At 46.5% G+C, this 72,089-nt stretch overlaps 1 protein-coding gene and 1 pseudogene across 1 annotated transcript; one reads left to right on the top strand and one right to left on the bottom strand.

The window, feature by feature from the left end:
• The first annotated feature begins 15,999 nt into the window (after positions 1–15,999).
• LOC145337790 (putative G-protein coupled receptor 139) lies at positions 16,000–21,047 on the top strand. The gene is made up of 2 exons (XM_080182633.1): positions 16,000–16,096; positions 20,152–21,047. The coding sequence occupies exons 1-2, from the start codon at positions 16,000–16,002 to the stop codon at positions 21,045–21,047; spliced, it is 993 nt and encodes a 330-aa protein (XP_080038759.1).
• Positions 21,048–35,223: 14,176 nt separating this feature from the next.
• LOC145337791 (ferritin heavy chain A-like) lies at positions 35,224–37,461 on the bottom strand (annotated as a pseudogene).
• Between the last annotated feature and the right edge of the window lie 34,628 nt (positions 37,462–72,089).

The following is a 72,089-nucleotide window of genomic DNA, read 5'->3' on the forward strand; positions in this document are numbered from 1 at the left end:
CAAACAACAGTGGCCCCAAAACAGATCCCTGAGGCACACCACTCGTAACCGAACTCCATGATGAATATTTACCATCAACCACCACCCTCTGTCTCCTATCTGATAGCCAATTCCTGATCCAACTTCCTAGATTACCCACAATCCCATACATCTGCATTTTCTGCAGAAGCCTACCATGGTGAACCTTATCGAACGCCTTACTAAAATCCATATATACCACGTCGACTGCCTTACCCCCATCCACCTCTTTGGTCACCTTCTCAAAAGACTCAATAAGGTTAGTAAGGCACGACCTACCCGCTACAAAACCATGCTGACTATTTCTAATCAATTCATTACACTCCAAATAACTATAAATCCTATCCCTAATAATTTTTTCTAAAACCTTGCCCACAACAGAAGTAAGACTCACCGGTCTATAATTCCCGGCAAAGTCTCTGTTCCCCTTCTTAAACAATGGGACAACATTCGCTATCCTCCAATCCTCCGGGACTACACCAGAGACCAACGAGGACCTGAAGATCAGAGCCAGAGGCTCTGCAATCACCTCTCTAGCCTCCCAGAGAATCCTAGGGTAGATCCCATCCGGACCAGGGGACTTATCTATTTTCAGCCCCTCAAGAATATCCAGCACATCCCCCTGATCAACCGTAATACTGTCAATTTTACACCCCTGCAACCCAGTGTCCTCCTCAGCTATATTCATGTCCCCCTGCTGAACACCGAAGAGAAATATTGGTTCAATGCTTCTCCAATCTCTTCCGGTTCCACACACAACTTCCCTCTGCTGTCTGTAACTGGCCCTAATCTTGCCCTGACCAACCTTCTGTTCCTGACATACCTATAGAACGCCTTAGGATTCTCCTTAATCCTATCAGCCAAAGTCTTCTCATGTCCTCTTTTAGCCCTTCTTAACTCACTCTTCAACTCCCTCCTAGCCAATCTAAAGCTTTCTAGTGCACTACCTGAGCCCTCAAATCTCATCCGAACATAAGCCTCCTTTTTCTTTTTAACCATCGACTCAACTCTTTTAGTGCACCACGCTTCCCTAGATCTACCAATTCCTCCATGCCTGACAGGGACATACCTATCAAGGACTCGCAGTAGTTGCTCCTTGAAAAAACTCCACATTTCGGACGTTCCCAGTCCCTGTAACCTCCTAGTCCAATCTATGCTTCCTAATTCACTCCTAATAGCCTCATAATTACACCTTACCCACCATGGTCAGGTGTGAGTATAGATGGTCAGGGGTGAATATAGATGGTCAGGTGTGAGTGTAGATGGTCAGGTGTGAGTGTAGATGGCCAGTTGAGAGTATAGATGGTCAGGGGTGAATATGGATGATCAGGGGTGAATATTGATAGTCAGGTGTGAATATAGATGGTCAGGAGTGAGTATAGATGGTCCGGTGTGAGTATAGATGCTCAGGTGTAAATACAGATGGTCAGATGTGAATATAGATAGACAGGTGTGAATATAGATGGTCAGGTGTGAGTATAGATGGTCAGGCATGATGATACCTGGTCAGGTGTGATTACAGATGGTCAGTTGTGAATACAGATGGTCAGGTGTGAGTATAGATGGTCAGGCATGATGATACCTGGTCAGGTGTGATTACAGATGGTCAGTTGTGAATACAGATGGTCAGGTGTGAGTATAGATGGTCCGGTGTGAATACAGATGTTCAGGTGTGATTATAGATGGTCAGGTGTGAGCGTAGATGGTCAGGTGTGAGTATAGATGGTCAGGTGTGAGTTGTGATGGCCAGGTGTGAGTACAGATGGTCCGGTGTGAGTATAGATGTTCTGGAGTGAGTATAGATGGTCAGCTGTGAATATAGACGGTCAGATGTGAATATTGATGGCCGGATGAGAATATAGAAGGTCTGGTGTGAGTATAGATGGTCAGCTGTGAGTTTTGATGGACAGGTGTGAATATAGATGGTCAGGTGTGAATATAGATGATCAGGTGTAAATATAGATGTTCAGGTGTGAACATAGATCATCAGGGGTGAATATGGCTGGTCAAGGGTGAGGATAGGTGGTCAGGTGTGTATATAGATGGAGGGGTTTGAGTATAAATGGTCAGGTGTGAGTATAGATGGTCAGTGCTGAATATAGATGGTCAGGTGTGAATATAGATGGTCAGGGGTGAGTATAGATGGTCAGGTGTGAATATAGATGGTCTGGTGCGAGTATAGATGGCCAGGTGTGAATATAGATTGTCAGAAGTGAGTATAGATGGTCAGGTGTGAGTATAGATGGTCAGGTGCGAATATAGATGGTCAGGTGTGAGTATAGATGGACAGGTGTGAATAGAGATGGTCAGGTGTGAATATAGATGGTCAGGGGTGTGTTTCGATGGTCCGGTGTGAATATAGATGGTCAGGTGTGAGTATAGATGGTCAGGTGTGAATAGAGATGGTCACCTGAGAAGAAAGATGGTCGCATGTGAATACAGATGGTCAGATGTGAATATAGATGGTCAGGTGTGAATATAGATGGTCAGATGTGAATATAGATGGTCAGGTGTGAATATAGATGGTCAGATGTGAATATAGATGGTCAGATGTGAATTTAGATGGTCAAGTGTGAGTGTAGATGATCAGGTGTGAATATAGATGGTCCGGTGTGAATATAGATGGTCAGATGTGAATATAGATGGACAGGTGTGAATATAGATGGTCAGATGTGAATATAGATGGTCAGATGTGAATTTAGATGGTCAGGTGTGAGTGTAGATGATCAGGTGTGAGTATAGATGGTCAGGTGTGAGTATAGATGGACAGATGTGAATATAGATGGTCAGGTGTGATTATAGATGGTCAGGTGTGAATATAGATGGTCCGGTGTGAATATAGATGGTCAGGGGTGTGTTACGATGGTCCAGTGTGAATATAGATGGTCAAGTGTGAGTATAGATGGTCAGGTGTGAATATAGATGGTCATCTGAGAAGAAAGATGGTCACGTGTGAATACAGATGGTCAGATGTGAATATAGATGGTCAAGTGTGAGTATAGATTGTCAGGTGTGAGTATAGATGGTCAGGTGTGAATATAGATGGTCAGGTGAGACTATAGATGGTCAGGTGTGAGTATAGATTGTCAGGTGTGAGTATAGATGGTCAGGTGTGAATATAGATGGTCAGGTGTGAGTGTAGGTGGTCAGTTGTGGGTTTTGATGGTCAGGTGTGATTATGGGTGGTCAGGTGTGAATATAGATGGTCAGGTGTGAATATAGATGGTCAGGTGTGAATAGTGATCGTCAGGTGTGAATAGAGATGGTCAGGTGTGAATATAGATGGACAGGTGTGAATATAGATGGTCAGGTGTGAGTATAGATGGTCAGGTGTGAATATAGATGGTCAGGTGTGAGTATAGATGGTCAGGTGTGAGTATAGATGGTCAGGTGTGAATATAGATGGTCAGGTGTGAATATAGATGGTCAGGTGTGAACATAGATGGTCAGGGGTGAATATAGATGGTCAGGTGTGTATATTGATGGTAAGGTGTGAGGTTAGATTGTCAGTTGTGTGTATAGATGGTCAGGGGTGAATATAGATGGTCAGGCTTGAGTATAGATGGTCAGTTGAAATTGTAGATGGTCACGGCTGAATATAGATGGTCAGGGGTGAATATAGATAGTCAGGTGTGAGTGTAGATGGTCAGGTGTGAGTATAGACGGTCATAAGAACATAAGAACATAAGAAATAGGAGCAGGAGTAGGCCATCTAGCCCTTCGAGCCTGCCCCGCCATTCAATAAGATCATGGCTGATTTGTCGTGGCTCAGTTCCACATTCCCGCCCTCTCCCCATAACCCTTAATCCCCTCTCTTATCAAAAACCCATCAACCCGCGTCTTAAAAATATTTAGCGAGGCAGCCTCCACCACTTCAACGGGCAGAGAATTCCAGAGATTCACCACCCTTTGAGTGAAGAAGTTCCTCCTCAACTCTGTTCTAAACCACCCCCCCCTTTATCTTGAGGCTGTGCCCCCTAGTCCTATTATCCTTTCTGAGCGGGAAGAGCCTCTCCACCTCTATCCTATCCATCCCATTCATCATCTTATACGTCTCAATGAGATCTCCCCTCATTCTTCTAAACTCTAACGAGTACAAGCCTAGTTTATTCAGCCTCTCCTCATAGCTCAACCCCCTCAACTCCGGTATCAGCCTAGTAAACCTCCTCTGCACTCCCTCCAAGGTTAAAATATCCTTGCGTAAGTACGGCGCCCAAAACTGCACACAGTACTCCAGCTGCGGCCTCACCAATGCCCTATACAGCTGCAGCAAGACCTCCCTACTTTTATATTCAATCCCCCTCGCTATGAAGGCCAGCATCCCATTCGCCTTCCTGACCACCTGCTGCACCTGCAGGCTGGGTTTTTGCGACTCATGCACAAGGACCCCGAGGTCCCTCTGCACCGTCGCCTGCTGCAGCTCTTCGCCACGTATGTAATAATCCTTCCTACCATTATTCCTACCAAAGTGGACCACCTCACACTTGCCAACATTAAATTCCATTTGCCATTTCCTGGCCCATTCGCCCAGCCTATCTAGATCCTTCTGCAGACTCTCCACACCCTCTGCACAATTTGCCATTCCAACAATCTTGGTGTCATCAGCAAATTTCGACACCCTACACTCGGTTCCCTCCTCCAGATCATCTATATAAATGGTAAATAGCTGAGGCCCCAGCACTGACTCCTGGGGCACTCCACTAGTCACCATCCGCCAATCCGAATAGCACCCATTGACCCCCACTCTCTGCCTCCTATTTGACAGCCAATCCTCTATCCACGCTAACACCCTACCCCCAACTCCATGTCCCCTGACCTTCTGCAATAACCTCTTGTGAGGTACCTTGTCAAACGCCTCCTGAAAATCAAGAAAGACCACATCCAGCTGCTCTCCTCTATCCACCGCCCTAGACACATCCTCATAGAACTCCCGTAAATTTGTCAGACACGACTTCCCTTTCACGAAACCGTGCTGCGTCTGCTCTATCAAGCAATTCCCTTCAAGATGCCTTGCTATTTCCTCCTTGATGACGGACAGGTGTGAATATAGATTCTCCGGTGTGAATACAGATGGTCAGGTGTGAATATAGATGGTCAGGTGTGAATATAGATGGTCAGGTGTGAACAAAGATGGTCAGGTGTGGGTACAGATGGTCAGGTGTGAGTATAGATTGTCAGGTGTGAATATAGATGGTCAGGTGTGAACAAAGATGGTCAGGTGTGGGTACAGATGGTCAGGTGTGAGTATAGATTGTCAGGTGTGAATATAGATGGTCAGGTCTTTGTATAGATGGTCAGGTGCGAATATAGACAGTCAGATGTGAATATAGATGGTCAGGTGTGATTATACATGGTCAGGTGTGATTATAGATGGTCAGGTGTGATTATAGATGGTCAGGTGTGAGTATAGATGGTCAGGTGTGAATATAGATGGTCAGGGGTCAGTGTAGATGGTCAGGTGTGAACATAGATGGTCAGGTGTGAATATATATGGTCAGATGTAAATTTCGATGGTCAGGTGTGAATCTGAATGGCCAGGTGTGAATGTAGACCGTCGGGTGTGAAGAAAGATCGTCAGGTGTGAGTATAGATGGTCAGGTGTGACTATTGATGGACTGGAGTGAGTACAGATGGTCACGTGTGTATAGATGGTCACGTGTGTATAGATGGTCAGGTGTGAGTATAGATGGTCCCCTGTGAATCTAGATGGTCAGGCGTGAATATAGATGGTCAGGGGTGAATACTGATGGTCAGGTGTGAGTATAGACTGTTAAGTGTGGAGAAAGATGGCCTGATGTGAATATAGGTGGTCAGGGGTGAATATAGATGGTCAGGGGTGGATATCGATGGTCAGGGGTGAGGATAGATGGTCTGGTGTGAATATAGACGGTCAGGTGTGAGTATAGATGGTCAGGGGTGAATATCGATGGTGAGGGGTGAGTATAGACGGTCAGGTGTGAAGAAAGATGGCCTGATGTGAGTATAGATGGTGAGGTGTGAATATAGATGGTCAGGTGTGAGTATAGATGGTCAGGAGTGAATATAGATGATCAGTTGTTAATATAGGTGGTCAGGTGTGAATATAGATGGTCAGGTGTGAGTATAGATTGTCAGGTGTGAATATGGATGGTCAGGTGTGAGTATAGATGGTCAGGTGTGAGTATAGATGGTCAGGTGTGAGTATAGATGGTCAGGTGTGAATATGGATGGTCAGGTGTGAGTATAGATGGTCAGGTGTGAGTATAGATGGTCAGGTGTGAGTATAGATGGTCAGGTGTGAGTATAGATGCTCGGGTGTGAGTATAGATTGTCTGGTGTGAGTATAGATGGTCAGGTGTGAGTATAGATGGTCAGGTGTGAGTATAGGTGACCGGAATTGCGAGTTTCTGTCCTGTTTGTAACTCAAACTCACGATGCATAAATACTGGCTTCTATTTGTGTTCCAGGAGCAATCTGGCAGTCCTTGTTTGAATCCCGTTTCTCCCACATGTCTGTAATAAAACCCAGAGCTTTGAAATAAAAACCCACTGTATTTTGACTCACGAACAGTCTCAGAGGTAAATTGTATCAATATCCTCAGTTACTCACGTTGCTTATCTATAAATTCTCTCCGACTGTCATTTTATTGAACCTGATATCTATTTACAAATGGGAATGATCCCACATTGTTAGTGATGTCGCTGTCAGTCTCTTACTGGGGAATCTCACCCATACCAGGCTGTTGGTTTGGATAAAGTTTTAGCCCAGCCCGTCTCTCTATCGCAGGGCAGGCTCCTCATCAACTGAGGACTGTGTCTGTCTGGTGGTTAATACAGCAAAAGGTCCTTTTCCCACCTGACACAGAATCGTTCCTTATTAGTTTCACCGTAGCCCAGTCTCCTGGTGTCGGCAGTTTGGGAGGATTCCCTTTCTGCCAAGCTTATCCCATCACTGTTGATGTTCTTTGGGAGAATGTTCACTCAGTCCCTCAAACTCTGCCTCTCTGTCTCCCACTCACTCCCCTCCTCCCGTTTGCCCGACCACTCACTCGTTGGAAAGGTGTTAACCCCATATTCCCCTGGAAAGAGTGGCTCTCTGTTGTCCTGCAGGAAAAAACTGGACCCGATCGCTTCCTCCATCCATCACGGTGTTGGCTCAGCTGTTCTTCCGTTCATCCGTTCCCCCAATCCTGAACTCTGTGGGTGGTGAAATCTCTGTCGGATCCCTAAAGACTTTCCTCAAACTCTCCCCCCTGTGCAGCCAGTTCTGAGTCTAACTGAAGAGGGATTCCCCGCCTCGATATTATCTCAAATGCCAATATCGAACATACTAAATTGCCCCTTAGTGTCCCAAGACGTGTCTGAGAGTTTGATAGGCCTTTCTTATTGCCCCTTAGTGTCACAAAATGTGTACAAGATTTTAAACAGTACTGCTTAATACTTGGTCGGCGCAACATCGTGGGCCGAAGGGCCTGTTCTGCGCTGTAATGTTCTATGTTCTATGTTCTATGCTGTAAGTTACTACTTAAAATCTCCTTTTACTGAAGGGCAAAGCTTAAAATCTCCGTTTAGTGTAGGGCACTGTTTAAAATCTCTGTTTAGTGTCGGGCACTGTTTAAATCTCTGTTTAGTGTAGGGTACTGTTTAAAATCTCTGTTTAGTGTAGGGTACTGTTTAAAATCTCTGTTTAGTGTAGGGCACTGTTTAAAATCTCTGTTTAGTGTAGGGTACTGTTTAAAATCTCTGTTTAGTGTAGGGTACTGTTTAAAATCTCTGTTTAGTGTAGGGCACTGTTTAAAATCTCCGTTTAGTGTAGGGCACTGTTTAAAATCTCTGTTTAGTGAGGGTACTGTTTAAATCCTCTGTTTAGTGTTGGGCACTGTTTAAAATCTCCGTGTAGTGTAGGGTACTGTTTAAAATCTGCGTTTTGTGTAGATCACTGTTATAAATCCTCGTTTAGTGTAGGACACTGTTTAAAATCTTTGTTTAGTGTCGGGTACTGTTTAAAATCTCTGTTTAGTGTAGTGCACTGTTTAAAATCCCCGTTTAGTTGTAGGACACTGTTTAAAATCCCTGTTTAGTGTAGGGCACTGTTTAAAATCTCTGTTTAGCGTAGGGCACTGTTTAAAATCTTTGTTTAGTGTTGGGCACTGTTTAAAATCTCTGTTTAGTGTAGTGCACTGTTTAAAATCTCTGTTTAGTGTAGTGCACTGTTTAAAATCTCTGTTTAGTGTTGGGCACTGTTTAAAATCTCTGTTTAGTGTAGGGCACTGTTTAAAATCTCTGTTTCGTGTAGTGCACTGTTTAAAATCCCCGTTTAGTGTAGGGTACTGTTTAAAATCTCTGTTTAGTGTAGGGCACTGTTTAAAATCTCTGTTTAGTGTAGGGCACTGTTTAAAATCTCTGTTTAGTGAAGGGTACTGTTTAAAATCTCTGTTTAGTGTCGGGTACTGTTTAAAATCTCCGTTTAGTGGAGGGCACTGTTTAAAATCTTTGTTTCGTGTAGGGTCCTGTTTAAAATCTCTGTTTAGTGTAGTGCACTATTTAAAATCCCCGTTTAGTGTAGGACACTGTTTAAAATCTTTGTTTCGTGTAGGGTCCTGTTTAAAATCTCTGTTTAGTGTAGGGCACTGTTTAAAATCTCCGTTTAGTGTAGGGTACTGTTTAAAATCTCTGTTTAGTGTAGTGCACTGTTTAAAATCTCTGTTTAGTGTAGGGTACTGTTTAAAATCCCCGTTTAGTGTCGGACACTGTTTAAAATCTTTGTTTCGTGTAGGGCACCGTTTAAAATCTCAGAGACCCAGGGACACCGAGAATTCGAGACTCAGAGACAGAGAGACAGAGAGACTCTGACACTCTGAGACCAAGAGACACAGAGGTACTGAGACTCTGAGACTCTGAGACTTCTGAGACCCAGAGTCACGGAGACCCAGAGACCCAGAGAGTCTGAGACCCAGAGACTCTCAGACTCTCAGACTCTGAGACCCAGAGACACAGAGACACTGAGACTCTGAGACCCACAGACCCAGAGACTCTGAGACTCAGAGACTCTGAGACCCTGAGAATCTGAGAATCGGAGACACGGAGACCCAGAGACTCTGAGAACCAGAGATCCCGAGACCCCGAGGCTCTGACACTCTGAGACACAGAGTCACTGAGACTCTGAGGCCCAGAGACCCCGAGACACAGACACTCTGACACTCTGAGACACAGAGACTCAGAGACCCTGAGACTCTGAGACTAATAGGCCCAGAGACTCTGAGACCCTCAGACTTTGAGACCCAGAGACCCTGAGGCTCTGAGACCCAGAGACCCAGAGGCTCTGAGACTCTCAGACTCTGAGACCCAGAGAGCCAGAGACACTGAGACTCTGAGACACTGATTCTCTGAGACCCAGAGAGCCAGAGACACTGAGACTCCGAGACCCAGAGACTCTGAGACCCTGAGACTCTGAGACTCTGAGACCCATAGACCCAGAGAATCTGAGACTGTCAGACTCTGAGACCCTGAGACCCAGAGACCTATAGACACAGAGACACAGAGACTCTGACACACAGAGACTCTGAGACACAGAGACAAGAGAACCAGAGATACAGGGACTCTGCGACCCAGAGACCCAGAGAGTCTGAGACGCTGAGACTCTGAGACCCAGAGACCCAGTGACTCTGAGTCTCTGAAACCCAGAGACTCTGAGACCCAGAGACCCTGAGACTCTGAGACCCATAGACCCAGAGACTCTGAGACTCTCAGACTCTGAGACCCTGAGACTCTGTCACCCATAGATCCAGAGACTCTGAGACTCTCAGACTCTGAGATCCTGAGACCCAGAGACACAGAGACTCTGAAACACAGAGACTCTGAGACACAGAGACAAGAGACCTAGAGATACAGGGACTCTGAAACTCTGAGACCCAGAGACACAGAGACACAGAGACTCTAAGATTCTGAGATACAGAGACACGGAGACCCTGAGAACCAGAGACCCAGAGTCCCAGAGACACAGAGAATCTGACACTCTGAGACTCTGAGACGCAGAGACAGAGAGACCCAGAGAATCTGAGACTCTGAGACTCTGAGACGCAGAGACAGAGAGACCCAGAGAATCTGAGACTCTGAAACTCTGAGACACAGAGACCCTGAGATTCAGAGACCCTGGACACTGAGACTCTGAGACACAGAGACCCAGAAACCCAGAAACCCAGAGATTCTGAGACTCTGAGACCCAGAGACACAGAGACTCTGAGATTCTGAGACACAGAGACTCTGAGAACCATAGACCCAGAGTCCCAGTGACCCAGAGACACAGAGGCACAGAGACCCAGAGACACAGAGAATCTGACAGTCTGAGACTCAGTGACCCAGAGACCCAGAGATACAGAGACTCTGAGATTCTGAGACACAGAGACACAGAGACTCTGAGATTCTGAGACACAGAGACACAGAGACTCTGAGACCCAGAGACAGATAGACCCAGAGACACGGAGGGGGGCGAAGCTGAAGAGCAGACCCATTAGGGTGGCATTCTCTGGGCTACTGCCTAGTAACAGCAGGGGTAGGAATAATGAGGTCATGCAGCTGAATGCGTGGCTGAGAGATTGGTGCAAGGTAGAGGGCTTTACATTTGTCGATCACTGGGAACTATTTGTGAGAGAAAAGCACCTGTACAGGAAACATTTGAATGGGAGGGGGACAAATATCTTAGCTGGGAGGTTAGCTGGAGTGTTTCAGCAGGGTTTAAACTAATGGGGGGGTGGATGAGACTGATAGCTCATTAAGAACTGCGAACGGGAGCGAGTTGGGTGACAGGGTAGGTTTGGGTGAAAGGAAAATTATCCGGGAGAAGGAGGATCCGAGTGGGCCTGGAGGGTTGGATTGTATCTGTTTTAATGTGAAGAGTGTAACGGGTAAAACGGATGAGCTTAGGGCCTTGATGTTTGTGAGGAAGTTAGATGTGGTGGCAGTAACGGAGATGTGTTTAAAGGAAGGGCAGGACTGGCAGCTGAATGTTCCTGGGTATAAGTGTTTTAGGTGTGACAGAGGAGGGTTGAAGAGAGGTGGAGGGGTGGCGCTGTTAGTAAAGGAGCACATCACAGCAGTGCAGAGGGAGGACGATATGGAGGAGTTAGGGATTGAGTCACTGTGGGTGGAGTTGAGGAATAGGAAGGGAACAATTACAATGCTGGGGTGTACTATAGGCCACCCAACAGCCCGAGGTCAGTGGAGGAAGGCATTTGTAAAGACATTTTAGATAGGTGCAGAAAGAATAGGGTGGTTGTAGTGGGTGACTTTAATCTTCCTGGAGTGGATTGGAAGGTGCCTAGATCTGGGGGTTCGGATAGGGAGGAATTTGTAGAATGTGTAATGGAAGGGTCCTTGGAGCAGTACGTAACTAGCCCGACTAGGGAGGGGGCTATACTGGATTTAGTGTTGGGTAATGAGCCAGGGCAGGTGGTTGAGGTTGCAGTAGGCGAACATGTGGCTAACAGTGACCACAAGTCCGTCTACTTTAGGATAAAAATGGAAAGGGATGAGTGCCGTCCGAAGGGGAGGATGCTGAACTGGGGGAAGGCGAGCTATAGCCGGATTAGGAGGGAGCTGAAGGACACTGATTGGGAGGGGTTGTTAGCTGGCAAGTCCACGGTTGGTAAGTGGGAGGCTTTCAAGGGCAAACTGATAATGTTGCAGGAAAGGTATGCCAGTTAAGAGGAAGGATGGCAAAGGCAGGATTAGAGAGCCGTGGATCACAGGGGATATTGAGGACTTGGTCAGGAAGAAGAGAGAGGCATATGTTAGGTCAAAACAACTGGGAACAGAGAGAGCACTGCAGGGATATAGAGAGAGCAGGAGGGAGCTCAAAAGGGGAGTTAGAAGGGCAAAAAGGGGGCATGAAATGGCTTTGGTGGATAGGATTAAGGAAAATCAAAGGCATTTTACTCTTATATTAGGAACAAGAGGGTGGTTAGAGGGAAAATTGGTCCTCTGAGGGACAAAGGAGGGAAACTATGTATCGAGTCTGAGGGAATGGGGGAGTTCCTGAATGAATACTTTACGTCGGTATTCACGAAGGAGAGGGGCTTGATGTCTTGTACATCAAGGGTGAGGGGGGGGTGGGGGGCGAGGTATAATTTGGATGTTAGAGGGAGGGTTTTTCACACAGAGGGTCGGGGGGGGCCTGGAATGCACTGCCAAGTAGGGTGGTGGAGGCAGGCATGCTGGAGTTGTTTAAGGCTTAGTTAGACAGGCACGTGAGCGGACTAGAGATGGAGGGATTCAGGAGACTGATCTAAATAAAGATCAAGAGCCTTGGCACGTCCCTGGGAATCAACTGATTCCTATGGACCTTCCAACATATTTCATGGCTCACTTGTCTTACTTCTGAGCTTTTGGGGATTCCGTCAATGTCTGTCTAAGTTGTGCATGTTTATTGATGTCTTTTCTTTTAATTCACAGGTGATTCAGTCCGCCTTGTTGTCCAACGCAGTGGGTCGTGCGAGGGCTGCTCTTGGATGTTGCTTCGAGAGTTGCCGAGTGCTTCGCGTCGTTAGTGTACGCTCAAACTGGACCATCTGACGGGCAAGACGACAGCTCAGTGACTATCGCTGATTGCTGAGCAGATACATGGATTTGGGCCGGTGTCTGTGGGAGTTTGCACATTCTCCCCGTGATTGCGTGGGTTTCCTCCGGGTGCTCCGGTTTCCTCCCACACCCCAAAGATGTGCTGTTAGGCTGATTGGAGGTAATAAATTGTCCCTAAATTAATCTTCCCCCAGTCTTCCCCAAGCATCGTAGACAAAGGTCATGGGTAGAGGAGGGCACTCATAATAGAACATAGAACATTACAGCGCAGAACAGGCCCTTCGGCCCACGATGTTGCGCCGACCAGTTAAAAAACAATGACCCACTAACCTAAACCAAACCCTTTTCGTCCATAAACCTATCCACGGATCTCTTAAATGCCCCCAAACTAGGTGCATTTACAACTGCAGCAGGCAGGGCATTCCAATCCCTCACCACCCTCTGGGTAAAGAACCTACCCCTGACATCCGTCCTATAACTACCCCCCCTTAATTTAAAGCCATGCCCCCTCGTGCTAGCTTTCTCCATCCGAGGAAAAAGGCTATCACTATCCACCCTATCTAAACCTCTAATCATCTTATATGTTTCAATAAGATCCCCTCTTAGCCGCTTTCTTTCTAGCGAAAACAACCCCAAATCCCTCAGTCTCTCCTCATAGGACCTCCCCTCCATACCAGGCAACATCCTGGTAAACCTCCTCTGCACCCTCTCCAAAGCCTCCACATCCTTCCTGTAATGTGGGGACCAGAACTGCACACAGTACTCCAAGTGCGGCCGCACCAGAGTTGTGTACAGTTGCAACATAACGCTGCGACTCCTAAATTCAATCCCCCTACCAATAAACGCCAAGACACCGTATGCCTTCTTAACAACCTTATCTACTTGATTCCCAACTTTCAGAGATCTATGTACACATACACCTAGATCCCTCTGTTCATTCACACTATGTTAAAATGGCAGCGCGGGCTCGTTGGGCCGAAGGGCCTGTTTCCCGGGCTGTGTTGTTCTTTGTTCTTTAACCTGTCCTGCACCCCCCCCCTCCCCATTCCCCTGCCGACACTATAGTTAAGAAAGCCCACCAGTGCCTCCACTTTCTCCGAAGGCGAAGGAAATCTGGCATGTCCGCCAAGACTCTCACTAACTTTTACAGATGTACCATAAAAAATATTTGTTCCTTTTGTAACACAGCTTGGTATGGGCTCCTGCTCTGCCCAAGATCGCAAGAAACTACAAAAGGTTGTGAATGTATCCCAATCAATCACGCAAACCAGCCTCCTATCCATTGACGCCATCTACACTTCCCGCTGCCTTGGAAAAGTAGCCGGCATAATCAAGAATTCCACGCAACCCAGACATACTCTCTTCCACCTTTTCCCACTGGGATACAAAGTCTGAGGCCATGTACCAACCAACTCTCCTTGCTGCCATCACAATTTGAATCCACCTACCTCGCACTAAGTTGATCTTTCTTGACACATGAGCTATGACTGTAACAATACATTATACAATCTCTCCTTTCCTGCTCTATGAACAGTATACTTTGTCTGTAAAGTGCGTAAGAACAAAATATTTTTCACTGTATCCCAATACATGTGACAATAATGAATCAAATCAAATCCATCTGTCTTATGTCCTCTATGAACAGTATGATTTGCATACAGTACAAGAACCAATATTTTTCACTGTATCCTCATGTATGTGACAATAATAAATCAAATTAAATCAGTTGTGTAGGCTGTTGGTGAGACTACACCTGGAGTATTATGTCCGGCCTCAGTCTCCTTATTTGAGGAAGGATGTGGTAGCCTTGGAGACAGTTCGGAGGAGGTTCACCAGATTGATTCCGGGGATGAAAGTGCTGACGTATGAGGAGAGATGAAACAGTTTGGGCTTGTAATCGCCGGAGTTTATGATGAGAGGGGATCTGGTCGATATAGGTCAAGTACTGAAAGGGACTGAGAAAGTAAATGTCGACAGTGTTGTGTTATGGAACAATCTCCAACAAGGGGTCACAGGTGTAGGTTGAGGGACGGTAGATTTAAAACTGAGATGAGGAGGAAACACTTCTCGCAGAGGGTGGTGAATTTATGGAACTCACTGCCCCGTAGCATGGTGGGTCTGAATCATTCAATGGTTTCAAGAATGAGAGAGATAGATCTATGATATAAAAATGGGTTAAAATGGGGTATGGGGAAACAGGTGGGGAGACGAGGGAGAGATCAGCTATGATCTGATTGAGGAGAGGTCGGATAAACCTTGGTTTGTTCTCACCAGAGTGATGGAGGTTTGGGGTGACCTGATAGAGGTCAGTCTGATTTGCATACGAGGTTATAAGTGGCATGGGCAGAGTGGAATGTCAGGTTATCTTCTCTTTAATCCAGAAGTCCTGTGTTCGGGGAGGGAGGCTTAATGTGAGTAGGGAAAAGTTTGGAGGAGATGTGCAAGGCAAGTTTTACTTTTACACAGAGGGTGGTGGATGTCTGGAAGGTGCTGTCTGGGGAGGTGGTGGGATCAGGTACGGTGGCAGCAGTTAAGGGTAACTAAACAAATACATGAATAGGATGGGAAATACAGACTCTGTAAGTGCGTATAGTTTTAGTTCAGTTAGGGCATCATGATTGGCACAGTTTGGAGGGCCGAAGGGCCTGGTCCTGTGTTGGACTGTTCTTTGTTTTTTGCTTTTGAATGGCGGAGCAGATTGAAGGACTGAATTTGCACACTTGCTAATTTTGAAGTTCTGATTAATAGTAGCCCGTGAGGTCATAGGACATAGGAACAGGATTGGGCCACTCGACCATCGAGTCTCCTCTGCCATTCAATCATGGCTGATAATAGAGTGAAATAGATTTGATAGAGATGTTTAAAGTCATGTCATGTTTAGGCTGTGCGATGATCACCGTGCTATTGAAATTGAGCTCTGAAGAAACCAGACTTGAAATGTTGTGTCTATTCTCTCTACACAGGTGTTGTCAGACCTGCTGAGATTTTCCAGCATTTTTCTGTTTTTGTTTCAGATTCTGGCACTGCAGTGTTTTGTGTTTATATACACATACATATAGATATGTATATATTATATATATATAATAACAATTTGTAGCCAAGCAAACTTCACCTTTTACTGTTTATTTGACACAGTCGAGCAACTAAATGTCTCCTGATTTTGGAGAAGGCAGCTTTGGGAAATCCTTCTCATTCCGGTGGACTTGGTCTCCACACGTTCTCTGCTTTGGGAATTCAATTGTTCTTCGAGTGAAAGTTGTTTTCTTCACGTGTTTGTTCATCGACTGTAAGGAATGGCAGTCAGCAAGGGACAAGGTAGAGAGAAGCTGAGCTTGTCCTATAAGTAAGAGGCATTGTTCATTGTGTTATTCAGAGACGTGCTGTCAGAGTCAATAGCCACTCGTTGATTCTCATCCAAGAGGAAATAATGGGCCTTGGATTCCTGGTCAAACTCCAGATCCTACGGGCACTTCAAGATTCACAGAAGATTTATTACCCTGTGCTGGCTGCAGTCGGAGTTCCCGGTAAGTCATTGGTTGTTGCTAACGTTTTGATATGTAATTGCATTAATTGGTTTCAACTCAATCATCCATTCCTTTTCCATTCAAATAGGGCCATTCTTGCAATCTATATTAACTCCTTCAAACTATAGCATTAAACAATTAGCCAGAGTGTCAGATGAGAAAATGTTTTCTTCCCAACTTAATAGTAGATTTTGTACAGTTAATCGTAGAGGCAACATGGTGCCACATTGCTTAGCACTGCTACCTCACAGCCCCTGGGACCTGAGTTTGATGCCCGGCTTGGGTGACTATCTGTGTGGAGTTTGGACATTCTCCCCGTGTCTGCATGGGTTTCCTTTCGGTGCTCTGGTTTTCACCCACGTCCCAAAGATGTGTGGTTTAGGTGGATTGGCCATTCTAAATTGCCCCTTTATGTCCAAAGACATGCAGGATAGGTGAATTGGCTACGCCAAATTGTCCCTTAGTGTCGGGGGACTATCTCGGGTAAATACATGGGGTTACAGGGTAGGGCCTGGGCGAGATTGTCGTCATTGCAGACTCGATGGGCCGAATGGATTCTTTCTGCCATATTGGATTCTATAAAACAATATACCCTTACAACAACCCAAACAAACTTATGAGAACAGCGATGAAGTGTACTGTATGTAATATATCTACTCTCATTTTGAATAGCACGGTGGCACAATAGTTAGCACTGCTGTCCCACAATGCCAGGGCTCCCGGGTTCGATTCCCAGCTTGGGTGATTGCCTGAGTGAGTTTGTATGTTTTCCTTGTGTCTGCGTGGGTTTCCTTCGGGTGCTCTGGCTTTCTCCCACAGTGCGAAAGATGTGCTGGACAGGTGGATTGGCCGTGCTAAATTCTCCCTCAGGCTCCGGAGTGTGGTGACTAGGGTATTTTCACAGTAACTTCATTGCAGTGTGAATGTAAGCCTACTTGTGACACTAATACATAAACATAAGCTTAAAACTGAAAGGAATGTGTAGGAATGCTTCCTAACATCTCTCCTGGAAGATCTGGTCCAATTACTTTGACTATTGTACTCGAACCTCCAACCAATGGAAATAGTTGATCTTTGTCTGTCCGATCTTTTCCTATTAGTATCTTGAAGACTTCTATCAGATCACTCCTTGACTTTCTAAATCTTAGAGAAAAACAGGTCTAATTTGTATATTTTCTACTCATAACAACTGCTGAAGTCTTATCAGTTCTGTAAACCCCGGCTGTACTTCCCCCAAGGCCATTCTCCCCTTCTGAAACCGTGGCGGGATTCAGAATCTACTGATGACCATGAAACCATTGTCGATTGTCAGAAAAAAAACATCAGGCTCCTTTGAAGAAGGCAATCTGTTGTCCTTACCCCGGTCTGGCCTACACGTAACTCCAGAGCCACAGCAATGTGGTGAACTCTCAGCTGCCCCCCACAGCCACCTGGGGATGGGCAATAAATGCTGGCCCAGTCAGTCTGCCCATGATCCACAAACTGAGTAAAAACTAATCATTATGTGAAGACTCTCCAAACCTTTCACATTTTTGTTTCTAAGCTCTGGTGCTCTGAATTGGACACTCTAAAACCTGCTACATTAGTTGACTGGTAAAATATCAATAATGATTCACCGAACAGTGCCAGAGTGTGGCGCCTAGGGGATGTTCACAGTAACTTCATTGCAGTGTTAAAGTAAGTGGACTTGTGAAAGTAATAAATAAAATTAAAGAAATTCAGTGCAGTTGAATGTTTTATGTGCTGTCTAATGTTTAAGTTTATTTCTGAGTGCCACAAGAAGCCTGACAGTATCGCTGCAGTGAAGTTACTGTGACAATCCCCTAGTCGCCACACTCGGGTACCTGTTCGGATAACTGAGGGAGCATTTAGCATGGCCAATGCTCCTAATCAGCACATCTTTCAGTCTATGGGGGGAAACCCTCACAGATCTGGGGAGAACACGCAGACGCCACACAGACAGTAACCCAAACCAGGAATCGGACTGGGATCCCTGACACAGAGAGGCAGCAGTGCGAACCACTTTGCCACCATGCCATACAGGCTTCTCTGAATGTCCTAACCGTGTTAGGGGCTGGGGGTTTCAAATAAAGAAAGGAAAAGTATGTTTGCACGTGTGGATTGAAACTAAAACACAGCAGGTTTATTGAGATAGATTATTTTTGCATGGCACAGAATACAAAACTGAGACTAAGTACGTACTCATTAATTACCCGAGTGGCATCATCATCAATGCATGCGACCTGCTCTTAAAGCAGTCATGCAATGGGACATTGATTTCGCTGGCTGGCCAGCATTTATTGCCCATCTCCAGTTGCCCTTGGGAAGGTGATGGTGAGCTGTCTTCTTGAATCTCTGCAGTCCACGTGCTGTTAAGGGGGGACTTCCAGGATTTTGACCAAATGACTGTGAAGGAACAGCCAATATATTTCCAAGTCAGGTCGGAGGGGAACTTGCAGGTGGTGGTGTTTCCTTGTTATCTGCTGCTCTTGTCCTCCTGGATGGAAATGGCTGTGGGTTTGGAAGGTGCTGTCTGAGCATGTTTGGTGAATTGTGGCAGTGAATCTTAGATGGTTATATACTGCAGCTACTGTGCCTCGGTGGTGGAGGGAGAGATTTCCTTATGGATGGGGTTTCGATTAAGTGGGGCTGCTTTATCCTGGATGGTGTTTAACTTCTTAAGTGTTGTTGGAGGCGCACTCATCCAGGCAAGCAGGGAGTATTCCATCACACTCCTGACTTGTACCTTGTGAACAAGCTTTGGGAAGAATCAGGAGGTGAGTTACTCGCCGCAGTATTCCTAACCTCTGAACTGCTCCTGTAGTCACATTGTTTAGTTTGTGAGTCCACTTGAGTTTCTGATCAATGGTGAACCCAAAGATGTTGACAGTGGGGGATTCAATGATTGTCATTCAACAACGTTGAATGTCAAATTATAATATACCTTTTATCAATACTTAAAAAAAGCTGAGAAACTCTTTTTTTTCACCATTTTGATAACCTTCTCCCCTTTTTACCTCTCACCTCTTTGCCTTTGTGTTCCATTTAAAATTGCACCAATAGATTCTTCCCCTTTCTTTCTCATTTTTACTATCAAAAATGTAGTAATTTCTTCTTCACAAATTCCCCTGCTAAACCATACCAGTTTCACGTCTTTCCCATCCACCTTCCTTCCAATGTCCACTCACAAGGAAATCATTGTCTTCTCTTCACTGCACTTCGATTTTTTCTGACAGCTGCAAATTTCGAATTGTGTACCCCCAAAATCCTACTCACTCATATTTATAAAAGGAACAGTCATCCTGAGACTAACACCCAGAAATACCTCATTGTAATCATTGCACTGAAGCTTTGGAGAGAACATGTTCACCAGGATGTTACCAGGTCTCGAGGGTTTTGGCTATGAGGAGACGTTGAATAGATGAGGATTGTTTTCACTGGAAAGACAGAGACTGAGGGAGAATGTGCTGGCCTTGGAAAGGGACCAGAGGACGTTGCCAAGAATGATCCCTGGAATAAAGCGCTTGCCATATGAGGAATGATTGAGGACTCTGGGTACTTGTTGGAATTTAGAAAGATGAGGTGGGGGTGGAGTCTTATTGAAACTTACAGGATAGTGCGAGGCCTGAGTAACGTGGATGTGGAGAGGATGTTTCCACTAGTAGGAAAAACGAGAACCAGAGGGCGTAATGTCAGGCGAATGGGACAATTCTTTCAAACAAAGATGAGGAGGAATTTCTTCAGCCAAAGAGTGGTTAATATGTGGAACGCTTTTCTGTAGAAGGCTGTGGAGGCCAGGACATTGAGTGTTTTTAAGGCAGAGATGGATAGGTTCTTGATTAATACGGGGATCAGTGGTTATCGGGAAAAGGAAAGAGAATGGGGATGAATAGTGGGATAGACTCGAGGGGCTGAGTGGCATAATTCTGCTCCTATGCCTTATGGCCTTCTGGTCTTCACATTAATATACAGGGTTTTAAAAACTACTCCGCAGTGCTAACACATTCAATATTTCTATTCCAGCACATCTGTTGAATAATTATTTCCTTTTGCAGTTAACCTGGTGACGATTGTGATCCTTTCTCGGGGAAAGTGTGGCCTATCCAAATGTGTCACTCACTACTTGGTGGCCATGGCAGCGACGGATCTACTGGTCATCATCTTCGATCTGATATTGAGGCAAATACCTATCGTCTATCGTGAACAATTTAGGTTTCTGCGCATGGTCCCCTTATGTAACATCCACGCTGTCCTGCTTTATGCTGCCACAGACTGTTCTGTCTGGTTCACCGTCACTTTCACATTTGATCGATTTATAGCCATTTGTTCTACAAAGCTAAGATCTAAATACTGCACAGATAAAACGGCCCTCATTGTCCTAGGAACAGTGACTGCGGTGAGCTGTTTGAAGAATATTTCCTGGTATTTTCTGTACACAAGTCGATATTGGCTTTCTAACAGTCCATGGTTTTGCCTGGTGTTGATTGGAGTTGGCCGCTCGCTGCTCTGGGCAATCTTTGAGTTTCTGCATTATATTTTAACACCATTTCTTCCATTTCTTTTGATTCTACTGTTCAATGCATTGACAGTCAGGAGCATTTTAGTGGCCAGCAGGGCCCGCAGGAGACTCCAGCGTCACAGCAATGGAGAGAGTCCAGCTGACCCGGAGATGGCAAACAGAAGGAAATCCATGATCTTACTTTTTGTTATATCGGGTAATTTCATGGTTTTGTGGGTAGTGTTCATGATATGTTCTATATTGAAACGATTGGATTATTTGGGTTTCCCAGTTTCTCTGCCTAACTTTGTGCCTGAGATAGGCTTCATGCTCCAGCTCCTGAGCTGCTGCACTAACACTTTTATCTATTCAGTCACTCAGAGGAAATTCAGAGAAGAGTTGAAGAATGGTGTGACATATCCAATTGCAAAGATGATTCTGTTAATTCGATGAGATGAGCTCAGGCGTTCTAACTTTAAACTGCATGTCGATTCCTGACACGATTTACAAAGTACAAAGAAAATTACAGCACAGGATCAGGCCCTTCAGACCTCCAAGCCTGCACCGCCAGACAGAACTAAAACCCCTACCATTCCAGGGACCAAATCCCTCTATTCCCATCCTATTCATGTATTTGTCAAAACGCCGCTTAAATATGGAGACCCAACATAGACAGTGACCCAAGCTGGGAATGGAAACCATCCCTTGCACTGTGAGACAGCAATGCTAACCACTGTGCCACCATGTCACCCATGATATTATGATCATGATACAATACACCTTTAATGATCCCTTAGGGGTGTAACAGTGCCCGGTGCTTAGCACTACTGTCTCACGATGCCAGGGACCCAGGTTCAATTTCAGCCTTGGGTGACTGTTTGTGTGGAGTCTGCACGTCCTCCCTGCGTCTGTGTGGGTTTCCACCAGGTGTTCCAATTTCCTCCCACAGTCAAAGATTTGCAGGTCAGGTGGATTGGCCACGCCTCTTAAAAGTCACTATCACATCTGCTTCCATTATCACTGTGGCAATGAGTTCCAGGCATCCACCACCCTCTGAGTAGCCTCATACATCTCCTTTAAACCTTGCCCCTCGCACTTTAAACTTATAGCCCCCTCCCCCTTACTAATTGACTCTTCCAAACAGGGAAAAGCTCTACAAAAGGTAAATGTGGGCACTCAGAGAGGATAAGTGGCCAGTATAGAATCCCTACACTACAAAGGAGGCCATTTGGCCCATCAAATCTATACCTACCACAATCCCATCCAAGTTCTATTCCTGCAACCCTCATTTACCCTCACATTAGGGTCAATTTAGCCTTTCCAATTCACCTAACCTGCATGTCTTTCAGACTGTAGGAGAGAAACTGAACAACTGCAGAAAACCCATGTGGGAGAAATGACTAACTACACAGCTAACAGTCACTCAGGCCTGGAATCGAACCCGGGTCACTGGCAGTGTGAGGCAGCAGTGCTAACCATTGTGCCACCGTGCCGTCCTTACATTTCACACCATCGAAAGTATCTATGAAAACCGACACAATAAAATTGGGTAGTCAAAGCAAGGCTGTGTAGAATTACCTTCTTGGAGTAGACGTTCTGGCTGAATTGTGAACTTTACTTATTTGCAGAGTAGAAGGTGAAACTGTCAGACATGGAATGGAGGGGGTGCTACAGCAATGCTACTTAGGATAAGAATAGATATTTACTGGCTTTCCAAATCTTCTCGTGCATTTTAGGCTATAGACTAAAGTTTTAGAACATCTGCTACAAACCATCTTCAGATGTGCAGACAAAGTGCCAGAGTATTGGACAGGCTCGCAGGCTGAAGTACAATAAAAAATGCATCTGACAATGACAGTTTATGATGTAGAGATGTCGGCGTTGGACTGGAGTGGGCAGAACAAGAAGTCTGAAAGCACCAGAGGAAAATCTGACAGGTTTATTTAGTAGCACGAGCTTTCGGAGCACTCACCTGATGAAGGGGCAGCATTCAGAAAGCTCGTGCTACCAAATAAACCTGTCATATTTTAACCTGGTGTTGTGAGACTTCTTACTGTAACTACAGCTCAAGCAGTCTAACTTCACAGTCGCAACACTGCCTGTAAGCAACAGTCCATTCAGATATCCAGGAAATAAAATTAAATTGCAATTGCTAAAGTGTGGGCTGATTCAAAGAATGTTACCTTGGGTTTGCTAAAGGAAACACACATTTCTCCAACTTTTTTTTTCCCCAACCAAAATACGGCATAAGATTAATGCTTATTTATTAGTGTCACACGTAAGGCTTATATTAACATTGCAATGAAGGTACTGCAAAATTCTCCTCGATGTCACACTCTGGCACCTATGCAGGTACACTGAGGGGGAATTTAGCACGGATAATCAACCCTAACCAGCACATCTTTGGACACCAATGGGCAATTTAGCATGGCCAATCCATCTAAAGTAAACATCTTTGGATTCTGAGGGACAATTTAGCATGGACAAACCATTGTGAAAACCCCCTCAACTCCACACTCCGGTGCCTGCTCAGGTACACTGAGGGTGAATTTAGCATTACTAAAGCACCTATCTGGCACGTCTTTTGGACTGTGGGAGGAACCCAGAGCACCCAGAGGAAACCCAAGCTGACACTGGGGAGGATGTGATGACTCCTCACAGGCAGTGACCCAAGCTGGGAATCGAACACGGGTCCCCTGGTGCTACGAGACTCATTGATAACTATGGTGCCATTGTGCTGCCCATGATATTATGATTACAATATAATATGTCTTTAATGTCCCAATAAAGCACAATGGTACTGCAGCTGTTATCACTTCTGCCTTTCAGCACCAGGGATCTGGGTTTGATTCCCGCCTCGGGTCACCGAATGTGCAAAGTCTGCACATTCCCCCCATATCTGCATGGGTTCCTTTGGGTGTACTGGTTTCCTCCCAAGCATGCGCGGTTTAGGTTGATTGGCCGTGCTAATTTGACCACAGAGTCAGGCGGATTAGCAGGAAGAATAAGTGGTGGAATTGTGGTTGGTGCAGGCTCAATAGGCCGAATGGCCTCCTTGTACACTATAGGGATTCTCTGATTCTATAATTCAATTCTAGTGAAAAAAGCACACACAGGATTTAAAACATACATGGAATTTGACTGAATCTATATTGGTCTGACTATCAGAGAGGGTGCAAGCTCAATGGCTCACTGTGTGAGTCACTCGGAGCAGTCAGCCGGTAAGATGGAGTGAGATTTTCACCACTCACAAACTCACCCTGTTTTGCCGGCAAGATTGGCTTCTTTCCCAAAAATAGCCTGAAGTAGATTGAAATATTAATGACACGTTTTACATGTCGTTAGCGAGTCCCAGGTGACATGGTCCAGTATGGGAAGTAGGTACAGCAGGTTTGTACTGTCGCCTCACAGCGCCAGGGACCTGAGTTCGATTCCTGGCTTGGGTCACTGTCTGTGCGGAGTCTGCACATTCTCCTCGTGTCTGTGTGGGATTCCTCTGTGTGCTCCAGTTTCCTTCCACAGTCCAAAACACGTGTTACTTCAGATGCATTGGACGTGCTAAATTCTCCCTCAGTGTTACCTGAAAAGTTGCCTGAGTGTGGAGGATTTTCACAGTAACTTCATTGCAGTGTTAATGTAAGGCCACTGTGGCACTACTAATTAAACTTGCCTTGTCACTGGTCTGGAGACCAGATCATTGAAATCCCTGAGTGTCTGGTGGACAGAACCCAGGCATTCACATGGGGCAGTGTCAATGTGTGACCCTGTCACGGCCCCCCAGGCCCAATGGCATTGCCCACTGAGCACTCTGCACTGCCCACGAGGCATCCTGTCACTGCCCACCAGGCACACTGACACTGCACTACAACTATAGCTCTTTCAGGGGCAGTGCCAAGGGGATGCCAGGTGGGGCTAGGGTCTGAGTGGGTGGGTGAAGCTAAGCCAGAGGGTGGCAAAGGGGGATCTCTGAATAAGGGGGGAGGGAGCACTGCAAGGAAGGAGTGTGCTCAGAATATTGGGAATGCAAGGGTGGGTGGCAGAGTGACACAATGGTTAGTATTGCAGCCTTACAGTGTCAGGGACCCAGATTCGATTCACAGTTTCAGTCACTCTCTGTGCGGAGTTTGCATGTTCTCCCCATGTCTGTGTGGGTTTCCTGAGGGTGTTCTAGCTTCCTCACAAAGTCCAAAGGTGTGTGTGTTAGGTGGATTGGACACGCTAAATTGCCCCTTGCTGTCAGGGGGATTAGTTAGAGTAAACACACAGTGTTACGGGGATAGGACCTGGGTGGATTGTTGTTGGAATGGCCTCCTACAGCACTGTAGGATTTCATGATTCTGCTCGAAGGGGGAGCTCTGCAGATTGGAAGTAGGTTTGCATGGCGTGGTGGGAGCTGTGAATGGGGGAGGCATGTGGGGAACTCCTCAGGGGAATAGCACTGTGGGGGGAGGTATTGGCCGGGGGTATAGAATGGGGGCTGATTGTTGGAGGGTAGTTCTCCAGGGAGGTGTTGGGGCGAGGTGAGGGTGGTCTGCGGATGGGGGTGTGGTGATCAGTAGACAGGGAAGATCGATGATTGAGGGATGCATACAGGGTGGGCTCCAGAGTGAATATTGTCAGGGACACATCCCAGGGCTCCCAGGGCTCCCAATGCCCCAGTGGCAGTGACCAAGTTGCAAAGCAGTGGGGGTTTCTCATATTATTGCAGGTGGGGGGATGGGGGGGGTCGATGCTTGTGCGGCGGGAGTGGGGGGGTGTGGGGGGAGGTTTATGGGTGGTGACAGGAGGTCTCCCAGTTCATTGGGAGTCCTGGGCACCTGCGTTAAGCAGTCTGCAACCGGTTTCATCTGTGAGCTTAGACTCCAACCACACACCCCCCCCCCCCGCCTCCCCACGCCCCCCCAACCCCCCCCCCATCCATCCCTTTACTGGCGAGAATCAGACTTCTGAGCAATATAGTAACTGAGTGCCATAAAATTACATTTTCACATCCACATGTTTTTTCGCTCATTCTGCGCTGAAAGGTTGTTTTTCATAAGATTGCACCCAAAGTCTCTTCTAAGGACACGAGATTGTTGTTGTAATTGGACAGGGTGCTGGTGAGACCCATCTGGAATATTGTGTCCAGTTCTGGTCTCCTTATTTGAGGAAGAAAGTGATGGCAGTGGGAACAGTTCAGAAGGTTCACCAGATTGATTCCAGGAATGAAAGGGTTCATTTGATTTGATTTGATTCGATCTGATTTACGTTTGTCACATGTATTAGTATACAGCGTGGTTGAAGGATTGGTGTAGGGCAGAGGGTTTTAGATTCGTAGACCGCTGGGAAGTCTTTATGAAAGAGGGGCAAATATACAAGAAGGATGGGGTATAGTTAACTGGGAAGGGTGTGCATATCTTAGCTGGAAGGTTGGCTGGAGTGTTTCGGCAGGGTTTAAACTAATATGGAGGGGGGGTGGGGAGGTGGACGGAACTGGGATTGGGGATAGGGTAAGCCCGGAGGGTAGGAAGAAGGATCGGATTGTTTCTGAGGGTCTTCGGTGCATGTGTTTCAATGCTAGGAGTGTGACTGGCAAAACAGATGAACTGAAGGCATTAATGTTCGAAAGGAAGTTGGAAGTGGTGGCGGTGACAGAGACTTGGTTAAAGGAAGGGCAGGACTGGCAGTTGAATGTTCCTGGGTATAAGTGCTTCAGGCGTGATAGGGGTGGGTCGCTGAGAGGTGGGGGAGTGGCGTTGTTAGTTAAGGATTGCATCATAGCAGTGCAGAGGGAGGGAGGTATAGAGGATATAGGAATCGAGTCGCTTTGGGTGGAATTGAGGAATAGGAAGGGATCTCCCTTGGGTGTGTACTACAGACCGCCCAACAGCCCGAGGGCTGTGGAAGAAGGGATAAGCAGGGACATTCTAGATAAGTGCAGGAAGAATAGGGTGGTGGTAGTGGGAGATTTTAATCTCCCCGGGGTAGATTGGAAGGTGCCGAGATCAGAGGGTGCTGACGGGGAGGAAATTGTACAGTGTGTAATGGAAGGATCCCTGGAGCAGTATGTGGATAGCCCGACCAGAGAGGGGGCTGTACTGGACTTGGTTCTGGGGAATGAGCCTGGGCAGGTGGTTGACGTCGAAGTAGGAGAGCATTTGGCTAACAGTGACCACAACTCTGTCTGGTTTAAGATATTAATGGATAAAGATGAAGCCTGTCCTAAGGGGAGGGTGTTAAACTGGGGGAGGGCTAGATACAACCAGATTAGGCAGGATCTTAAAGATACGGACTGGGGTAAGCTGTTTGATGGCAGGTCGACGCTGGGTATGTGGGAGTCTCTCAAGGGAAAACTAAAATCTTTGCAGGAAAGACATGTGCCGGTCAAGAGGAAGGATGGGAAGGGTAGGATCAGAGAGCCGTGGGTAACTAGGGATATTGAGGACCTGGTCAGGAGGAAGAGGGAGGCGTACATTAGATCTAGGCATTTGAGGACAGAGATAGCGTTAGAAGAATACAGAGAATGTAGGAGAGAACTTAAAAGGGGCATCAGAAAGGCAAAAAGGGGCCACGAAATGGCTTTGGCGGGTAGGATTAAGGAAAATCCTAAGGCATTTTACTCCTATGTTAGAAACAAAAGGATGGTTAGAGGGAAGATTGGTCCTCTCAGGGACAGAGGAGGGGAACTATGCTTGGAGCCTGGGGGAATGGGGGAGATCCTGAATGAATACTTTGCGTCGGTATTCACGCAGGAGAGGGGCCTGATGTCTGGTGCTGTGCTTGAGGAGTTTGAGGATCCGTTGAGGGAAATAGTCATCACGAGGGAAGAGGTGTTGGGACTTTTAGACAGTATAAAGACGGATAAATCTCCGGGGCCTGATGGCATCTATCCCAGGCTGCTAAGGGAGGTGAGGGATGAAATTGCTGGGCCTCTGACGCAAATCTTTGTCTCTTCTTTGGACACAGGTGAGGTCCCAGAGGATTGGCGCATTGCAAATGTAGTACCGTTGTTTAAAAAGGGTCAGAGGGATAACCCAGGGAATTATAGGCCGGTGAGCTTGACTTCAGTTATAGGCAAGCTAATGGAGAGGATCCTCAAGGATAGGATGTATGAACATCTGGAGCGCTGCAATCTGATCAGGGATACGCAGCATGGCTTCGTTACAGGGAGGTCGTGCCTTACGAATCTAGTGGAATTTTTTGAAGAGGTGACAAAAATGGTTGACGAAGGACAAGCCGTTGATGTCGTCTATATGGATTTCAGTAAGGCGTTTGACAAGGTCCCTCATGGTAGGCTGATAGAAAAGGTGAAGGCTCATGGGATACAAGGCCAGGTATGTAGATGGGTGGAGAACTGGCTTGGGAGGAGGAGACAGAGAGTAGTAGTGGAAGGCTCCTTTTCCAATTGGAGGCCTGTCACCAGTGGTGTGCCGCAGGGCTCGGTACTAGGACCTCTTCTATTTGTGGTATATATTAATGACTTGGAAGAGGGGGTAGGTGGTGTGATCAGCAAATTTGCTGATGACACTAAGATGGTTGGATTGGCGGGTACTGAGGAGCAGTGCCTGGCAATGCAACAGGACATAGACAGGCTGGTAGATTGGGCAGATAGATGGCAAATGGAATTTAATCCGGAGAAATGTGAGGTGATGCACTTTGGCCGGAATAATGTGGAGGGGAGTTATACGATAAAAGGTAGAACTATCCGGAGTATAGATACGCAGAGAGACCTGGGGGTGCAAGTGCACAAGTCCCTGAAGGTGTCGGTGCAGGTGCAGAATGTGATGAGGAAAGCGTATGGTATGTTAGCCTTCATAGGAAGGGGTATAGAATATAAGAGTAGGAGTCTGATGTTGCAGTTGTATAGAACTTTGGTTAGGCCTCACTTGGAGTACTGCGTCCAGTTCTGGTCACTGTACTACCGGAAGGATGTAGAGATCCTGGAGAGAGTGCAGAGGAGATTTACCAGGATGCTGCCTGGTATGGAAGGGCTGTCTTACGAGGAAAGATTGAATGAACTTGGGCTGTTTTCCCTTGAGAGACGTCGGCTGAGGGGGGATCTAATAGAGGTTTATAAGATTATGAAGGGGATAGATAGAGTAAATGGTGGTAAGCTTTTTCCGCTATTAAAAATGGATAGAACGAGGGGTCACGGGCTTAGGGTGAGGGGGGGCTAGGTATAAGACAAGTATTAGAGGGCAGTTTTTCACGCAAAGGGTAGTGGGGGTGTGGAATGCACTGCCGAGTAAGGTGGTGGAAGCAGGCACGCTAGGGTTGTTTAAGAGTCACTTAGACAGCCACATGAGCGGTCTACATATAGGGGGATATAGCAGGCCTTACTAAACATTGTAGGCTTGGGATTAAGTTTTTGCCTCAGGGATGTTACAGTCTTGGCCTGTTTAATAATGAATTTTTTGTCTCCACAGGCATTTAAGTCCAGCAAGGGGCATGCATGCAGCAGGTTGTAGTGGGCTGCTCTTGGACGTTGCTTCGGGAGTTGCCTATTGCTTCATGTCGTTAGTGTGCTTAAACTGGACCATCTTGAGGGCAACATGACAGCTCAGAGACTATCTCTGTTGCTGTGCGGACACATGGATTTGGGCCTGTGTCTGTGGGAGTTTGCGCGTTCTCCCCATGGTTGCGTGGGTTTCCTCCGGGTACTCCGGTTTCCTCCCACATCCCAAAGATGTGCTTTTAGGCTGATTGATTGGGTAACAAATTGTCCCTATATTGGACCTCCCTGATCCTCGCACATTAGGCGTAGACTAAAATCATGAATAGGTCACTGAGACAGTGGGACAGCGGCGCGGGCTCGTTGGGCCAAAGGGCCTGTTTCCCGTGCTGTGTTGTTCTTTGTTCTTTGTTCTTTGTGTCCAAAGATGTGTAGGTTAGGGGGGATTGGCCATGGTAAATTGCCCATTAGTGTCCAAAGATGTGCAGGTTAGGTGGATTGACCATGGTAAATTGCCCATTAGTGTCCAAAGATGTGCAGGTTAGGTGGATTGACCATACTAAATTGCCCCTTAGTGTCCAAAGGTGTGCAGGTTAGGGTGGATTGGCCGTGCTAAATTGTCCCTTAGTGTCCAAAGATGTCTAGGTTAGGTTGGATTGGCCATGCTAAATTGTCCCTTAGTCTCCAAAGATGTATAGGTTAGGGTGGATTGGTCATGCTAAATTGTCCCTTAGTCTCCAAAGATGTGTAGGTTAGGGGGGATTGGTCATGCTAAATTGCCCCTTAGTGTCCAAAGATGTGCAGGTTAGGGTGGATTGGCCATGGTAAATTGTCCCTTAGTGTCCAAAGATGTGTAGGTTAGGGTGGATTGGCCGTGCTAAATTGTCCCTTAGTGTCCAAAGATGTCTAGGTTAGGTTGGATTGGCCATGCTAAATTGTCCCTTAGTCTCCAAAGATGTGTAGGTTAGGGTGGATTGGTCATGCTAAATTGTCCCTTAGTCTCCAAAGATGTGTAGGTTAGGGGGGATTGGTCATGCTAAATTGCCCCTTAGTGTCCAAAGATGTGCAGGTTAGGGTGGATTGGCCATGGTAAATTGTCCATTAGTGTCCAAAGATGTGTAGGTTAGGGGGGATTGGCCATGCTAAATTGTCCCTTAGTGTCCAAAGATGTGTAGGTTAGGGTGGATTGGCCATGCTAAATTGTCCCTTAGTGTCCAAAGATGTGCAGGTTAGGGTGGATTGGCCATGCTAAATTGTCCCTTAGTGTCCAAAGATGTGCAGGTTAGGGTGGATTGGCCATGCTAAATTGTCCCTTAGTGTCCAAAGATGTGTAGGTTAGGGGGATTGGCCGTGCTAAATTGTCCCTTCATGCCTAAAAATGTGCGAATTCCATGGATTGGCCATGGTAAATGGATGATTGGATGGGCGTAGGGAGGAGGGGAGTGCATGGGTGGGATGATCCTTCAGAGTGATGTGCAGACTCAATGGGCTGAATGGCCTCTTTCTGTCCTGCAGGGATTCTGGGTTTATACGGTCTTGACACGTCATTCTGCCTGGAACTTCAATGTGTGACCAGATTTTGTCTCCAGATCTCAGAGGTAACCTTACCTTTCACTAATATAACCATATGTTGTCTGTTAATAGAACAAAGAGCAGGAACATGCCCTTCGGCCCTCCAAGGCTATACAGGCCATGCTGTCCGACTGAACAAAAATCCCCCACCTTTCCGGGGACATATCCCTCTACTCCATCCTATTCATAGAACCATAGAAAATTCCAGCTCAGAAACAGTCCATTTAGAACATAGAACATAGAACATTACAGCGCGGAACAGGCCCTTCGGCCCACAATGTTGCGCCGACCAGTCTTTTTTTTAAAAAAAACATTGACCCACTAATCTAAACCAATCCCTTTTCGTCCATAAACCTATCCACCAATCTCTTAAACGCCCCCAAACTAGGCGCATTTACAACTGCAGCAGGCAGGGCATTCCAGTCCCTCACCACCCTCTGGGTAAAGAACCTGCCCCTGACATCCGTCCTATAACTACCCCCCCTTAATTTAAAGCCATGCCCCCTCGTGCTAGATTTCTCCATCTGAGGAAACAGGCTATCACCATCCACCCTATCTAAACCTCTAATCATCTTATATGTTTCTATAAGATCCCCTCTTAGCCGCCTTCTTTCCAGTGAAAACAACCCCAAATCCCTCAGTCTCTCCTCATAGGACCTCCCCTGCATACCAGGCAACATCCTGGTAAACCTCCTCTGCACCCTCTCCAAAGCCTCCACATCCTTCCTGTAATGTGGGGACCAGAACTGCACACAGTACTCCAAGTGCGGCCGCATCAGAGTTGTGTACAGTTGCAACATGACGCTGCGACTCCTAAATTCAATCCCCCTACCAATAAATGCCAAGACACCGTACGCCTTCTTAACAACCTTATCTACTTGATTCCCAACTTTCAGGGATCTATGTACACATACACCTAGATCCCTCTGCTCCTCCACTCTATTCAAAGTCCTCCCGTTAGCCCTATACTCAACACATCTGTTATTCCTACCGAAATGGATTACCTCACACTTCTCTGCATTAAACTCCATCCGCCACCTCGCGGCCCAGCTCTGCAACCTGTCCAAGTCACCCTGCAAACTTCGACACCCTTCCTCACAATCTACCACACCTCCGAATTTGGTGTCATCAGCAAACTTACTAATCCACCCAACTATACCCTCATCCAGATCATTAATAAAGATTACAAACAGCAGTGGCCCCAAAACAGACCCCTGAGGCACACCACTCGTAACCGAACTCCATGATGAATAATTACCATCAACCACCACCCTCTGTCTCCTATCTGCTAACCAATTCCTGATCCAAGTACCTAAATTACCACCAATCCCATACATCTGCATTTTCTGCAGAAGCATACCATGGTGAACCTTATCAAACGCCTTACTAAAATCCATATATACCACATCTACTGCCTTACCCCTATCCAACTCTTTGGTCACCTTCTCAAAGAACTCAATAAGGTTAGTAAGGCACGACCTTCCCGCTACAAAACCATGCTGACTATCTCTAATCAATTCATTACTCTCCAAATAACTATAAATCCTATCCCTAATAATTCTTTCTAAAACCTTGCCCACTACAGAAGTAAGACTCACTGGTCTGTAATTCCCAGGGAAGTCTCTGCTCCCCTTCTTAAACAATGGGACAACATTCGCTGTTCTCCAATCTTCCGGTACTATACCAGAGACCAACGACGACCTGAAGATCAGAGCCAGTGGCTCTGCAATCACCTCTCTTGCCTCCCATAGAATCCTAGGGTAAATCCCGTCCGGACCAGGGGACTTATCTATTTTCAACCCATCTAGAATATCCAACACATCCTCTGTATCAACTGCAATACATTCTATTTTACACCCCTTCACCCCAGTGACCTCCTCAGCTACATTCATATCGTCCTGCGTGAACACCGAAGAGAAATAATGGTTCAATGCCTCTCCAATCTCTTCCGGTTCCACACACAACTTCCCCCTACTGTCTGTAACTGGCCCTAATCTTGCCCTAACCAACCTTCTGTTCTTGACATACCTATAGAACGCCTTAGGATTCTCCTTAATCCTATCAGCCAAAGTCATCTCATGCCCTCTTCTAGCCCTTCTTAACTCCCTCTTCAACTCCCTCCTAGCCAATCTAAAGCTTTCTACTGCACTACCCGAGCCCTCAAGCCTCATCCGAACATAAGCCTCCTTCTTCTTCCTAACCAACAAATCAACTTTTTTTGTGCACCACGGTTCCCTAGCCCTACCAATTCCTCCTTGCCTGACAGGGACATACCTATCACAGACCCGCAGTAGCTGCTCCTTGAAAAATTTGGCCCTTCTTGTCTGTGCTGAATCATTTTACTGCCTAGTCCCACTGACCTGCACCTGGACCATATCCCCCCACACCCTCTCATCCATGAACCCGTCCAAGTTTTTCTTAAATGTTAAAAGTGACCCTGCATTTACCACTTTATCCAGCAGCTCATTCCACACTCCCACCACTCTCTGTGTGAAGAAGCCCCTCCTAATATTCCCTTTAAACTTTTCCCCCTTTCACCCCTAACCCATGCCCTCTGGTTTTTTTCTCCTCTAGCCTCAGTGGAAAAAGCCTGCTTGCATTCACTCTATCTATACCCATCAAAATCTTATACACCTCTATCAAATCTCCCCTCATTCTTCTACGTTCCAGGGAATAAAGTCCTAACCTATTCAACCTCTCTCTGTTACTCAGCTTCTCAAGTCCCGGCAACATCCTTGTGAACCTTCTCTGCACTTTTCAACCTTATTTACATCCTTCCTGTAACTAGGTGACCAAAACTGTACACAATACTCTAAATTCAGCCTCATCAATGCCTTATATAACCTCATCATAACACTCCAACTTTTATACTCGATACTCCGATTTATAAAGGCCAATGTACCAAAAGCACTCTTTACGACCCTATCCACCTGTGACGTCACTTTTAGGGAATTCTGTATCTGTATTCCCAGATCCCTCTGTTCAACTGCACTCTTCAGAATCCTACCATTTGCCCTGTATGTTCTACTTTGGTTTGTCCTTCCAAAGTGCAATACCTCACACTTGTCTGTGTTAAATTCCATTTGCCATTTTTCTAGTTGGTCCAAATCCCTCTGCAAGCTTTGAAAACCTTCCTCACTGTCCACTACACCTCCAATCTTTGTGTCATCAGCAAATTTGCTGATCCAATTTACCACATTATCATCCAGATCATTGATATAGATGACAAACAACAATGGACCCAACACCGATCCCTGCGGCACTCCACTAGTCACAGGCCTCCACTCAGAGAAGCAATCCTCCACAACCACTCTCTGGCTTCTTCCATTGAGCCGATGTCTAATCCAATTTACTACCTCCCCATCTATACCTAGTGACTGAACCTTCCTAATTAACCTTCTATGAGGGACCTTGTTAAAGGCCTTGCTGAAATCCAGGTAGACAACATCCACCACCTTCCCTGGTAACCTCCTCAAAAAACTCTAGTAGATTGGTCAAACAGCTCTCTCTTCCTCTTAATCAATGTTACAATCTCCCTTGAGAACCAAGGTTCCTTATTCCTATTTACTTTGCCTTTAATCCTGACAGGAACATACAAACTCTGCACTCTCACAATTCCTCCTTTGAAGGCCTCCCACTTTCCATCTTTACCAGAGAACAGCCTGTGCCAATCCACACTTCCCAGAACCCTTCTCACTTCATCAAATTTGGCCTTTTTCCCAGTTCAGAACTTCAGCCCCAGGACCAGATCTATCCTTATCCATGATCACTGGATCCAAAGTGTTCCCTCACACTCACATCCATCACCTGCCCTAACTCATTTCCCAATAGGAGATCCAGTATCACACCCTCTCTGGTTGGTACCTCTATGTACTGATTAGAAAATTCTCCTGAACACATTTAACAAACTCTACCCCGTCTAAACCTTTAACAGTATGTGATTCCCAATCTATACGTGGAAAATTAAAATCCCCTATCACAACTAAGTTGTATCTGCAAAAGAGAAATTTTGAGAGTGCAGAGTTTGTATGTTCCTGTCAGGATTAAAGATAAAGTAAATAAGGAACCTTATCTCAAGGGAGATTGTAACACTGATTAAGAGGAAGAGAGAGTTGTAGGAAAATCATGTTATCTTGTTGAATGGCAGAGCAGACTTGATGGGCCAAATACAACAGCATGGTATTTCACCCACAGCTGAGGGGAACCACATTGTATTAGAAATGTTCACTTTCAGAAATCCCCCCCATGTTTCTGGATCAGGATTTAAAGAAAGCAAGGGGGAGCGGTTCAGAACGGAGTTGAGGAGGAACTTCTTCACTCAAAGGGTGGTGAATCTCTGGAATTCTCTGCCCGTTGAAGTGGTGGAGGCTGCCTCGCTAAATATTTTTAAGAAGCGGGTTGATGGGTTCTTGATAAGAGAGGGGATTAAGGGTTATGGGGAGAGGGCGGGAAAGTGGAACTGAGCCACGACAGATCAGCCACGACAGATCAGCCATGATCTTATTGAATGGCGGGGCAGGCTCGAAGGGCCAGATGGCCTACTCCTGCTCCTATTTCTTATGTTCTTATGTTCTTAAATGTTGCAAAATAATGAAACCAGCTACAGAATTACACAGACAAGAGGTTTTATTTCCATTCGAATCCCAGGCAGTTGAGGGTGAGCCTATCAAACAGGTACTCTCCCATACCATTCTCAGGGGCTCCCAGTCTTTTCAGGTTGGTGATGTGATCTCCAAGCTTCTTGATCATCTTCACTTGTTCATCCAAGTACTGATTCTCCAGGAACTCACAGCTGGAAACAGGAAAGACAGCAGAGAAATGAGTGATGTTATTGGCAATGATCTTTCCTGGATGAGAATCTTTGGCACTGGGGAGGGTGATAGTTCTGTATCTGGGTGAAAAGGGGCCAATTCTGCCTCAATGCCCAGAGACCAAATCAATTCCATTAAACTGGGAGTGAACGAGTGCCTCAGGAACAGAGAGCTCTCAATGTCCTGGGAACAGTTGAGTAATCCAGATCTGCAGTGTTTTTATTTACAGCAGAAGCCATCTACACTCTGCATGTGAGAAACCCCCAAGGTGAAGGACAGATCCCACTATCAACATCCAACTTACATGAGGGTCAGTGTTCCCAGAGGAGAGTTTGTGCAGATCCAGCAGACTCTGGTTCACATTCTGCTCCATCTGCAGAGCTCTCTGCATTGCCTCCAGACCATTGCCCCACCTCATCCTGCTCTGCCTTCTGGAAGGGGACAAAATAGATCTCATTAGTGTCATGGGATGTTACCTTGACAACCATTACATCAGTTGATCAACTGAAGGAGAGAAGAATCAAAGCCCATTCTCCAATTTAATTGATAGAAAACACTCTCTGCAGCATTTAAGCTCAGTTTAGAGCCCAGAAACCACAGCCTCCACATTTACTGATACTTTAGCCACTTTCTCAGGGTGATCTGAAGGTCAGAGCCACAGCAACTCATCATCATGCACCTATTCCCAGGTCAACACAAGGCAGTTTTAATCACAGCAGACAGTAGGAACCCAGGAACGCTCTGGGAAAATAAACCAAACAATGAGAAAAGTAAGATGGTGTGAAGGTGACAGGCTCCAACCTTGACATCCTCCAGGATGACTCTGCCCCCACGTTTATTCTGGAATTCCATGTTTCTCAGCATGTTCCTGTTCCTCACATGAGTGCTCCTTGAAGAACTCAGCAAAGTGACTCAGGGCAACATCATCCCGGTCAAAGTAACAGGACTGTGGGTAAAGAGTCAGAGATTATCCAGGGGCCACTTGGAAATCAGAACAATCACTCACCACAAACCATTTCCCTACTCAGAACAATCACAAGGTCTAGGAGCAGAATTAGGCCATTTGGCCAATTGAATGTTGGGAGCTCAATCACAACTGATCATTTCTCAAACCCATTCTCCCACCTTTTCCTCCCGAACCAAGAACCCGTGTCTTAAATACATCCAAATGACCTGCCCTCCACAGCCTGCTGGAGCAGTGAATGCCACATTCAGCATCTTTTAGATGATGAAATTCCTCCTCATCTCAATTCTAAAAGGTTGTCCTTTTGGATCCTAGTCTCTTGAACTAACAGAAACATCTTTCTCCAATCTTCACTCTGTCCAGGCCTCTTGGTGTTCTGCAAGTTTCAATCAGCAAGGAGCTGAAGTTTAGCTCCATTCAGCCCACGGTTAATGCGAGTGGGACATTCTCCTCCTCCCCCCTCCAGAGATTTAAAAAACAATGCTTAAAGTGAATATTTCACAATTCAGTTTAATTTAATGCATCATTGAAGTAATTTAGTCTTGGGGGAAGTTCAGGACAGCAGGGTTTACCCATTTAGAATATTACAGGGAGAAGAAACACAAGTTATCAATTCAGTACCAAGTGGTGACCCAATCACATTTCATTGCTTCCATCCACATATCCCATCAATCCTTTATTCCCCAATAAGGATGAATCCTCCAAGGGGATTGGAGGCCCAGTCCACTCTGCACATTAACTCTAATGTCACAAAGCCAATCTTCTGTTGGAAGCTTCATGGAGCCTGTTTCAGATGGAAACTCTTCAGAATCAGGTCAAGTTATTCCAGACAGGGAGCAGTCTGCTAACAAGATCCTGTCCCTCAGTAACATTTATCAACAACAACTATCATTTAAAGCCAAATTCACTGGTAAAGATATTGCACCTGCTCAGAGCACAACCAGACCATTATTTTAAATTTAAACCCCAATCATCACAAAGTCTCACCATGGAGAGGTAAACACAGGAGGAATAGAGCTCCAGGTTGATCTGCTTATTCACAGCATCCTCACAGTCCCTGTGGGAGTTCTCACACACTTGGGAAGCCATTATCACCTATTAGACTCTGAGATGAATACAAGTGGGACCAACTCACCTTAAATCCCCAGACTCACATCCCAACTGATCCCGCACCATTCCCAGTAACCAATCAGAACGACAAGCTCCTTAGAGGGAACCAATCAGGAATGGGATGATCATTTGGACCAGGGAACATTCTGATTGGATCAGACAAGTGCAAAACTGCAGCTCATGGGAAGTAAAACTGACCAATCATGTTCTTGGGTCGAAGTGGAAGGAACTTCCTGCGGAGCTGCCGGTCCTGATGGAATCAGTAATTTCTCATTCCAGGACAGCTGAGGTTGATGGGGTTGGGGTGAGACCTGGGGGAGTGGACTCACTCTGACTGCCTACTTCCCTTTCACAATCTTGTGGATCCCTGGGTCACCTCTACAGAGGGCGTGTATGGCAGGCATCCACCAATATACCTGGTGCGCATCTGTGGGCAGTCAGCACCGAGGGTATAGACTGCCTTCCAGGTTCATTAACAAGGTCCTGCTTTAGTCGGGAAAGGACCTTTTTGATCTACTTTACCCTCACGTTGGCGCCATCGTTTTTTGATTGATTGATGGAAGGTGGGTGTGATTGGCTGGGCCGGCATTCATTGCCCTTCCCCAGTTGCCCTTGCACTCATTGACTCAGCCATTTCACAGGGCACCTGAGAGCCAACCACATTGCTGTGATTCTGAGTCACATGGAGGCCAGACCGGGTAAGGGAGGCAGATTTCCTTCCCTAAAGGACATTCCTGAACCAGATGGGTTTTTCCCACAATGCTCTCAAGGTCATCAGTTTGAATATTCTTTATTGAATTCATATTCCGTCATCTGCCGTGGTGGGATTCCAATCCGGGTCCTGCACAGACTCCGGAAGCACAGAGATAGTAATGGGCTGGAACTTTTATTGCCCATGCTGGTTTGACCTGACAAGGGTATTATTAAACTAGAAAGAGTGCAGAAAAGATTTACTAGGATGCTACCGGGACTTGATGGATTGAGTTATAAGGAGAGGCTGGATAGACTAAAATAGTCACTCCTAGTAATCAGTCTTGGGTCAATGTCAAGAGGAGGGGAAAGAAGCATGTGGGAGGAGAATCCCCTGGGGCTGTTCCCCTCCAAAATAGATTTTCGGTCCTGGAGGCTACAGTTGAGGAAGCATCAACTGGGGATAGCCAAAGGGAGCAGGTCTCTGGGGGTGAGCCTATTGTAAAAGCTCAGGTGTCTAGGGGATGCAAGAGATTGGGCCTCGTGATTGGGGACTCTACAGTTAAGGGGACGGATAGGAGAGTTGGTAGTAAGGGTAGGGACTCAGGGCTGGTGTGTTGCCTACCAGGGGCTGGGGTCCGGGATGTGTCAGAGAGGATATTCAAGACTCTTAGGGGAGAGGGTGATCAACCCCAAGTTATAATTCATGTGGGGACACATGACATAGGGAGGCTAAGGGAAGGGGATATTAGGCAGAGTTTCATGGAGTTGGGATGGAAACTAAAGGCCAAGTCAAACAGAGTGGTTATCTCTGGACTCTTGCCTGTGCCACGGGATAGTTTAGAGAGGAATAGGGAGAGGGAAAGTTTGAACTTGTGGCTGAGGGGATGGTGCAGGAGGGAGGGGTTTAATTACTTGAGCAATTGGGGCTCATTCTGGGGAAGGTGGGATCTCTATAAGAGTGATGGTATACATCTGAACCAGAGGGGAACAAATATCCTGGGGGGTAAATTTGTGAAGGCTATGCGGAGTGGTTTAAACTGATTCAGAGGGGGGGTGGGATCCTGGGTAGAGGGGGTGAAAGTGAGGTGGGCATAGAAGGGGACGGCATTGCACGGCATTGTGGGGGTGGGGCGGAGCGAGGTTTGAAATGTATATACTTTAACGCGAGGAGTATTCGCAATAAAGTGGATGAACTTGCAGCGTGGACCAGTACCTGGGACTTTGATGTTGTGGCCATTTCAGAGACGTGGATAGAGCAGGGTCAGGAATGGATGTTGCAGGTGCCGGGGTACAAGTGTTTTAGTCGGAGTAGAGAAGGAGGTAGAAGGGGGGGTGGAGTAGCATTATTGGTCAAGGACTGTATCACAGTGTCAGAGAGGAAGTTTAATGAGGACTTGTCTGTTGAGGTAGTTTGGGCAGAAATTAGAAATAGGAGAGGAGAGGTCACCCTGTTGGGAGTCTTTTATAGACCTCCAAAAAGTTCTAGAGAGGTTGAGGAAAGGATTGCAGAGACGATCCTGGTTAGGAGTGAAAGTAATAGGGTAATTGTTATGGGGGACTTTAACTTTACTAACATTGATTGGAATTGCTATAGCTCTAGCTCGTTAGAGGGGTCAGTTTTTGTTCAAAGTGTGCAGGAAGGTTTTTTGACTCAATATGTAGATAGGCCAACTAGAGGTGAGGCTATATTGGACTTGGTGCTGGGAAATGAGCCAGACCAGGTGCTAGACTTGGAAGTTGGTGTGCATTTTGGTGATAGTGACCACAATTCGGTTACGTTCACCTTAGTGATGGAAAGGGATAAGCATGAACCTCGGGTCAGTAGTTTTAGCTGGGGGAAGGGTAATTATGAGGCCATTAGGAGAGAATTAGGAAGCATTGGTTGGACTAGGAGATTACAGGGACTAGGAATGTCTGAAATGTGGAGTTTTTTCAAGGAGCAGCTACTGCGGGTCTGTGATAGGTATGTCCCTGTCAGGCAAGGAGGAATTGGTAGGGCTAGGGAACCGTGGTGCACAAAAAAAGTTGATTTGTTGGTTAGGAAGAAGAAGGAGGCTTATGTTCGGATGAGGCTTGAGGGCTCGGGTAGTGCAGTAGAAAGCTTTAGATTGGCTAGGAGGGAGTTGAAGAGGGAGTTAAGAAGGGCTAGAAGAGGGCATGAGATGACTTTGGCTGATAGGATTAAGGAGAATCCTAAGGCGTTCTATAGGTATGTCAAGAACAGAAGGTTGGTTAGGGCAAGATTAGGGCCAGTTACAGACAGTAGGGGGAAGTTGTGTGTGGAACCGGAAGAGATTGGAGAGGCATTGAACCATTATTTCTCTTCGGTGTTCACGCAGGACGATATGAATGTAGCTGAGGAGGTCACTGGGGTGAAGGGGTGTAAAATAGAAAGTATTGTAGTTGATACAGAGGATGTGTTGGATATTCTAGATGGGTTGAAAATAGATAAGTCCCCTGGTCCGGACGGGATTTACCCTAGGATTCTATGGGAGGCAAGAGAGGTGATTGCAGAGCCACTGGCTCTGATCTTCAGGTCGTCGTTGGTCTCTGGTATAGTACCGGAAGATTGGAGAACAGCGAATGTTGTCCCATTGTTTAAGAAGGGGAGCAGAGACTTCCCTGGGAATTACAGACCAGTGAGTCTTACTTCTGTAGTGGGCAAGGTTTTAGAAAGAATTATTAGGGATAGGATTTATAGTTATTTGGAGAGTAATGAATTGATTAGAGATAGTCAGCATGGTTTTGTAGCGGGAAGGTCGTGCCTTACTAACCTTATTGAGTTCTTTGAGAAGGTGACCAAAGAGGTGGATAGGGGTAAGGCAGTAGACGTGGTATATATGGATTTTAGTAAGGCGTTTGATAAGGTTCACCATGGTATGCTTCTGCAGAAAATGCAGATGTATGGGATTGGTGGTAATTTAGGTACTTGGATCAGGAATTGGTTAGCAGATAGGAGACAGAGGGTGGTGGTTGATGGTAATTATTCATCATGGAGTTCGGTTACGAGTGGTGTGCCTCAGGGATCTGTTTTGGGGCCACTGCTGTTTGTAATCTTTATTAATGATCTGGATGAGGGTATAGTTGGGTGGATTAGTAAGTTTGCTGATGACACCAAAGTCGGAGGTGTGGTAGATTGTGAGGAAGGGTGTCGAAGTTTGCAGGGTGACTTGGACAGGTTGCAGAGCTGGGCTGCGAGGTGGCGGATGGAGTTTAATGCGGAGAAGTGTGAGGTAATCCATTTCGGTAGGAATAACAGATGTGTTGAGTATAGGGCTAACGGGAGGACTTTGAATAGAGTGGAGGAGCAGAGGGATCTAGGTGTATGTGTACATAGATCCCTGAAAGTTGGGAATCAAGTAGATCAGGTTGTTAAGAAGGCGTACGGTGTCTTGGCGTTTATTGGTAGGGGGATTGAATTTAGGAGTCGCAGCGTCATGTTGCAACTGTACACAACTCTGGTGCGGCCGCACTTGGAGTACTGTGTGCAGTTCTGGTCCCCACATTACAGGAAGGATGTGGAGGCTTTGGAGAGGGTGCAGAGGAGGTTTACCAGGATGTTGCCTGGTATGCAGGGGAGGTCCTATGAGGAGAGACTGAGGGATTTGGGGTTGTTTTCACTGGAAAGAAGGCGGCTAAGAGGGGATCTTATAGAAACATATAAGATGATTAGAGGTTTAGATAGGGTGGATGGTGATAGCCTGTTTCCTCGGATGGAGAAATCTAGCACGAGGGGGCATGGCTTTAAATTAAGGGGGGGTAGTTATAGGACGGATGTCAGGGGCAGGTTCTTTACCCAGAGGGTGGTGAGGGACTGGAATGCCCTGCCTGCTGCAGTTGTAAATGCGCCTAGTTTGGGGGCGTTTAAGAGATTGGTGGATAGGTTTATGGACGAAAAGGGATTGGTTTACATTAGAGGGTCAATGTTTTTTTTTAAAAATAAGACTGGTCGGCGCAACATTGTGGGCCGAAGGGCCTGTTCCGCGCTGTAATGTTCTATGTTCTATGTTCTATGTTCTGTGTGAAAAAATTGTCCCTCTGGACACTTTTCTATCTCACCCCTCTCATCTTAAATCTATGCCCTCTAGTTTTAGACTCCCCTACCCTTGGGAAAAGATGTTGACTATCTACCTGATCTGTGCCCTTCACTAATTTATAAGCCTCTATAAAATCACCCTCAGCCTCCGAGGCTCCAGAGAAAAAAGTCCCAGTCTATCCAGCTTCTCCTTGTAACTCAAACCACCAAGTCCTGGTAGCATCCGAGTAAATCTTTTTTGCACTCTTTCTAGTTTAATAATATCCTTTTCTATAATAGGGTGACCAGAACTGTACACAGGATTCCAAGTGTGGCCTTCCCAATGTCTTGTACAACTTCAACAAGATGTCCCAACTCCTGTACTCAATGTTCTGACCAATTAAACCAAGCATGGCAAATGCCTTCTTCACCACTCTGTCCACCTGTGACTCCACTTTCAAGGAGCTATGAACCTGTACCCCGAGATCTCTTTGTTCTGTAACTCTCCCCAACGCCCCACCATTAACTGAGTAAACTGATTGATGGCTGATTCCTGATAACCATTCCTAATAAGAAGATAATAATTGTAGATTGGTCATGTATCTTTCATATTTGTATTTTGAATATTTGTAACTGTTTTTGTAATAAACAAAAGGAATCCTAGATTGAGTCCTTTGTTGGGTTTGACTCTGCGTGGCCCGGACGTAGGGCTGGTCCTGTCGGCCTACACCGATGACGAGCTCCTCATGTTCACGGACCTGGCTGACCTGCGGAGGATGCGAGAATGCCAGGCGGTGTCTCCGCCGCGTCCTCCACCAGGACCAACTGGGCCAAGTATTCCGGACTCCTGTCCGGCATCAGGCAGGAACACAGCCTTCGGGAATCTCAATCCAGGCCACAGAGATAAGTGTCTATCCCCCTGACGAACGATCCATGTTCACAATTACATTTCCCTTCTCTCCTCCCTCTGGAATGTCTCCCTGAACCACCGGGCTGTGGTTCGGTTGCTCATCCTCCTTGCAGCCCCCACTCACACCCGCAGAAGGAGCAAGTGTCTCAAACCTGTTTGTTTAATCATTCGAAGGACATGGGTGTCCCTGGCTGGCCAGAATTTATTGTCTGTCCCTCGTTACCCTTTGAGGATATTGAGACACAACAACATTGATGTGACTCTGGTGTCACATGTAGGGCAGACCAGATAAGGACGGCAGCTCATTCTCCGAAGGACATTAATGAACCAGACAGGTTTCTGGATTAATAATCGATTGATTTAGTTCATCACCAACACAGAGACAAGCTCAAGGACTGAGGCTCCTTCAACACTCCCTCCTGGAATTGTCACCAAGACTTGCTTGTAGTCACACACTCCCATCTCTCACCAAATGTGATGTATTTATTCTAAGGGGTATGACTGCCTCCTGAAACACAGCGTCTCCCTAACTCTCCCCCTCCCTGATGTGCTGCAATGTTCAAAGCTCAGACTCCAGCTCGTCAAATCTGAATTGGATTTCCTTGAGGACCCAACTCTTCCCACAGCTGTGTTCAGAAGCAAAAACAAATGGGAGAGCAAGCTCCCACATCATGCAACCACAACGCATTACCTGGCCCTGCAGTTGTATTTTATCTACTTAGTAATATCTATTTTACATTGTTGCTAATTTCTCAATAACCTTCACAGATAGTATCCCACCAACAAAAATCTAAATTTGCTTCAAGGATGTAAAGATGGAAAAGGATTTTTTTCATTCATTTGTGGGAACTGTGCCTCGCTGGCTGCCTGGGTTTACCCCAGTCCAACACCGCTATCTCCATATCCTCGCTGGCTGCCTGGATTTACCCCAGTCCAACACCGGTATCTCCATATCACTCCATAGCACTTGGAGTACTGTGTGCAGTTCTGGTCCCCACATTACAGGAAGGACGTGGAGGCTTTGGAGAGGGTGCAGAGGAGGTTTACCAGGATGTTGCCTGGTATGCAGGGGAGGTCCTATGAGGAGAGACTGAGGGATTTGGGGTTGTTTTCGTTAGAAAGAAGGAGGCTAAGAGGGGATCTTATAGAAACATATAAGATGATTAGAGGTTTAGATAGGGTGGATAGTGATAGCCTTTTTCCTCGGATGGAGAATGCTAGCATGAAGGGGCATAGCTTTAAATTAAGGGGTGGTAGTTATAGGACGGATGTCAGGGGTAGGTTCTTTACCCAGCGGGTGGTGAGGGATTGGAATGCCCTGCCTGCTGCAGTTGTAAATGCGCCTAGTTTGGGGGCGTTAAAGGGATCTGTGGATAGGTTTATGGACGAAAAGGGATTGGTTTAGATTACTGGGTCAGTGTTTTTTAAAAAAAAAACTGGTCGGCGCAACATTGTGGGCCGAAGGGCCTGTTCTGCGCTGTAATGTTCTATGTTCTATGTTCTATCCTCGCTGGCTGCCTGGGTTTACCCCAGTCCAACACCGGTATCTCCATATCCTCGCTGGCTGCCAGGATTTATTGCCTGTCCCTCGTTGATCTTGGAGGGCAGTTAAGAGTTAAACACATTGCTGTGGCTCTGGAGCCACAGTCCAGGAAAGGACGGCATTTTCCTTCCCTCAACAACATTAGTGAACCAGATGGGTTTTTTTTTGACAATCGAATCTGGTTTTATGGTCATCAGAAGATTTTTAATTCCAGATTTGTTTTTTTATTGAATTCAAACTCCAACAGTTGCTGTGATGGGATTTGAACCCCGGTCCCCAGAACATTACCAATATCAGGAATCCTTCTGGAATGTATGACGTCAGCAGGAGATACTCAGAAAATTCCCTCAATGTTCCTTCCAAGGACTTACTCACCAATCAGCTGCTTCCATTGGTCCCCCGTCACTTTCTGAACTGTAATGTCTGGTCCACACCTGCCCACACTGGACCTGATCGGGAGGCACCGGGGGGGTAAGGGACAGAAGACAAGGAAATACATCTCCACCTATTCCCCTAAACTCCCAGACTTACCCCCAACTCTCAGTCCCTCACTCTCTGCAGCTTGCACTCTGTGGAGTTCCCTCAGTGGGCAGAGTTAACAGTTTGGTAGTTTATATTTGTTCATGTCCAACTCACAAACCTGTTTGAAGTCACTGCACCCCCTCCCTCTCTTGGTCTGAGTAACCGCTGAGGGGTGACCCCCTGGGAAGCTGTTTTTGGAGTTTCAATGCTGGGTCTGGTTCCTCCAGCTCAGCCTCAGGAGTGAGTGGAGCTCACCACATCCACTGAGTGTTGTGTCCGGAGTTCCCTTTATCAGGAGACAATGCGGTCAAGGGGCTAAACCCACTGCGTCCATTTCAGAATCCAAGGTTGCCTCTGGTGGAGATGGAGAGCAGTAGCTGGAATGCCTGGAATTCTTTCCAAGGTTCCCGCTGTGCTGGGAATTGATTTTTTCAGACACGGCTTGGGGCTTCATGGTTTGGAAATGATTGAAGCATTTCCAAAGGATGGTATCTCCCAAGGGGACTTGATATGGAAATGGCCATGTTCCAGAATCAAACGGCCTCATAACCACACGGATCCAGTGTCAGGGTTATTTACTAATAACCTATCAACTCCTTATCAGTGCCTCTTCCAGCTGGTAGGATCAGCACTGGGTACCTTGATGCCTTGCCAACCTCCCGCCCTCGGGAAGGTCAGATTCAACCTTGGGCAGAGTCATCTTCCCATGAGCAGCTCTGCTGGGGCTATTTCGGTCGTTAAATGAGGGTTTTTTGGGGCGGGGGGGTGGGTGTCGCTCTGTAATTGAAGATGAATCTGGATGGTTTGGTGTCCAAGGAGTCAGTTTTTTTTGAACCTGTTTTTACTGTGGGCCGCTGTCTCTCCCAGGCTATAGGATGATGGGTAATATGGCTCTGTCCTAACGTGTCAAATTCTGTTTAACTTCATCTAATACACAAACTCCTGGCTGATGAAGGGTGGTCCATTTTCAGAACAGCTGTAGGATCCCGGGTGTGGAGAAAGAGGTGTGAAGTTTCTCCACTCTGTTCCTTGTGTTTGATTCACTCACCCTGTGTATTTGGCCATTCATTTTGTATCAGCATCTCCCATTATCAGGAATTTTGACCCCTTCAATCATCCGACACTGTCCGTGTGCAGCCATGTCTACGGCCATCCTGGTCATTCCCAAGTGTGAAGAGCAGTGATTGGTGATAGTTCTGCCCTTGTTGATATTACCCACACTGACCCAGGAGTAAATATCTGTATCCATACCTGGCCAGCAGACATGGGAACTGGGAGGATCTTCAGTTTGTCACTCCTGGGTGGCCATGGTAAAGTTCAGCCAGGATGGGATGGTGAAGCTGGCTCAGGATGACACTCCTGAACCCCAGAGGAGTGTGTCCTCTTCCCCAGTCAGCTGCTCTCTGCCTCTCCAATATGGGTGCAATTCAGGATGTGACTTCTGGATTCCCCCATCTCCACTCGCTGATTCAATTCATTCAGGACTGGGTAACGTTGCCTCCACAGCCGAATATTATTGGCAGCCACTGGGAGAGTTTTGTAAAAGTTCATGATTACCGTCTGTTCCATTGGGAGTAAAATAAGTTTTTATTAATCATCACCAACCCAAGGCATCTGCCTGAGTGACTGGGCCTCCTGAGGGGGTGTTCCAATCGATAATGGAAGGCAGACAGTCATAAAACCCCCAGCTGGAATTGGGTCAATGTTATGGGCTGTCCCACCATGCAGGAACTTCTGGAATTTCTTTGCCCAAAGTATCTCCATAGACGAGGTGTGACAGTGGTTAGCGCTGCTGCCTCATAACGCCAGATACCAGGGTTCAATTCCTGGTTTGAGTCACTGTCTGTGCGGACTCTGCACATTCTTCCTGAGGAACCGGCAGAGAGGGGAGTGATTTTGGAGAGGAGAGCTGGATGGTAAGCTGAGTTTTTGATTTTTAACTTGCTTTTTCAGAGCTCTTGTTTCAGACTAGCAGGAAACCGGAAATCGGCCTTGGGGAGACCTGGGTAATTGTGTTTTACCCAATAAATCTGAACAGTGAGGAAACCCGAGACACTGAACACAGACTGTCTCCCAGCCTCCCTCTTCCTCTAACCTAAAACAAACACTCGGTGTTGGGAAAAGTGCAGATTTTCTTTTCTTTTTCTAACTCTTCTTGTTGTGAGTTTGGGCAGAGAGGTTGGCACTTTGGGCAGTTCACTGCTCCTCCAGCAGGATGTGGAGGTAAGGGACACCATTAGTGACCCTGCTGACTTCACCTGCGGGAGGTGCACCCACCTCCAGCTCCTCACAGACCGCCTGAGGGAACTGGAACTGGACCTGGGTGACCTTTGGATCATTCAGGAGGCAGAGGGGGAGGAGAGCAAATGTGGTCACGTTAGTTAAGAAGGGTAGCAAGGATAACCCTGGTAATTATAGGCCAGTGAGCTTGACGTCTGTGATAAGGAAATTGTTGGAGAGCATTCTTAGAGATAGGATCTGTACGCATTTAGAACTGAATAGTCTTATTAGCAATAGACAGCGTGTTTTTTTTGTGCGAAGGAGGTCATGCCTCACGAATTTGGTTGAGTTTTTTGAGGAGTTGAGAAAAATGATTGACGAAGGAAGGACTGTGGTTATCGTCTACGTGGATATTAGTAAAGCATTTGACAGGCAGGCAGGCTGGTGCAGAAAGTTAAATCTCACAGGATCAAAGGTGAGCTAACTACATGGCTAGAGAACTGGCTTGGCCATAGAGAACAGAGAGTAGCAGTGAAGGGGTATCTTTTTTTCTGATTGGAGGTCTGTGACTAGTGGTGTTCTACATAGAACATAGAACATAGAACATAGAACATTACAGCGCAGAACAGGCCCTTCGGCCCACGATGTTGCGCCGACCAGTTACAAAAACAATGACCCATACCAATCCCTTTTCGTCCATAAACCTATCCAGAGATCTCTTAAACGCCCCCAAACTAGACGCATTTACAACCGCAGCAGGCAGGGCATTCCAATCCCTCACCACCCGCTGGGTAAAGAACCTACCCCTGACATCCGTCCTGTAGCTACCCCCCCTTAATTTAAAGCCATGCCCCCTCGTGCTAGCCTTCTCCATCCGAGGAAAAAGGCTATCACTATCCACCCTATCTAAACCTCTAATCATCTTATATGTTTCAATAAGATCCCCTCTTAGCCGCCTTCTTTCCAACGAAAACAACCCTAAATCCCTCAGTCTCTCCTCATAGGACCTCCCCACCATACCAGGCAACATCCTAGCAAACCTCCTCTGCACCCTCTCCAACGCCTCCACATCCTTCTTGTAATGCGGGGACCAGAACTGCACACAGTACTCCAAGTGCGGCCGCACCAGAGTAGTGTACAGTTGCAACATTACACTGTGACTCCTAAACTCAATCCCCCTACCAATAAACGCCAAGACACCGTACGCCTTCTTAACAACCTTATCTACTTGATTCCCAACTTTCAGGGATCTATGTACACACACACCTAGATCCCTCTGTTCATCCACACTATTCAAAGTCCTCCCGTTAGCCCTATACTCGACACATCTGTTGCTCCTACCAAAGTGAATTACCTCACATTTCTCCGCATTAAATTCCATCCGCCACCTCTCGGCCCAGCTCTGCAACCTATCTAAGTCTCCCTGCAGACTATGACACCCTTCCTCACAATCTACCACACCTCCAATTTTGGTGTCATCAGCAAATTTACTAATCCACCCAACTATACCCTCATCCAGATCATTAATAAAAATTACAAACAACAGTGGCCCCAAAACAGATCCCTGAGGCACACCACTCGTAACTGTACTCCATGATGAATATTTACCATCCACCACCACCCTCTGTCTCCTATCTGATAGCCAATTCCTGATCCAACTTCCTAGATTACCCACAATCCCATACATCTGCATTTTCTGCAGAAGCCTACCATGGTGAACCTTATCGAATGCCTTACTAAAATCCATGTATACCACGTCAACTGCCTTGCCCCCATCCACCTCTTTGGTCACCTTCTCAAAAAACTCAATAAGGTTAGTAAGGCACGACCTACCCGCTACAAAACCATGCTGACTATTTCTAATCAATTTATTACACTCCAAATAACTATAAATCCTATCCCTAATAATTTTTTCTAAAACCTTGCCCACAACAGAAGTAACATGGCGCTGTACTGACACCTCTGCCGTTTGTGATATATATATATATATATAAATGATTTGGAAGAAAATGTAGCTGGTCTGTTTAGTAAATTTGTGGGTGACACAAAGATTGCTGGAGTTGCGGAGAGTGATGAACATTGTCAGTGAATACAGCAAGACATAGATAGGCTGGAAACTTGGTTGGAGAAATAGCAGATGGATTTTAATCCAGATAAATGCAAAATGATGCATTTTGGTAGATCTAATGCAGGAGGAGCTATTCAATAAATGGCAGAACATCAGGAATGTGTAGACACACAGAGGGATCTGGGTGTGCAAGTCCAGAGATCCTTAATGCTGGCCACACAGGTGGAAAAAAATGGTGAGGAAGGCATATGGCATGCTTGCCTTTATTGGTCAGGGTGTAGAGTATAAAAGTTGCATATAATGTTGCAGAGATGCAAAACTTTGTTCAGGCCACATTTGGAAGACTGTGTCCAGTTCTGGTCACCACATTACCTTTGGGGAAAGTGCAGAAAAGGTTTACCAGGATGTTCTCTGGTATGGAGGGTATTAGCTATGAGGTGAGATTGAGTAAACTAGGGTTGTTCCCCCAGGAAAGAGGGAATTTGAGGGGCGACCTCATATCATTTTGTAAAATTATGAAGGGCATAGATAGGGTGAACAGTTGGAAATCTTTTCCCAGGTCAGAATTGAAAATCACAAGGGTCACTAGTTCAAGTTAAGGGGGTAATGTTCAACACAGACATGTGGGAGATGTATTTTACACAGAGGGTGCTGGGGGCTTGGAATGCACTACCAAGCAATGTGGTTGATGCAGACATGCAAGGATCATTTAAGACTTATCTAGATATCCACATGAACAGACTGGGAATAGAGGGATACAAACGGATGGTCTAGTTGGGAACACACGATCGGGGCAGTCTTGGAGGATCAAAGGGCCTGTTCTTGTGCTGTATTTTTCTTTGTTTCTTAGTTTCTCTTCTCGCCGTATCTGTGTGGGTTTCCTCTGGTTACTCCAGTTTATTCCCACAGTCTGATAGATGAGCTGGTTAGGTGCATTGGCCATGCTAAATCCTCCCTCAGTGTACCCGAAAAGGCACCAGTGTTTGGTGACAAGGTGATTTTCACAGTAATTTTATTGCATTGTTAATGTAAGCTTTTAATACTTTATAAATGTTAAACTTTCTCTGATTATGAATTGTTGAATGTTTCTGGGAATCCACATCGAGCTGTTAGTGTCAGTGAACGTGGATCAGTTAATAATCGGAAACAAGAATCTTCCTGCCAGCTTTGAGTTTAACTCCTCGATCCAAGGGATTGGATATTTATCCATCTGTAAGAAGCAGTTTGTTTAAAATTCCCCAGTATGAAGTATTTGTATTCATTCCTGGGACCTGACTGTCACTGACCACCCAGCATGTATTACCCATCCCCAGTTGCCCTTGTTCAGAGGGCAGATTGCTGTGACTCTGGAGTCACGATTAGCCCTGACCACAAAATGATGACAAATTTACTTCCTTGGTACATCGGTGAACTGGATGTTTCTTTTTTTCCAAAAATTAGCAATGTTTTTATGGTCACCAGCAGATTCCGAATTCCAGATATATTTATTCAAATTCCACCGTCTCCCGTGATGGGATTGAAACCCAGGTATCCAGAACATTTGCTGAGTTTCTGTATTAATACTCTAGAGATAAAACCACCAGTCCATCACATCCACACCCTGAGTGTACACACCGTGAGTTGTGGTAACCTAGACACATCATATTATATACGCCGCAGGGCTTTCAGATCGGACAGCATTAACTCCCTCAATCAGGGAGCTCATATTCCAATATGTCCACCTGATGGTTATTCTTAAAGTCATTATGTATGTCTCTCTGTCTCATTCTGTGCTTTTCTCTCTGTCTGTCTGTCTCTCTCTATCTCTCTCTCTGTGTGTCTCTGTCCCTCCTTATGTTTCTCTCTGTCTCCTTTTGTCTCTCTGCCTCTTCCTCTGTCTCCCTCTTTCGACCCTCTTCCTCTGCCTCAGCTGCGGCCTCTGTCTCACTCTCCTTCACCCACTTTGTTTCAACCTCAGTTTCCCTCTCTGTCTCTGTAGCCCTTTACTTCTCTCTCTCTCAGACTCTCTTTTTTTCCTGTATCTGTTAGAAACCCTTTCAGATTTTGTTGCTCTCATTTCTTTGTGCCCTTCCCTTTCTGTCAATCTCTGTCTGTCTATCACTCTCACTGTTAGATCACTGCCCTCTCACTATCTGTCACTCTTTCTGTCTCTGTGAGGCTGTTTGTTATTTACAGTTTGAATGTCTAATAGGAAGAATCAAGGGTCTTGTGTTTATCATTTCTTCTCAGGTGAGATGAGTTGAAGAATTGAAATAAGGGGATATTTCAGGAGATTTTTGAGCTGCTGTCTGAAGAGGGACTGTGTCACAGCATAAATTGCAGTGTTTGTGCAGCAACTAAAGAGTTGCAGCATGAAACCCAATTCCAGGACAAAATAATCTAGCCATCCAACCTGATAGCCCAAATAATACAGCCGATTCCATATAGAATAAACCATTAATGTCAACCATAAGAGGATGAAATTTGCTGAGATAACAAACAGTAAAATGATAGATTTCCTTCGACTCTCCATCTCTGGGTCTCTGGGATCCTCCCCACTGCTGTGAGCCCGGAGTCTCCTGCGTGCTCTGCTGCTCACTAAAATGTGTCTGACTGTGAAAGCATTGAGCAGCAGAATTAGGACAAATGGGATAAACGGGGTTAGAATGTAGTGGAGAAATTCAATTATTCCCCAAACCAGAGATTCCCGAACATCCCATGTGACATAACAAAACCACTGATGTTGCCCCGGCCAATATTTATCTGAAAACAGAAAGTACCAGAAAATGTTCTTTAAGCAGCTCAGCACCTTCACTGTTCCCAGAACCACAGTCGCTGATTTCTCACTGCAATATTTACTTTTCAGCTTGGGGCAGCAAATGGCCACAAATCGATCAAAGGTGAAAGTGACGGTGAACCAGACAGAACAATCAGTGGCTGCATAAAGCAGGACGGCGTGGATGTTACACACGGGGAGCGAGAGCAGGAATTCAAACTGTTCCCGATAAACAACGGGAAAGTGTCTCAATATCAGGTCGAGCAGATCCCCCACTGACATGGCCACCAGGTAACGAGTGACACATTTGGACAGACCACAGTTTCTGCTCGTCAGTGTCACAATTGTGATTACGTTCACTGTCAGGAAGGGAAATAAAGAATAAAATTAGACACGATTCAGGGGAAGAAGTTACCATTTAGACTGAGGGTGGGTAGAAATAAAAATAATAATAATAATAAAAATAAAAATAATAATAAAAATAATAATAAAAATAATAATAAAAAAAATTACACACATTAAATTAATTATTATTTTTAATCCAGCATATCTTTTGCAGTGTGAGAGCAAAGAGGAGCATCCGGAGGAACATAGAACATAGAACATAGAACATTACAGCGCAGAACAGGCCCTTCGGCCCACGATGTTGCGCCGACCAGTTACAAAACAATGACCCACTAACCTAAACCAATCCCTTTTCGTCCATAAACCTATCCACGGATCTCTTAAATGCCCCCAAACTAGGCGCATTTACAACTGCAGCAGGCAGGGCATTCCAATCCCTCACCACCCCTTGTGCTAGATTTCTCCATCAGAGGAAAAAGGCTATTACTATCCACCCTATCTAAATCTCTAATCATCTTATACGTCTCAATAAGATCCCCTCTTAGCCGCCTTCTTTCCAGCGAAAACAACCCCAAATCCCTCAGCCTCTCCTCATAGGACCTCCCCTCCATACCAGGCAATATCCTGGTAAACCTCCTCTGCACCCTCTCCAAAGCCTCCACATCCTTCCTGTAATGTGGGGACCAGAACTGCACACAGTACTCCAACTGCGGCCGCACCAGAGTTGTGTACAGTTGCAACATTACGCTGCGACTCCTAAATTCAATCCCCCTACCAATAAATGCCAAGACACCCACCCAGACACGGGGAAGAGGTCCACACAGACAGGGACCCTAATACTGTGAGTCAGCAGCGCTAATCACTGTGTCACCAAACTGTTCCATGGTAGCAACACATTGGTATACATCTGGGAGAGACCATTCCGGGGAGCCCACAGCAATCAGCTACAAGAAAATAGCCCCTCACCTTGTTGGGGATTTGGAGGGTACGAAGGCTGAGGGAGTAAACACTGTCAGAACATCAAGGCTGCAGTCCTGTGGGTGGTAATCTGTTGTCTCTCAGACAGCTCACTGACAATCCCTGCAGCAGAGCTGGTACATAAGAACATAAGAAATAGGAGCAGGAGTCGGCCATCTGGCCCTTCGAGCCTGCCCCGCCATTCAATAAGATCATGGCTGATCTGTCGTGTCTCAGTTCCACATTCCCGCCCTCTCCCCATAACCCTTAATCCCCTCTCTTATCAAAAACCCATCAACCCGCGTCTTAAAAATATTTAGCGAGGCAGCCTCCACCACTTCAACGGGCAGAGAATTCCAGAGATTCACCACCCCTTGAGTGAAGAAGTTCCTCCTCAACTCCGTTCTAAACCGCACCCCCCCTTTATCTTGAGGCTGTGCCCCCTAGTCCTACTGTCCTTTCTGAGCGGGAAGAGTCTCTCCACCTCTATCCTATCCATCCCATTCATCATCTTATACGTCTCAATGAGATCTCCCCTCATTCTTCTAAACTCTAATGAGTACAAGCCCAGTCTATTCAGCCTCTCCTTATAGCTCAACCCCCTCAACTCCGGTATCAGCCTAGTAAACCTCCTCTGCACTCCCTCCTAGGTCAAAATATCTTTGCGCAAGTGCGGCGACCAAAACTGCACACAGTACTCCAGCTGCAGCCTCACCAATGCCCTATACAGCTGCAGCAAGACCTCCCTACTTTTATATTCAACCCCCCTCGCTATGAAGGCCAGCATCCCATTCGCCTTCCTGACCACCTGCTGCACCTGTAGGCTGGGTTTTTGCGACTCATGCACAAGGACCCCCAGGTCCCTCTGCACCGTCGCCTGCTGCAGTTTTTCGCCCCGTAAGTAATAGTCCTTCCTACTATTATTCCTACCAAAGTGGATAACCTCACACTTGCCAACATTAAATTCCATTTGCCAGTTCCTGGCCCATTCGCCCAGCCTATCTAGATCCTTCTGCAGACTCTCCACACCCTCCGCACAATTTGCCGTTCCCCCAATCTTGGTGTCATCAGCAAATTTCAACACCATACACTCGGTTCCCTCCTCCAGATCATCTATATAAATGTTAAATAGCTGAGGCCCCAGCACCGATCCCTGGGGCACTCCACTAGTCACCATCCGCCAATCCGAATAGCACCCATTAACCCCCACTCTCTGCCTCCTATTTGACAACCAATCCTCTATCCACGCTAACACCCTACCCCCAACTCCATGTCCCCTGACCTTCTGGAACAACCTTTTGTGCAGTGCCAAACATTGCTGGTTTGACCCTTCCCTCTGGATAATACTAACAGTTGGCAGAGAGAGATCCTGTGCCTCGACAGCTGAGAATCTGTATAATGTTTACTCAGGACTGCACCCAGGAGAGGAAACCATAGTATTGTGGCCATCGTTAGCACAACACAGGAAGAAAGAGTAATTCACACTCAACTGACACAGAACACAAAATAGCCAAGTTCCACACACACGAGGACGGCCTCAATCGGGAGCTTGGGTTCATGTCACACTACCTGCAACACCTGGACTTGCAAAATCTCACTAACTCTCCTGGCTGGGGACAATACACATCTCTTTACCCGGTGTTTAACCCTCTCTCCACTCACATTGTGAGGCTTTTAAGGCTTTTAAGGCTTGATTGCCTGTGAAGACTTGTATTCCAATCATTATCTTGTAAATTGGGTTTGTATCTTTCTATGTCCTGTTTGTGAACACAAGTCCTCACTCACCTGTAGAAGGAGCCTGGGAGCTCCGAAAGCTCCTGCTGCCCAATAAGCCTGTTGGAATTTATCCTGGTGTGGTGAGACTTCTTACTGTGCTTATCCCAGTCCAACGCCGGCATCTCCACATCACACAACACAAGTACCAGGGTAAGGTTCAACAGTGGGAGAAAGCCCCAGGGTTCAGTGAATAGTGAGTGTCCGTAACACTCAGTAAGTTTGCTGCTGTCCCACTCTGGCCCACTGGAACACTGAAGCTCACTGAGTCCTCTCTCAGCAGGAAGGTTGCTAATCTCTGCACCAGGCAAGGAAAATTCAAACCAAGGCTGGTACAAAGGAAAAGCCATACAGCCTGCCCAAACGATTACCATCAGTGACACTGATATCCAATATTATAAAATGCATCAAAAGGATAATCATGACATGAATCAATTCCAGCCTCCCCGATTACCAGGAACCAATACAGTTCAACTACCACCGCCACAGGTCCACAAGCACCATCTCCCTGGCCCTACAGTGAACCCTGGAACACAGACTCATGTTTACTGATGACAGCTCTGCCTTTAACATTATTATTCGTACAGAACTCATGTTCAAAATCCATGGCCCGGGGTTCAGCTGCTGCCACTGCAATTGGACCCTGAACTTCCTGACCCACAGACAGCAATAAATAAGGATATCAACACCACGTCCTCCACTAACATTTTCTGCAGAGGTGCTTCACAAGGTTGTGTCCTCAGTCCCTTACTGTACTCCTGATGCGCCAAATTCCCCTCCAATTCAATTTCCAAGATTATTGATGACACCACATAATGGGTCGGGTCTCAAACAATGATGAGAACAGGGAAGAGACAGAGAATCTGGTGAACTGGTATGACAGCATTAATAACTTCCTCAATGTCAACAAAGTAGATAGTCACCAAGTTCAGGAAGCAGAGTGGAGAACATGCCCCTGTCTACAACAATGGGATGAAGTTGAAATGTTTCAAGCTTCAAGTTTCTCAAGGTTTGCATGTTTATTGATGTCTTTTCTTTTACTTCACTGGTGATTTGGTCCGCCTTGTTGTCCAACAAGGGGCATACACGCGGTGGGTCGTACGATGGCTGCTCTTGGATGTTGCTTTGAGAGTTGCCGAGTGCTTCATGTTGTTAGTGTCTGCTTAAACTGGACCAACTGACAGGCAACATGACAGCTCAGTGACTATCACTGTTTGCTGTGCAGATACATGGATTTGGGCTGGTGTCTGTGGGAGTTTGCACATTGTCCCTGTGGTTGTGTGGGTTTTCTCCGGGTGCTCCGGTTTCATCCCACACCCCAAAAAACGTGTTCTTAGGCTGATTGGTGTAACAAATTGTCCCTAAATTAGTCTTCCTTCAATCTTCCCCAATAGGTGTGACAGAGGTCATGGGTGGAGGAAGGCACTCAATGTTAAAATGGTGGTGTGGGCTCGTTGGGCCGAAGGGCCTGTTTCCCGTGCTGTGTTGTTCTTTGTTCTTTGAGGTCCAAATCACCAACAATCTGTCCTGCTCCCTCCATGGTGACCCTGTATTTCAAAAGCTCTCCAACGACTCTACTTTCTTAGAGATCTAAAGTCATTTGAAATGTCAGCTACGACTCTCACCAACTTTTACAGATGCACCATAGAAACCATCCTTTCTGGTTATATCACAGCTTGGTATTGCTCCTGCTCTGTCCAAGACTGCATGGAAATTCAAAGCCCAGTCCACCACTAAACCATTCTGCCATCAATTGAAAGTGTTAAACTTCCTGCTGCCTTGGAAAAGCAGCCAGTCTAATTAACTACTCACGCACAACGGATATAAACTCATCCACCTTGTTCCACTGGAGAAAAAAAATCAAGTCTGAGGACATGTGCCAACAGAATCATGGAATCACAGAAACAAGACAATACAAAAGGAGGCCGTCTGACCCATCGAACTTGCACTGACAACAATCCCAGCCATCGGCTATCCCATCATTCCACAGGGATCGACGATGGGTCCCTTACTGTTTGTAGTACACATTGACGGTCTAGACAGGAATGTGTGAGGTACTTCAGTAACTTAACAGATGAAATAAAAATTGGTGATGAGGTAAATATTGAGGAGGAAAACTTTAGATTAAAGGAATCATAGAAACCAACAGTGCTGAAGGAGGCCAATCGGCCCATCAACACGGCACCTACCACAATCCCACCAGGCCCTATCCCCATAACCCCATGTATTTATCCCAGTGAGTCTCCCTGACAATGACAATTTAGCCTGGCCAATCCACCTAAATGTGTCTTTGGAATGTGGGAGGTATCTGGAGCACCTGAAGGAAACCCACGCAGACACGGGGAAACTGTGCAAAACCCACGCAGACAAACCCAAGCCAGGAATCGAACGTGTGTCCCTGGTGCTGTGGCACAGCAGTGCTAATCACCGTGCCACTGTGTCGAAAAACAAGCAGGCTTGTCAGATGGGCAGAGGGATTTTAAACCTGAAAAATGTGAGGCAATGCATTTGGGTGGACTGGCAGGGCAAGGAAATGTACAATGAACAGTAGAGTGTGAGGAAGTGAAGAGAACCAGAATGAATGTGGGCTGCTTATATGAGGATCCCTGAAGGCAGTGGGACAGGTATATGATGTGGTTAAGACGATATGGAGGATACTTAACTTTAGCAGCGGCAGCATAGAATATAAGAGCTGGGAAGTTATGATGGGAGTGTATAAAATGCCGGTTAGACCAGACCAATAGCACTGTTTTACTCTGATCATCGCACTACAGGGAGAATGGAGACGGTGGAGAGGAGATTCAGCAGGATGCAGCCTGGGCTGGAGAGTTCCAGCTGTGAGGAGAGGCTGGTTAGACTGGGGGGGGGGGGGTTTCTAATTTAGAGCAGAGACGGCTGGAGGGGAAGTGGGTGTTGTGGACGGTGGTGGGGGTGCTTCCAAATGGGGGTGGGAATTGAGTGTTATGTATAAAGTTATGAGGCACAGAGATAGCAAGAAACCTATTTCCCTTCGCAGAGGTGTCAATAACCAGAGAAGCGTGGATTTAAGGTTAATAAGCAGATTTTTGAGTGGATTTGGGAAAATAAATGTTTCCCTCCACAGGGTGCTGGGAACTGCAGCTCAGGGCCTGAGAGGATGGAAAACAGGAACAACCACAAGAGGCATCCGGATCAGCGATTCAAACACCAGAGCAGACAAGGCTGTGGATCGAGTGCTGGGAAACTGGATTCGATCGGATAGGTGTTTGATGACCAGTTCAGACATATTGGGCCGAAGGGCCTCATTCTGTGCTGTTGAAGTTCGATGGCTGTTAGTTCACCCTCAGCAGTGGCCCCATCACTTGTAGCTCTCACAGCGCTGGCTGGGATACCGACCACGTACCGAACCTATGTGGTTGCAAATGTACAATTGCAGCCAGCAGTGAGCTGTCTGGTCTGAGAGAGACATCTATCAGCCCTCTGCTGCTGCAGATAGCTTCAACACAGCAGCTGCCCCCAGATAGTCCAGGGACTGCAGCTCTTCATGAGCAACCCCCAAACGAATATAATCCCTCCCCTACCTGGACCAACCTCACCCCCGTCCCCCCGCTTCCTCCACACCAATTATATGCAGACAGGCAGAGAAACCTCTTCCCTACCCCACTGTGTATACAGAGAGACAGCGAGACCCCCTCCCTACCCCACTGTGTATACAGAGAGACAGTGAGACCCCCTCCCTACCCCACTGTGTATACAGAGAGGCGGCGAGACCCCCTCCCTACCCCACTGTGTATACAGAGAGACAGCGAGACCCCCTCCCTACCCCACTGTGTATACAGAGAGACAGCGAGACCCCCTCCCTACCCCACTGTGTATACAGAGAGACAGCGAGACCCCCTCCCTACCCCACTGTGTATACAGAGAGACAGCGAGACCCCCTCCCTACCCCACTGTGTATACAGAGAGACAGCGAGACCCCCTCCCTACCCCACTGTGTATACAGAGAGACAGCGAGACCCCCTCCCTACCCCACTGTGTATACGGAGAGACAGCGAGACCCCCTCCCTACCCCACTGTGTATACGGAGAGACAGCGAGACCCCCTCCCTACCCCACTGCGTATACGGAGAGACAGCGAGACCCCCTCCCTACCCCACTGTGTATACAGAGAGACAGCGAGACCCCCTCCCTTCCCCACTGTGTATACGGAGAGACAGCGAGACCCCCTCCCTACCCCACTGTGTATACAGAGAGACAGTGAGACCCCCTCCCTTCCCCACTGCATATGCAGAGAGGCAGCAAGACCCCCTTTTCAAAGGCCTTGCTAAAATCCAATGTCAGCTACACTGCCCTCTTCTACTTGGTTGGTTATTCCTTAAAATCGGTGCGAACAGAGACCTTGAATATTTTGAAGAAGATGGTGTGAATATTATCAGGCATTGGCAACAATGCGGGATTGACTTTACAACCAGATCTTGAACATTTTGACTAACAGAGCAGAATTGAAAGTCGGAATGGTTGACTCCTGCTTGTAATATGTACGTGTGTGTACACAGTACAAGAGAGCCTCAATTTAACAGGTGTTACCTGTCTTGGACCCTCCACGCTAACAATATAGAACATAGAACACTACAGCACAAACAGGCCCTTCGGCCCACGAGTTGTGCCGATCACATCAACACCTACCAACCTACAGACCTATTTATAACCCTCAATCTCATTAAACCCCATATACTCATCCAGAAGTCTTTTAAAAGACCCCAGCGAGTTCGCCTCCACCACCACTGACGGCAGCCGATTCCATTCACTCACCACCCTCTGAGTGAAAAACTTACCCCTAACATCACTTCTGAACCTCCCTCCCCGCACCTTAAATCTGTGTCCTCTCGTAGCAACCATTTCAACCCAGGGAAATAGCCTCTGAGAGTCCACCCTATCTATTCCTCTCAACATTTTGTAAACTTCTATCAGGTCGCCTCTCAACCTTCGTCTCTCCAGGGAAAAGAGTCCCAGCTCCCTCAACCTAACTTCATAAGGCATGCCTCCCAGTCCAGGCAACATCCTTGTAAATCTCCTCTGTACCCTCTCAATAGCTTCTACATCTTTCCTATAGTGAGGCGACCAGAACTGCGCACAATACTCTAAATGAGGCCTGACAAGGGTCTTATAAAGTTGCAGCATTACCTCCCGACTCCTAAACTCAATCCCTCGATTTATGAAGGCCAGTACACCATACGCCTTCTTGACCACCTCCTCCACCTGCGAGGCCGATTTAAGAGTCCTGTGGACCCGGACCCCAAGATCCTTCTGCTCTTCAACACTACTCAGACTTCTGCCCTTGATAGTGTACTCGTTCATCCCGTTGGTTCTGCCAAAATGGACGACTACACATTTATCTGCGTTGAAGTCCATCTGCCACTTCTCCGCCCAGTCCTGCATCCTATCTATGTCCTGCTGCAACTTTTGCCATCCTTCCAGACCATCCACAACACGACCAACCTTCGTGTCATCAGCGAACTTACTTACCCATCCCTCCACTTCCTCATCCAGGTCATTTATGAAAATGACAAACAACAAGGGTCCCAGAACAGATCCTTGAGGCACTCCACTGGTGACTGACCTCCATTCAGAAAAAGCCCCATCCACAACCACTCTCTGCCTTCTGCAGGCAAGCCAGTTCTGGATCCACAAGGCCAAAGGCCCTTGGATCCCATGGCCTCTCACCTTCTCAAGAAGTCTTGCATGGGGGACCTTATCAAACGCCTTGCTGAAGTCCATGTACACTACGCCCACGGCACTTCCTTCGTCAATGTGTTCAGTCACATTATCGAAGAACTCAACTAGGCTTGTAAGGCACGACCTGCCCTTGACAAATCCATGCTGACTATTCCTGATCATGTCAAACCTCTCCAAATGTTCGTAAATCTTGTCCCTCAGAAGCCTCTCCATCAGCTTACCAACCACTGAGGTTAGACTCACCGGTCGGTAATTTCCCGGGCTATCTCTGTTCCCTTTCTTGAAAATAGGAACTACATCCGCAATCCTCCAATCCTCCGGAACCTCTCCTGTCTCCATTGACGACGCAAAGATCATCGCCAGGGGCTCTGCAATCTCTTCCCTCGCCTCCCACAGTATCCTGGGGTACATCCCATCTGGTCCCGGCGACTTATCTACCTTGATGGAATTCAAAAGTTCCAACACATCCTCCTCCTTAACATTCACGTACTCAATCCTTTCCATCTGCTGCAAATCCATAACAAAATCTCCCAGATCGGCTTCCACTGTGAATACTGAGGCGAAGTACTCGTTAAGCACCTCTGCCATTTCTTCTGGTTCCACACAAACCTTTCCCCCCTCACCTTTTATAGGTCCTATCCCTTCTCTTCTTATCCTTTTACCTTTCACATATTTATAGAAGGCCTTGGGATTCTCCTTAATCTTACCCACCAAGGTCTTCTCATGACCCCTTCTGGCTCTCCTAATTTCCCTTTTAAGTTCCTTCCTATAGTCCTTATACTCCTCAAGATCTTTAACCTCTCCTAATTCCCTGAACCTCTTGTACACCTTCCTTTTCTTCCTGACTAGGTTCAACACAGCCTTTGTGCACCACGGTTCCCGCGACCTACCAAAACCCCCTTGTCTCATCGGAACGTTGTCATTCAGAGCTCCAGACACACATTCCTTGAATATCTGCCACCTTCCTTCAGTACTTTTCCCTAAGAACGCCTCCTTCCAGTTTATTTGTCCAGTTTATTATTAAGAAAGCTCACCAATGCGTCCACTTTCTCAGGAAGTTGAGGAAATTTGGCAAGTCCACTACCGCACTCACCAACTTTTACAGATGCAAAATAAAAAGAATCCTTTCTAGTTGTATCACAAATTGGTATGGCCCCTGCACTGTCCAATACTGCAAATAACTGCAAAAGTCCATCGCACAATCCAACCACCCAGACATTGATCTTGTCTACAATTCCAACTGCTTCAGAAAAGCAGCCAGCATAATCAAGGACCCCAACCACACCGGACATACTCTCTTTCATCATCCTCCGTGTGTATGTGTGTGTGTGTGTGTGTGTGTGAGTGATCTCAGTCAGCTGGTTTAAAACAGAGCACGGAGTAAATGAGACTTTTCCTGTTCTGTGTGTGGGAGACTCGCTCTAAGGGAAATCTCCATTGGGTTCTGTGGCAGTTCCAAGGTGCTGAATGGGATAGATTTCAAACACAAACCTGCTTGGGAGGCTGTGGCTTACTAGAATTGTCATAGAATCACAACAGTGTAGAAAGAGGCCATTCGGCCCATCGAGTCTGCACCGACCACAATCCCCGCCCCGCTCCCGTAAAGCCACATAGTCACAGAACTCAGCTTTAGACACTAGGTTAGATTTAGCGTGGCCAATCAACGGAAAGAGACATCTTTGGACTTTGGGAGGAAACCGGAGCACCTGGAGGAAACCCACACAGACATGGGGAGAATGTACAGACTCCACACAGACACTGTGTCTCTGTTGTCACTGGACTATTAATCAAGGAACCAGGGATATTGCTCTGGGGGTCCGGGTTTGAATCCCAATGTGTCAAATGGTGAAATTTGAATTCAGTAAAATAGTTGGAATTAACAGTCCAATGATGACCATGAAATCATAGAATCCCTACACCACAGAATGAGGCTACGAAGCCAATCGAGACTGCACCCAACAACAAGCCCACACAAGCCCACTCCCTAAAACCCCACATATTTATCCTAGTAATCCTAGAATCTTATAAAGCCTCAGCGGAACACCTCTGTTTTTGTATTCTGGTCCTCACCAAATAAATACGAATACCACGCGGCCATTACCCACATGGAAGCAATGACCAAGCGGTATTATTGTTCCATTATTAATCCAGAAACCCAGAAAATGTTCTGGGACTTGCATTTAAATCCCACCATGGCAGATGGTGGAATTTGAATTCAATAAAAAAAAACTGGAATTAAGTGTCTGCTGAAACCATTGTGGATTGACAGAGGAAAAAATCCCATCTGGTTCACAAATGTGCTTTAGGGAAGGAAATCTGCCATCCTGACCTGGTCTGGCCTACATGTGACTCCAGAACCACAGCAATGTCTCAACTGCCCTGTGAAATGGCCTCACAGGACATTCAGTTTTAACAATTGCTGCAAAGTCTCTACAAAGAAATTAAACTGCACGGATCATCTGGTATCGACAACGTCACCGGAAAAGACAACGGCAAAACAAGCAGCCCTGTAGACCCTGCAAAGTGCTCCTTACTAACGTCTGGGGCCTACTGCCAACATTGGGAGAGCTGTCTCACAGACCAGTCAATCAACAGCCTGACACAGTCATTCTTATGGAATCATACCTCACAGAAAATACCCCAGACACCACCATTGCCATCTCTGGGTACATCCTGTCCCACAGGCTGGACAGACCCAGCAGACATGGCGGCACAGTGGTATACGGTCGGGCGAGAGTTGCCCTGGGAGTCCTTAACATCGACTCTGGACCCCATGAAGTCTCATGGCTTCAGGTTAAACATGGGAAAGGGAGCCTCCTCCTGGTTACCACGTACAGTCCTCCTTGGGCTGATGAATCATTACTCCTCCAGGTTTAACAACACTTGGAGGAAGCACTGAGGGTGACAAGGGAGGAAATGTACTCTGGATGGGAGATTTCAATGTCCATCACCAAGACTGGCTCAGCAGTAACATTACTGATCAAACTGGTCAGGTCCTGAAGGATAGAACTGCTCGACTGGGTCTGCAGCAGGTGGTAAAGGAACCAGCAAGAGGAAATAACGTCCTCAACTTCATCCTTACCAATCTGCCGGCTGTAGATGCTTCTGTCCATGAGAGTATCTGTAAGAGTGGCCACGACACAGTCCTAGTGGAGCTGAAATCCCACATTCACATTGAGAATAACCTCGATTGTGTTGCACGCACGATCACTGTGTTAAATGGGACAGACTTTGAACTGACCTGCAACTCAAGGTTGGGTGTTTATGAAGTGCTGTGGGCCATCAACAGCAGCAGGATTGTACTCCAGCACAATCTGCCGCCTCATGGCCAGGAATATCCCCCACTCAACCAATACCATCATGCCAGGGGATAAATCCTGTTCAATGGAGGGTGCAGGAGGGCATACCAGGAGCAGCACCAGGCAACCTAAGAACGAACTGTCATCCTAGTGAAGCTACCAAACAGGAGTACGTGCGTGCCGAAGGGCAAAAGTAGCAAGCGATAGAAAGAGCTAAGCGATCGCACAACCAGCAGATCAGATCTAAGTTCTGCAGTCTTTCCAAATCTCGACATGGAAGGTGGTGGCAATTAAACACTGAGCGGAGGAGGAGGCTCCAAAAACCGCACCATCCTTAATGAAGGAAGAGTCCAGCACACCAATGGAAAAGATAAGACTGAAGTAATCGCAATAATCTTCAGCCAGAAGTGCCAAGTGTATGATCCATCTCGGCCCCCTGCAATCGTCCCCAGAATCTCAGATATCAGTCTCCAGACAATTTGATTCGCTCCACATGATATCAAGAAAATATTGGAATCACGGGATTCTGCAAAGGCAGAAATTGGTCCTAATAACATTCACTGAAGACTTGTGCTCCAGAACTTGCTGCTCCCCTGGCCAAGCTCTTCCAGTACAATTATAACACTGACATCTACTCAACAATGTGGAAAATTGCCCAGGTATGTCCTATACACAAAAAGCAGAACACATCCAACCCAGCTAATTACCAGGGGCAATGTCTCCACTGGTTGGAATCATACCTGGTACATACAAAGATGGTTGTGGTTGTGAAGGGTCAGTCATCTCAGCTCCAGAACATCTCTACAGGAGCCCATCCTGGTAATGACCTGGGCCCAACAGTCTTCAGCTGCTTCACCAATGACCTTCCCTCTATCATGAGATCAGAAGAGGACTTTCGCTGATGATTGCACAATGTTCAGCACCATTCACGACTCCTCAGATACTGAAACAGGCCGTGTCCAAATGCAACAAGATCGGGACAATATCCAGGCTGCAGCTGACAAGTGCCAAGTAACACTGTGCCACACAAATGCCACGCAATGCCCGTCACCAACAAGACACACACTAATCAACACCCTTTGATAAGGTTCACCATGGTAGGCTTCTGCAGAAAATGCAGATGTTTGGGATTGGGGGTGATCTAGGAAATTGGATCAGGAATTGTCTAGCAGATAGGAGACAGAGGGTGGTGGTTGATGGTAAATATTCGTCATGGAGTTCGGTTACGAGTGGTGTGCCTCAGGGATCTGTTTTGGGGCCACTGTTGTTTGTAATTTTTATTAATGATCTGGATGAGGGTATAGTTGGGTGGATTAGTAAATTTGCTGATGACACCAAAGTCGGAGGTGTGGTAGATAGTGAGGAAGGGTGTCATAGTTTGCAGGGTGACTTAGACAGGTTGCAGCGCTGGGCCGAGAGGTGGCGGATGGAGTTTAATGCGGAGAAGTGTGAGGTAATTCACTTTTGTAGGAATAACAGATGTGTAGAGTATAGGGCTAACGGGAGGACTTTGAATAGTGTGGATGAACAGAGGGATCTAGGTGTATGTGTACATAGATCCCTGAAAGTTGGGAATCAAGTAGATAAGGTTGTTAAGAAGGCATACGGTGTCTTGGCGTTTATTGGTAGGGGGATTGAATTTAGGAGTCGCAGCGTCATGTTGCAACTGTACACAACTCTGGTGCGGCCGCACTTGGAGTACTGTGTGCAGTTCTGGTCCCCACATTACAGGAAGGACGTGGAGGCTTTGGAGAGGGTGCAGAGGAGGTTTACCAGGATGTTGCCTGGTATGGAGGGGAGGTCCTATGAGGAGAGACTGAGGGATTTGGGGTTGTTTTCGTTAGAAAGAAGGCGGCTAAGAGGGGATCTTATTGAAACATATAAGATGATTAGAGGTTTAGATAGGGTGGATAGTGATAGCCTTTTTCCTTGGATGGAGAAAGCTAGCACGAGGGGGCATAGATTTAAATTAAGGGGGGGTAGTTATAGGACGGATGTCAGGGGTAGGTTCTTTACCCAGAGGGTGGTGAGGGATTGGAATGCCCTGCCTGCTGCAGTTGTAAATGTGCCTAGTTTGGGGGCGTTTAATAGATCCGTGGATAGGTTTATGGACGAAAAGGGATTGGTTTAGGTTAGTGGGTCATTGTTTCTTAACTGGTCGGCGCAACATCGTGGGCCGAAGGGCCTGTTCTGCGCTGTAATGTTCTATGTTCTTTGATGTTGTAGCCATCAGTGAATCCTCCACTGTCACCAATCTTCGGGTTACCATGGACTAGAAACTGAACTGGACTCGCCACATAAACACAGTGGCTACCAGAATAGGTCAGAGACTAGGAATACTGTGGCGAGTAACTCACATTCTGACTACTCAAAGCCTGTCCATCACCTTCGAGGTAAAAGTCAGGAGTGTGATGTAATACTTCCTACTTCCCTGGATGAGTTCAGCCGCAGCAACACTCGAAGCTTGACACCTTCCAGGACAAAGCAGCCCGCTTGACTGGCAGCAAATCCACAAACATCCATTCCCTCCTCCACCAACGCTCTATAGCAGCAGTGTGTACCAACTTCATGAAGCACGGCAGCAATTCACCAAAGATCCTGAGACAGCACCTTCCAAACCCACAAACCCTTCCATCTAGGAAGACAATTTCAGCAAATAAACAGGAACACCGCCAATTCCCCTCCAAGTTCCCCTCTAAACCTCTCTCCATCCTGATTTGGAAATACATCACCATTCCTTCACAGTCACTGGGTCAAAATCCTGGAATTCCCATCTGACAGCATTGTGGGTCAACTCACAGAACATGAACTGCAGCGATTCACCACCATCTTCTCAAGGGGAACTAGGGATGGACAATACATGTTGGCCTGCCCATGTCCCACAGTTGATTAAAAAAAATGCCAACTGAACTTGCAAATTAACTTCCACCATGTTCTGTTCTCTATTACCACTTCTGTGGCGTTACTTTCCAGCGGTCAATGTGCACTCTTGCATCTCACTCATTCCTTTATTTATCTAAAGAAACTCTTGCAAACTTATTATATATTTAGACCCTCATAATTCTCTTCTCTCTACTTATTTCTTCTTTAGTTGTCCTCTGTTGTTCTTTAAAGGATTCTCACTCCTTCCCACTAGCTTTTTTTCGCTACGTTGTAAGCTTTCTCTTTAGGGATTTTTACACTTTCAAAGATCAGTGAACATGCAACTTTATAAGACCCCTGCAACTTTATAAGACCCTTGTCAGGCCTCATTTGGAGTACTGTGCGCAGTTCTGGTCGCCTCACTATAGGAAAGACGTAGAAGCTATTGAAAGGGTACAGAGGAGATTTACAAGGGTGTTGCCTGGATTGGGAGGCATGCCTTATGAAGTTAGGTTGAGGGAGCTGGGTCTCTTCTCCCTGGAGAGACGAAGGTTGAGAGGCAACCTGATAGAGGTTCATAAAATGTTGAGAGGAATGGATAGGGTGGATTCTCAGAAGCTATTTCCCCGGGTTGAAATGGTCGCTACGAGAGGACACAGGTTTAAGGTGCGGGGAGGAAAGTACAGAAGTGATGTTAGGGGTAAGTTTTTCACTCAGAGGGTGGTGAGTGAATGGAATCGGCTGCCGTCAGTGGTGGTGGAGGCGAACTCGCTGGGGTCTTTTAAAAGACTTCTGGATGAGTATATGGGGTTTAATGGGACTGGGGGTTAAAGATCGGTGTTGATGTGATCGGCGTAACTCGTGGGCCGAAGGGCCTGTTTGTGCTGTAGTGTTCTATGTTCTATGTTCTATGTTCTATGTGTGCCCAGTCGCTCTGCCTGTCAATACTCTTAAGGGCTCTGCCATTTATTGTATAATTCCTACTCCATTGGACCTTACAAAATGCATTATCTCACATCTGTCCAGATTAAACTCCATGTGCCATTTCTCTGTCCTACTCTCTAACTGATCTATAGCTTCAATTATCCTGTGACAATCCTTTGCACTAGCTGCAACTGTACAAATTTGTGTGCACTATTTGTGAACTTACTAATCGGACCAGTTCCATTTTCCTCCAAATCATTTATGTAAACTATGAGGAACAAATGTACAGGAGCTGATTTCTGTGGAACACCGCTCGTCACAGCCTTCCATTCAGTTAAAAAAAAACCCTCCACTGCTACCCTCTGTCTTCAGCGCCCAAACCAGTTCTGTATCCATCTTGTAAATTCCCATCTGATTCCGGGTGACTTCAAATTTCATGCAAGTCGACCATGAGGTGCCTCGTCAAAGCCTTAATTGAAGTCCATATATTTCACATCCAGTGCCTCTTCCTCATTTTTATTTTTGTCACTTCCTTGAAAAACAAGTTTATGCTACACGACATCCTCTTCACAAAACCACGCTGTCACTAAAAAGTTTCTTTGTTTCCAAATGTGAATAAATCCTGCCCCTAAGAACATTTTCCAAAATTTTCTATGCAACTGATCTAAGACTCACCGGTTTATAATTTCCTGGATTATCCCTTCTGCTCTTAAACAATGGAATAATATTGGCTATTCTCCAGTCCTCCAGAACTTCACCTGTAGCTGATGATATAGAAATTTCTGTCAAGGCCCCCATTCCCTCAGGCTCTATAATGTCCCAATTAAACGTTGAAAAGCTATTGGCCACACTCTGACCGTATCTCTCTATTCCACCACATCATCTAACAGCACGTTCCAGGCACCCACCACACTCTGTGTGAACCCCCCCCCCCCCAACATCTGCACATCTCCCTTAAACTTTCCCCCTCTCAGATTGATCCTGCGCCACCCGACACTTCCACCCTGGGGGAAAAAACCCTCTGATGATCCACCCGGCTTTTTCCTCCCATGATCTTGTAGAAATCTATCAGGTTCCCCCTCAGGCACTGTCTTTCCAGTGAAAATAATTCTAGTTTATTCAGCCTCTCCTCCTAAACAAAACCCTCAAGACCATAAGAACATAAGAAATAGGAGCAGGAGTCGGCCATCTAGCCCTTCGAGCCTGCCCCGCCATTCAATAAGATCATGGCTGATCTGTCGTGTCTCAGTTCCACTTTCCCGCCCTCTCCCCATAACCCTTAATCCCCTCTCTTATCAAAAACCCATCAACCCGCATCTTAAAAATATTTAGCGAGGCAGCCTCCACCACTTCAACGGGCAGAGAATTCCAGAGATTCACCACCCTTTGAGTGAAGAAGTTCCTCCTCAACTCCATTGTAAACCGCCCCCCCTCTTTATCTTGAGGCTGTGCCCTCTAGACCTACTGTCCTTTCCGAGCGGGAAGAGACTCTCCACCTCTATCCTATCCATCCCATTCATCATCTTATACGTCTCAATGAGATCTCCCCTCATTCTTCTAAACTCTAACGAGTACAAGCGCAGTTTATTCAGTCTCTCCTCATAGCTCAACCCCCTCAACTCCGGTATCAGCCTAGTAAACCTCCTCTGCACTCCCTCCAGGGCCAAAATATCCTTGCGCAAGTGTGGCAACCAAAACTGCACACAGTACTCCAGCTGCGGCCTCACCAATGCCCTATACAGCTGCAGCAAGACCTCCCTACTTTTATATTCAATCCCCCTCGCTATGAAGGCCGGCATCCCATTTGCCTTCCTGACCACCTGCTGCACCTGTAGGCTAGGTTTTTGCGACTCATGCACAAGAACCCCCAGGTCCCTCTGCACCGTAGCATGCTGCAGCTTTTCACCCTGTAAGTAATAGTCCTTCCTACCATTATTCCTACCAAAGTGGATAACCTCACACTTGCCAACATTGTATTCCATCTGCCATTTCCTGGCCCATTCACCCAGACTATCTAGATCCTTCTGTAGACTCTCCATACCCTCCACACAGTTTGCCATTCGACCTATCTTTGTGTCATCAGCAAATTTCGACACCCTACACTCGGTTCCCTCCTCCAGATCATCTATATAAATGGTGAATAGCTGAGGCCCCAGCACCGATCCCTGGGGCACTCCACTAGTCACCATCCGCCAATCCGAATAGCACCCATTGACCCCCACTCCCTGCCTCCTATTTGACAGCCAATCCCCTATCCACGCTAACACCCTACCCCCAACTCTATGCCCCCTGACCTTCTGCAATAACCTCTTGTGAGGCACCTTATCAAACGCCTTCTGAAAATCAAGAAAGACCACATCCACCGGCTCTCCTCTATCCACCGCCCTAGACACATCCTGATAGAACTCCAATAAATTCATCAGACACAACTTCCCCTCAACGAAACCGTGCTGTGTCTGCTCTACCAAACAATTCTCCTCAAGATGCCTTGCTATTTTCTCCTTGATCACGGATTCAAGCAATTTACCTATAATAGACGTTAAACTAACTGGCCTATAATTCCCTGCCTTTTACCTGCTACCCTTTTTAAACAGCGGTGTAACATTAGCCGCTTTCCAATCTTCCGGCACTTCCCCAGAATCCAGCGAGGTTTGGTAAATAATCACCAAGGCATCCACTATCACCTCCGCCATTTCCTTCAGAACCCTCGGATGCATTCCATCCGGTCCTGGGGACTTGTCCACAATCAGTCCCTCCAGTCTGTCGAGCACCGCCTCTCTAGTAACAATGATCTCGTTCAGACAGCATTTTTAAAAATGTATTTGTTGGGCGTTGCTGGGTGGCCAACATTTTAAATTGTCCAATCGCAGTTGCCCTTGAGAAGTTGGGTGTGAGCCAGTTTCTTGAACTGCTGCAGTCCATGTGCTGTGGGTTGACCCAAAATGCCCTTTAGAAGGGATTTTCAGCATTTTAACAAAGCGACTGCGAAGGAACTGACAACATATTTCCAAAGCAGGACGTTGACTGACCTGGAGGGGAGCTGCAAATGGCAGTGTTTCCATGTGTCTGCTGCCTTGTCCTTCTAGGTGGCAGTGGTCTTAGGTTTGGAAAATGCTGCCTAAGGATCTTGGGTGAATTGCCGCAGTACATCCCGTAGATAGTACACACTGCTGCTACTGAGCATCGGTGATGGAGGGAGAGAACGTTTGTGGATGTGGTGCCAATCAAGTGGGTCTGCTTTGTCCTGGAAGGTGTCAAGAATTTTGTTGGAGCCGCACCCATCCAGGCAGTTGGGGAGTATTCCATCACACTCCGGACTTGTGCCTTGTAGATAGTGGACAGGCTTTGTGAATTCAGGAGGTGATTTACTCACCACAGTATTCATCGCCCCTGTCCTGCTCTTGGCCCCACAGTGTTTGTGTGGTGAGACCAGTTGAGTTATTTTGGTAAATGGTAACATCCTGGTGATCTCTCTTTGCACTGTCTTCAAAGCTTACTCATCCTTCAGGTAGTGTGGTGAACAACATTGCACACTATACCCGAAGTGTGGACAAACTAATGTTTTCTTTGGCTGCATGGGACATGGGGTGAGTAATCAACTCAAGGGCAAGTGTTAATGGAGGGTCTAATCAGTGTGGATCAGACTCAGGTACAGGAACGGAGTAAATAGACAGGAAACAGAGATTAACTGTAAAACTGAAGCCAATGGACTCCATGTTCCCAGAACTGAAATAACAAGAATAGCAATCAGACTTAGATGACAAACAGAATAAGTGGAAACAGAGACTTACCAGGGACACCAACAATGGCCAGGATTGGATAATAAACCCCTTGAATAATCCACAGCACAAAACGGATGCGACCAGATAATTGTAACGAACCAAAAAAAGATAAAGAAATAAAGTACAGACCCTCAGCAAAACTCCTGTCCAGTGTTGGAATATCCCCATCCGTTATTCCCAGATTCTGATCCATTGTTGGAATATCCCCATCCGTTATTCCCAGAT

Source organism: Carcharhinus amblyrhynchos, unplaced genomic scaffold (genome assembly GCF_965287045.1).
Source record: "Carcharhinus amblyrhynchos unplaced genomic scaffold, sCarAmb.v2.hapA scaffold_74, whole genome shotgun sequence".
NCBI lineage: Eukaryota > Metazoa > Chordata > Chondrichthyes > Carcharhiniformes > Carcharhinidae > Carcharhinus > Carcharhinus amblyrhynchos.

Excerpts from the sequence above, each read along its gene's own strand:
- LOC145337790 (XM_080182633.1), top strand. The coding sequence starts at position 16,000 with ATGGGCCTTGGATTCCTGGTCAAACTCCAGATCCTACGGGCACTTCAA. Across the intron at positions 16,097-20,151 it reads GGCTGCAGTCGGAGTTCCCG|TTAACCTGGTGACGATTGTG; the intron begins GTAAGTCATTGG and ends TTCCTTTTGCAG.